The sequence below is a fragment of the Limanda limanda genome, chromosome 7 (assembly GCF_963576545.1).
Source record: "Limanda limanda chromosome 7, fLimLim1.1, whole genome shotgun sequence".
NCBI classification, from domain to species: Eukaryota; Metazoa; Chordata; class Actinopteri; order Pleuronectiformes; family Pleuronectidae; genus Limanda; species Limanda limanda.
This window is the reverse complement of record NC_083642.1, coordinates 13692338-13761870: the sequence shown is the minus strand read 5'-3', so window position 1 is coordinate 13761870 and position 69533 is coordinate 13692338. Positions and strand designations below refer to the sequence as shown.

At 43.0% G+C, this 69533-nt stretch overlaps 6 protein-coding genes across 12 annotated transcripts in view; 2 read left to right on the top strand and 4 right to left on the bottom strand.

Annotated features, from left to right (window-relative positions):
* Positions 1-23564: 23564 nt before the first annotated feature.
* Positions 23565-28303, bottom strand: cbx5 (chromobox homolog 5 (HP1 alpha homolog, Drosophila)). Its single transcript, XM_061074306.1, has 5 exons — positions 28157-28303; positions 27439-27625; positions 26681-26948; positions 25967-26067; positions 23565-25163 (listed from the first exon to the last, which is right to left on the bottom strand). Exons 2-5 carry the CDS (start codon positions 27567-27569, stop codon positions 25022-25024), a joined length of 642 nt encoding a protein of 213 aa, XP_060930289.1. The 5' UTR covers positions 27570-27625; positions 28157-28303; the 3' UTR covers positions 23565-25021.
* A 539-nt stretch (positions 28304-28842) lies between these two features.
* Positions 28843-32893, top strand: hnrnpa1b (heterogeneous nuclear ribonucleoprotein A1b). 3 transcript variants are annotated; one of them, XR_009678349.1, is made up of 11 exons: positions 28843-28956; positions 29483-29599; positions 30028-30174; positions 30265-30475; positions 30563-30646; positions 30749-30802; positions 30889-30948; positions 31031-31318; positions 31399-31460; positions 32638-32699; positions 32783-32893. XR_009678349.1 is itself a non-coding variant. In XM_061074499.1 (10 exons), the coding sequence occupies exons 1-9, from the start codon at positions 28942-28944 to the stop codon at positions 31449-31451; spliced, it is 1023 nt and encodes a 340-aa protein (XP_060930482.1). In that variant the 5' UTR covers positions 28843-28941; the 3' UTR covers positions 31452-31460; positions 31628-31934. The 3 variants fall into 3 exon arrangements, 2 of the variants coding, with proteins under 2 accessions (XP_060930482.1, XP_060930481.1); XM_061074499.1 differs by lacking the exons at positions 32638-32699; positions 32783-32893 and adding an exon at positions 31628-31934 and having other exon boundaries at positions 30563-30640; XM_061074498.1 differs by lacking the exons at positions 32638-32699; positions 32783-32893 and adding an exon at positions 31628-31934.
* Positions 32828-35599, bottom strand: nfe2 (nuclear factor, erythroid 2). Its single transcript, XM_061074497.1, has 3 exons — positions 35552-35599; positions 35317-35448; positions 32828-34331 (listed from the first exon to the last, which is right to left on the bottom strand). Exons 1-3 carry the CDS (start codon positions 35597-35599, stop codon positions 33066-33068), a joined length of 1446 nt encoding a protein of 481 aa, XP_060930480.1. The 3' UTR covers positions 32828-33065.
* Positions 35600-43783: 8184 nt separating this feature from the next.
* Positions 43784-47966, top strand: copz1 (COPI coat complex subunit zeta 1). Its single transcript, XM_061074485.1, has 9 exons — positions 43784-43866; positions 44280-44348; positions 45038-45119; positions 45201-45292; positions 46060-46115; positions 46228-46305; positions 46442-46493; positions 46578-46616; positions 47367-47966. Exons 1-9 carry the CDS (start codon positions 43849-43851, stop codon positions 47412-47414), a joined length of 534 nt encoding a protein of 177 aa, XP_060930468.1. The 5' UTR covers positions 43784-43848; the 3' UTR covers positions 47415-47966.
* A 10824-nt stretch (positions 47967-58790) lies between these two features.
* On the bottom strand, positions 58791-65513 carry znf740b (zinc finger protein 740b). 2 transcript variants are annotated; one of them, XM_061074460.1, is made up of 7 exons: positions 65451-65513; positions 63283-63434; positions 62885-63106; positions 62375-62500; positions 62149-62278; positions 61812-61930; positions 58791-61434 (listed from the first exon to the last, which is right to left on the bottom strand). In XM_061074460.1, the coding sequence occupies exons 2-7, from the start codon at positions 63322-63324 to the stop codon at positions 61285-61287; spliced, it is 789 nt and encodes a 262-aa protein (XP_060930443.1). In that variant the 5' UTR covers positions 63325-63434; positions 65451-65513; the 3' UTR covers positions 58791-61284. The 2 variants fall into 2 exon arrangements, with proteins under 2 accessions (XP_060930443.1, XP_060930444.1); XM_061074461.1 differs by lacking the exon at positions 63283-63434 and having other exon boundaries at positions 65451-65507.
* A 1854-nt stretch (positions 65514-67367) lies between these two features.
* The window catches only part of csad (cysteine sulfinic acid decarboxylase), a 4396-nt gene continuing 2230 nt past the window's right edge, over positions 67368-69533 (bottom strand). For all 4 annotated transcript variants that reach the window (XM_061075189.1, XM_061075188.1, XM_061075190.1 and 1 more), the window contains exons 7-14: positions 69204-69258; positions 68965-69081; positions 68773-68837; positions 68562-68643; positions 68274-68473; positions 68109-68160; positions 67920-68009; positions 67368-67798 (exon numbers count right to left, since the gene is read on the bottom strand). In XM_061075189.1, the coding sequence (XP_060931172.1) occupies positions 67625-67798; positions 67920-68009; positions 68109-68160; positions 68274-68473; positions 68562-68643; positions 68773-68837; positions 68965-69081; positions 69204-69258 (835 nt within the window). In that variant the 3' untranslated portion in view covers positions 67368-67624. The remainder of the gene's footprint in view (positions 67799-67919; positions 68010-68108; positions 68161-68273; positions 68474-68561; positions 68644-68772; positions 68838-68964; positions 69082-69203; positions 69259-69533) is intronic.

Sequence of the window (69533 nt, the reverse complement as noted above, 5' to 3'; positions counted from 1 at the left end):
ATTCAAGAATGATCTGCTCATTGGGTTTTATTCCACTCCCCTCGTCCAAAACCATCCTCGCCTCTTATCAGCCCCACCGGAGTGTGTCATGACCATGGACCAGACTCACACACGTCAGCAGACAGCCCTGCATTCATCACATCCTCGCGGCCATGTCGATAGTCACCAGGCTGAGCAGGCTCATAATGAGTTTGAGGAGTTGCACACCTATAGCAAAGTCATTTACTTTATCAGGCCGATAAAAGGAAGTGATAAGATAGTGGCCCTGCACTGTAAGAGTATCAGCCTCTCGCCTCTATTCATCTCACACCGAGATCTACAAATGGCAAAGCTCATCCCTCAAGGCAAGCCGCACTGGGACTTTATCTGTGGAATTGGAAAAAGGGCTAATATCTCATAAGAATCTGTGCTTATGAAAACCGTCATTTCCATATCATTATCAACAGGAATATCAGCCCTCCATACTAAAAGGCTCCCGTGGCCTCTCTGTGTCTGTTTCAGGGACTGCTGGGAGAATACAGGTGCAAATAGGATTTGGGCCTATTCCTCTTATGAAGTTGACCCCCTGTAATTGACACAGACACACTGGCAATTTGATTAGCTCTTCCTGCTGCTTGAGGGCACTTGACCATAGCAGCCTCGTCGCCTGTTTCATGTACATAGCTCCACCTATTGGTGAAATTGGGGAACAGCAGGGCGAGCAGAGGAAACGAGCTCCCTGACTCACAGTGTGTGTGGAATTCAACCACTGGGCCAAATCCAAGAATATATAACAAGCAAGGAACAACACAGCGAAACCAATTAATTCTGTGGGATCTGCAGGAGCAAACACGTTTTTAATTATGTATTATCTTTGTTAACTTATTAAACGATGTACACATTTCTGATCCTCATGTTCAAATAAATATGGGTAAATATGAGGGATATAGAGAAGATGCAAGTATGCACAATGATTTGCACACAGATATGAGTGTGTGTGAATGTGTGTGAATGTGTGTGCGTGTGTGTGCGTGTGTGTGTGACTTAAAGTAGTTCATAGTTACTACAAAGAGAACTGATGAGAAGAGCCTCTTGAAACACTTGAGATAAGATCGCTGGCTCAAGTGCATTGACATTGTCACCAAACACGAAAGGAGCAGGAATGCAAGTCAAGAGAAATGGAAAAAAAACACGCACAACAAATGCACACTCACACACACACACACGCACACACATGCTCTACAACAGCAGTTTCATTCACAGCCCTGAACAAGAATGTGCTCAATAGCAAAACAGTGTGTCACATGAAGTGAAAATCACTGTACATCGATTCATCAAGATACATGATTAGAGCTGTCAAACTTCAAAAGCCCTGTGATCACAGCTCATTCTTGAGAGAGACACCAATAGCCCCATTCATCATATTTGTTTGAGCAATGAAAGGCGGAGTGAGGCAAGACAAGAAAGAGGAAGGAAGAGACCAAAGAAAGTGCTCAAAGTAAAACTCGGGCCAAGTAAAGAAAATTCAAGAGTATAGGCAGGAAAAAAGAAAAAAAAAAAAGAAATGAAGTGGAATATGTGATACAACCGGAAAAGGCAGCAAAAGCAGACGAGGGACTTTAGGGGTGGTTGAGAATAAATACAGGTATGGTGCCAAATGAGAGATAATTAATAGCAAGTGACAACAGAGTTTTTTAACACCCCCTGTTTGTAGTGGGACGCCACCTGGACTGAGTCCTAACCCCCGAGGCGCTGTGAGCTGAGCATGCTGGTTCACAGCTTCCCACACCTGCACGCGGCAAGAATGTGCACCGAGCGCCATCGCTCCCTCCATCCCGCCGCTGCTTTTTTATTATCTGCGTCGCTCGCCCTCACCTTTGTTTGACCCTTACGAGACTTCCAGCACATCACTCACTTCAGTCCATATTTATTATCATTCATCATTTTATTAACATGGGAAACATTCTGGGGGAGGGGAAGGGGGGTGGGGGGGTGGGGGGGGCTGTGTTGCTAATTTCTACGATGCTTGTAAGAGGACATCTTTAAAGTTTACGCGGCTCATGATCAAATGGTTTTTATATATCCCCCGGCTCTTGTATTCTCCAAATTGCTTCAATAAATAACTTGTAAGTCTAATTATGCAGCAATTAATTGCAGCCAACATGGAATGCCCATCAATCTTGTAACTTGAAAAAGTCTTTTCCAGCACAGGCTGGCGGTGCAAATAAGAAATTTGATTAGATTTTGCAAGCACGTATGGCATTGTGTGTGTGTGTGTTTGTCATTATGTGTGCATATGAGTGTGACTGTTTGTGTGTGTGTGTGTGTGTGTGTGTGTGTTTGTGTGTGTGCCCATGGAGGTTACAGCCAGATCACAGAAGAGAGAGCTCCATCCCAGCAGCTCTCTCGGTCGCCCGCTCGCTCTCTCTCTGCAGTCTGCTCTCTGCCGTCTCGTCCAGTTGCTATGGCAGCAGTGGTGAAGGCTGTATCCATGGCCAAAGGAGGAAGCTGGCATCCCCCAATAACAGACCTCCCGTCCCCCCTCCTCCCTCCCCGTCTCCCCCCGCCAGGCTCCTGACCCGCTGGTGAACCTGCCTGGGGGTTGGAGGTCAATGGCTCAGAGCTGCCGAGTGACAGTGAGGGATGATGAGGGAGAGATTGAGAAAGAGAGGAGTTACACCACACAGATGGGGAGGAGAGATGAGAAAATGAAAAGATGAGACTAAATTTGATTACTATCAAGAGGTGGGGGGGTGCGGGTGGCAGCACCGCATTTTTAGAAAATGGCTGCTGTTTTGCCGGGAGACTTTAAAATGGAGGTGGAATGCAGATCGGGTTGACTTTCGTGTTCTTGTTTTTGAAGTGTTTGTTTACTGTTGCCGAGCTGAGGTCTGAGGAACAAGCCAAATAGACAAGGGGGGGGGGGGGGGGGGCTGAGACGGGGATGGAACCCTTGTCAATAACTTCCACTCCTTTGTTTATTGATTCTGTGCGTGTCTGCGTTGCACGAGGGCAAAAGGGAAAGTGTCTCTCTCCTTGGTCGTGTACAGGGGAGAGTGGAGGCATGTGTGACGGGAGCTGTGTGTTTAATATATATAGTCAAAGAGGTTGATATGGTCAAAGGTGTGTGTTCGAGGGGGGGTGACCTTTGACCTCTCTGCCTCCGAGAGGTCAGACGGTGTTGGGTTAGCTTCGAAACACAACTTCTTCACCTTGAAGACCTGCTGTGTGCGCTCTCACCTCGGGGGCCTGTAAAAAAATTACAAATTCATCAGCGTGTGTGTGTGTCAGTGACAATTTCCCAAAGTAAAGATTTGCTGACGTCCAAGCTTGAAATGTAGCTTTAATTTGAAATTGAGTTCAACTGAACGTAAAAAGGAGGAAGAATCGTTTTCTAATATCATCCCGTACACTCATCACACGCATATAGTTTGGTAAAATACAACAAGAGTTTATGGGGAAATAATAAGGATCCACTGGGGAGTGTTGACCCAGGAAGGAGCCCCTCTACCCCCCCGCCCCTCTACCCCTCCTACAGACACACACCAACAACACTTGCACTGTTACAACCTTTAATATCTGCAACACATTGATATCAACCCTGTCCCTGCTGCCAGTGTGAACCAGGAAATTACAAAGCCCAGTGGCTCCTTTAAAGACTGTGAGGATAACAGTACCCCCTAGTGGTCAATGTCTACAACTGCAGGCCGATGCTCATGTAGCCCATGAGTGAATGTCAACAGCCAACCATACAATCAATCTCCATCCATAACACTCTGTGGTCTGTACAGTAGCTATGGTGGAGGGGTTCTAACACTCTGCCTCTTCCATCTGATCCATGCAATCTTACAGCTCTGTCACATGTAGATACCATTTAAATTATTAATATTAAACCATTATTTATGGCCGGTGTGCATTGCAGGAGCTCATAAGTTAGGAGAGTCTGTAGCAGGAAGCCACATAGTAGAGCAGAGGGGTCAGGGCAGAGGGTGTGTGTTTGGTTTCCTCACACACACGAACACACACACACACACACACAAACACACACACACACACACACACACACACACACACACACACACAAGGGGTGCTATGCAGACACTGTACGCAGTCGCACTCTCTGCTGCATTCTTCTTCCTCCTCGTGTTCTCCAGATGTCATGTCCTCTTCGTCACCCCTTTCCTTCGCCCCGCTCGGCTCGGTCCCCCCCCCCCCTCTCCACCCGCCCGGAGACTTGTCACAGCCCCTAACCGCATCAGGAGCACTGCTAGATTGGATATACATGATCTGTCCATCCATCAGTGGGGCGAGGGAGGGCGAGAGACAGAGAGAGAAATGGCAGTCTATCTGTAAGGAGTGAGATAGAGACCAGAGAAAAATTGGGATGGAGTGTAGTTTTGCGAGCATAAACCTTGCGCGCCCAAGAAAAATTATCAAAAGGCAGACGTAAACATATTAGAAAGGATTTTTCTCACAACCTGTGTTTGTGAACGGCCAGAGCTGATGATCAAGTTCATTCAGGAATAAAACAGCTCTGTGTGCAGTGCTAATGATGTTTGGATGCATGTTCCTCATCACTGTCATTGGTCAATAATGTGATTGGTGATAATGGACTCAGATGGAGATGTGGACTGGCTGGCGGACCTGGCAGATCTGCACAGACACCGTCTCCCCTGCAAAGTGAGAGACAGTTTTCCGGCTTCATCCTCGCGTCTCTGCCTCTCATCATTTGTCTGCTCTGTGAAGCTGCTGATGCTGAATCACCTCACCACTTTCCCCTCGTTCCATTCTGGGGACTGAATGAGCTGGAACACGTGTGTTATGGCCCCTGTGAAAATATGTTACAACGTGGGCACACACTGTCAAAACCTCCGGGAGCTGAGCTAACACTCGGCTCTATATGCACTTTATCTGCAGGTGTAGCCTGGTCAGATTAGCATCCTGTTGCAGACCAGGCTAGTCCAGCAGAGTCAGATTCCTTCACAGAGATCATTCAATCATCAGTCAAAATGTATAAAGTACCTTTCAAACAAATCAAATGAAATTCAGAGTGCTTCACAGGTGACTAACAAAACATTGGACGTTAGAAATGAGTAAAGAAATGCTTGAAATCATACAGCTTTACAGACTAATGCAGACCGGAGCAATCAATAATAGAACAATAAAGGACAGCTAAGATTATAAAAGATGTATAATAACATTTTAGAAAACAAAATAGAATGATTTAAATAATAATCAGGAATATACATAAATTATAAAACCATAAAATTATAAAACACTACATAAAAGCCAGCCTTAATAGATGGATTTTTAATTTACGTTTGAAAATATTCACATTTTCACCGCCTCTTTGTCTAAGTGTTTGTTTATTGTTGGAACTGTCAAGTTTCTCCATGATATTGTAAAGTATTAACCTTATTATGCAAAGTACCCCTGAAATAATATATGTTGTGATTTGGTGCCATACGAATAGAATATAATACTGAATTTAATTGAAGTGAATGAGAATCTTAGAATTTGCCTTGAGGTTCCAACTGCGTTTTGCACGTCTGCTTTTCACGACGTTGGTGTTGAATTAAAAGTTAATAACTATTATACATGAGTATTTACAGTTAAGGTGATAGGCATCATGAGCACAATTATTCTGTAAAGCCCCTGTGTCATCTTTCGAAATGCTTCTCTTCAGCTGTGAATGCAAAGCACATTCAACCGCAATAAAACTGCAGAACTGCTCCATTTCTACTTGTGCTGTTGTTTCTCGGAGCCACAGACACTGAGCTGTCATACGTGAGTTTGATGTTCACTCTGCAGTGTAAGCAGGGTTCAATCCGAGGTTGCCCCGACACTCCATCGCTCTATCATGTGATATTCATCTATGTCGGTGCCATTATCTTTCCCACACATTTCCAGGTGATGCGCTATCACCAGCACATCTGCACATCTCCCCCTTCTCCCCTCTGTCTCCATCTTGTTCTCCCTACTCTCTCCCTCTCTGTCTTATTCTCTCCTCTCCCACTGTTTTTCCTCCCACCTTTACCTCTGCCTTCTCCTATCTTTCCTTCCATTTTCACACTGACGCCCCCCCACACGCCTCTTCCTCCATCTCTCTCTCCCTTTCTCTCTGTCCCCTCTCCACTCTCTCTCTCTCCCTCTCTCTCTCTCTCTCTCCGCTGTGCTCTGATGAATTGCCTTCCCCTCCCGGTGAACTCGACCGATAATCCTGGGGAAGCAGTAAAAGACCATCGATCAGCCTTGCAGACAGGCCCACAAGCCACAGCACAGGAACAACACGCTAACAACAAGCCTCTGCATTTGGCTTTCACTGCATATATGTATGTGTATGTATGCATGAGCATGCATGTATGTAAGCATATATGTAAAGCTGTTCATACTGTATGTATATAAACCTAATACATGCATAGAGAGAGGAGATGGGATGCATGACTGTCCCAGTATAATGGTCTTGTATTAGTATGTTTCTTAGTATGTTCCTTCACCCGTTAGCCACATACAATAATGACTTTTAGAGTCCTCTTATACAATCTATCACTGCTACACTCATGTTTATGCGTCACCATGATGCAAGTACACACTGAAGAGTTCCCCCTGTGCTCATCCTGCTCGCTCACGTGATGCGTCCCCTGCTGTGTGTCATCCGTATGGAATGTGCTAACATGCGTGTCCATGTACATATACAGTAAGTGTGTGTGTGCATGCGTGTGTGCGTGTGTGTGTGTGTGTGTGTGTGTGTGTGTGGCTCTGTGAGTGTTTGTGCCTATTAAGTGCAGATGCTTGTCAGCATGTGTGCATAGTATTTGTATATGTATGCAGCACACACACAGGCCATAAATCATCCGGCTTTCTCCAAGCCCATCCTGAAGGAGAAGGATAGAGAACGCACATGATCTTGTGCATAGCTTGATGGCTATGAAATTGACCAATTGATTGATTGAAACAATTAATTTGGCGCCAAGCTTTTATGGCAAAGAAGCCGAGCCATCATTAGATTGCAACAAGCAAGAGGAGACGGCAGGATTATTTTATAATTCCCTCTGATAGGACTACCTACTGCTCCAGGTTTAGGATAATGATATGCTACCAACTATTGGTTGAAGTTGCATGACGTGATTTGAAAGCTCGGACTGTGCAAAGTCATGTATGAAGTCCATTCGTCTTCATTCTCCATTCTGCCCACAAAAATAAGCCAACTTGAGCGATTCCAGCACAAGACATCCAATAGTCATTATTCTATCCCCTTAAATATGACAAATGGACGACCACTTCTATTGAATCTCATTCTTTACATGCCATATTACAAAGCACTGCTGTTCGCCAGTATGAAGGAGCTTGACCATAAAAAGCCAGTTGCTTGGAAAATAAATCTCCACTATGACAAGCGTTGAACTGCTTTTCATTGAGGAGGCTCACATTCAGACTATATATCTCCCTATTTTTTGGTTTTGGATCTGTTTGTGAGTTGTCCTTCACTGCCTTTCTCTTTGCTGCCTTTGTTCCTAATGTACTGGCAAGGCTGACTTCATTAGGCCTGTATGCAGCAAACACATTCATGCCCTATTTTCATTTTTCCTATTTCATTTTGCCGTGATACACCACAGCACTGCCACCAAAGCGGAAAATAAAGCCCCCATCAGGCTTGAAGCCATGTGCTCTCTGAGAGATAGGTGACACCTTGTGGTGGAAGCAGAGAACCGCAGCACAGGCTGAAATCCCACATGCACAAAAGCAGGACCAGCTGACACCTAGAATTGTACAATGCAGAGAACCAGTCTGTAAATATTTGCAATTAAGAGAATAATCCGAATGCAGAACAAGTGTGAGGCACGCACACAACCCAGCAAACCTCAAAAGACGCCGGCAACAGGTATTTGAGTTATTTCTCAAGTGTGAGAAGGCGTAGCAGGCCCTGATTCTTCTAATACCTGCAGAATGACTTAACGTGAGGGCGTCTGTGAAGGTGCGTGTGTCCCTGTTTGTTTTCCTAAGAGTGAAACGCCACCACCGACGTTGACAGATCACAGGGGAATGTTCAATTGCAGGTTGTTGCGTCCTGCTGTCATTGGGATCATCTGTCACAGGGCCAGGCTAGCTGGGAGGCAGGAGCAGGCAGGAGTGAGGGGCGTCACTCCTTCCAGAGATGATGAGCACACCGGGGCTCCTGCCAAGCCGGCTGCTGGCCCTGTCTTGCTCCTGTGGTCCCTTGGAATTCCTCTCCTTCACAGTCTGTTCCAGAGCAATAATATTACAGCTTTGATAAAATGCGCTGTAGACAGAAGCGTGAAGCAGAGAGGGATTTTCCCACTTGGATACACAGCAGCTCTGTGTCTCTATCGCTCCATCTTTTGGCCGTGGTACTTTGTTGACTGGCCCAAATCTCTGTTGAGATTAATTTGGCAGCTCCGGGGATTATTTCTGGTTGGATAATGAGACGTTTCTTGCTACAAATGCCACACACAGATGTTCTGTCTCGGAGATGAGTCAATACAGAGCCCTGCAGAAACATAACTGATCTGACCTGCTTTCTCTCCCTCCCTCTCTCTCTTCCTCTCTCCCTCTCTCTGCTTGTTTGCCTTACCCACCATGCCCTCCAGTAACCTTTCCTATGTCTTTCCCACCTAATCATTTACTTCCTCATCCTGCCTTTCCCCCTTTGTTTCTTCTTCCTGCAGAGAATCTGCTGTTGTCCTAACCGCACAAGGCTGCACTTTCGCGTGTGCACCCTCTACAGTCAAGGCCGGGGAAGTGCCTTTGTTGTTACATGAGAGAGGATACAAACAGGAAGGCCAATTACAGCCCAGCAGTCATCTATCTGTCAACCATTTGACAGGAACATAGCACAGCCAAATATATGACTCCGCCATAAATCACAGCATCTCACTCTAACTAGCCTGTCTTGTGTGAGTAATTAGTAGAATCATGCAGAGGCATTTCGGCATCCCCAAATACCATTAGATCATTTCGCTTTTGATTTTCAGTCACTTTTCTCCAAAACCCACACCCTCAAATAGCCAAATGTTCCTGAAAATTAGATGCATAAAACTGATTTAGGAGACACTCAGGAAATCGATCATGCAACAGAATCATTTAATGTTTAAGGAAGGGCCCGGTGATTTGTGGGATGTTGAAACAGGGTTCATGTTCCACATTGGAAGATTTAAAAAGAGGACCTTGTTTTTTCATAGTGAGCCTTAACCGACTTGTATCCCTTGCAGCCGTCCCACCCCGAGAGCTCCATTGCTATTGCAGATGCTTTATGACGGGCAATTTAGCTTCAGCTGCTATCTGAGCCATCTCAGGAATGGACGCGCTTAGAATCAAGTGCAATAAAGCAGAGAAGGAAGTGGAGAGAGCAGAAGGGGGGAAGAGAGAAAATAAAGAGAGACAACAAGCTCGTCTGGACAGCCCCCTTTAGACAAAAGGTTTGGGGGTAGGGTCTCCCTGTGGACACACTCACACACAAACACAAACATTGGTTTCCCAGGCACTCGGCTAGACAAGGAAGGGGCAAACCTGTTTGTTTTCATAGAAGCTTCCAAACAAGGCCAAGCGTGTGCGAGTTAATGTATGAGCACATGTTGGCTTTTTCCCTAGGTGTAATGTGCAGTATAAGTTTTTCTGAGTCTATACATTTATCTCACTCTGTGTGTGTGTGTATGTGTGTGTGTCTGTGTGTGTGAAGCATTTGGTCCTCCACGCCAGCTAGGCTTTGTTGAGTCTGCTGAGCTCCAGGAAATCTCCTGAGACAGGGGGACAGATTTACACCCTTCCCCCTGAGAGGGCTTTACAGCCCGGGACCCAGCAGAGCAATGGAGGGGCCAAGAGCGCCAAGTGAAGAGCCGGGTGATGAGACAGAGAGGGGAAGACGAGAGGAAAGAAGGGAAGGATAAGGGGGAGAGAGGAAGCATGAAATATGGCAGCGATTGGGAGGTCGAGGTGGTGGTGGTGAGGGGGGGTTGTGATATCAGTGGAATGTAACATGGCTGCTATTTGCTCGCCGCCCTTTGCCTCTGCACACAAACACTCATCCTCCTGTACCTTGTGTCTCTCTCAATTTATCCCTCCTTCTCCTACACACACATGCACAAAGAATGGCCATAAATCTGCCAGTGAGTGCTGCTGGGATAGAGACACCTAAGACAGGCCGATGCTGTGTTTGGAGAGAATGCAGATGTACCTGCCTCCAGCATATCATCCTCTGTCCCTCTTCCTCTACCCCTCATTCTCCTCCTCTCCGCCCCCTGCATTTTATCCTCTTGATCTCTCTCCAGAGTTTTCTGTCTCATGTTCTTAACCCCTTTCAACCTTAACTCAGCTCATCTCCCCTCCACTCCACACTCCCTTTCTCCCCTCTGGTCTCACTTTAAGGACTGATGCTCGCTCCCACTTAGGGGCGGGAGACAGAATGCGCCAGTTGAGTCCCACGCCATTGTTGTGCCGGGATGCGGACAAGCCACAGGCCGGACAATGGTGCAAACAGAAGGGGAGACACGGCTCACGCTACAGGCGGCACCTTGTGGGGAAATAATGGTAACAAATACTGGGTCTATGGAACCTGTTTGCTGCAGTTCCTATAGTCTGAGAGTCAGTATCCATCATCCGGTGTCAGGTCTAACTACGTGCTGAGTGATACCTGATGTCCTCAGATGGACTACATTCACAGCCAGTCACATCTACATGATATGTCTGGGATAAAGAAAGACAGGGGGGCCATCACAATAGAAAACAGGAAAAGTCTTGAGTAGGTTTCATGTTTGCTCATAATGGAGCATGGCGACGGCAGGTGTAGGTTTTGAGGGGATCTATAAAAAAACCTCTTTGTTAGTCAGACGGCACAATAACTGTAACTAGCGTTTCAACCCATCTGCACCAGTCGTGATGGCCTCCAGACAAAACAGACCTACACACAGACACACACCCTCACATTCTCAGCTACACGCATCAACACCCGGGCCTTGACATTATCACAAACCAGCCCCACACCGTCTCCCAGCAAAAACAAGGCCTGAAACACAGGCGCACACACGTAAACACACAATGTCCAAACAGACGTGGCCTGCATGACCTGATTTACAGTGAAGTAAACGGTTTAAGCCGCACATCTCACTCCAACACCTTAACACCTGACAGGCCTCTCATAAATAAGACTGGCCAGAGACTCCCACATAATTTACACCTTGGCTATCTCCTAAGCTAACATGTAACAGGTATCCAATCCATATTTCAACAAGCAGGGCTCAACGGGCACTGGCAGAGATAGGCATGTCCGAAGTAAGTCCAGAAGATGGGGGCCAGGGCGGGGGGGGACTTCAAAAGATCCCGAAAGAAGCTTTGGACTTTGAGATGTGGTGTTGGCTCTCTCAGCCTGGAGTAATGTATGTGCATGTGTGCGTGTGGGAGAGTGCATGTGAATGACCCTGGCCTGGGGCGTAGCCTAGCCTAGCCACAGCCCGGCTCAGATCAAGGCCCACAGCCAGGAGTTCCACTTCTACGTCTGCCATAAATCGTCCCGCCTTTGTCTGTTCTCTCTTTCACTGGCTGAAACTTATCCTCTTCCATTAAGAGTGATGGATCAGCAGCTCTCAGGGCGGACGAGACTCTGGGGTTACAGGTCCTCGCAAAAGATTGTACTTTACACTGTGAATGTTGAAGACATAACATGCACCCACAAACGCCCCCATCACCAAACAGACATAACAAGACGTAAAATACATCTCCGGAGCGCGTTTGATGTTTGAACCATTTCATTACAGCTGATGTGTGTCTGAAGGTGTGTTGTGTATTTTTTTGAAAATCTGTACAGTTGCAGCCTAATGCTTTCTTATTGTCAGGTACTGTCCTTGGTTTGACAGCATCTGTGCTCCCTCTGGTGGCTGCTCTCTGCCATGATCGCTTTTACTCCCAGAGGTCTACCTATTATTTTTATATGTGTGTTTATTGGGTCCTAAACAATAATAATTCAAACTTTACCAGTTTGTGGCAGGCAAACATGTAATATCAAATAAACAATTAAAGCAACCAAAGGCTGCAATGATTTGTGTTTGCCATAATTGACATGGATTTTAAATGATAGGCTACTCCTAAAAAAGCAGGTATTATATCATTGTAAAGAGAATGACAGGTAAGAATGAAGACGAACTGATTGTTCTGCCAAAGCAGTTGGCGGTCGGGCTGATTTCCCACAGCGAGAGAAAGATAATTATTCGGCAGGAGATGTTACAAAACTTCTCTGCATGTTGCAACAACGACCTGAGACCTGCAGCTGTGTGTGGCATGTGTGTGTGTGGCTGGGTGTGTGTGGTTGGGTGTGTTGACTGTAAAGCTGTGTAACAGTAACACGTTGATATGCTTGGAAGTGTTCAAATTAGGGCCGTAGAGAAGACAAACAGCTTTAATATCAAAGCATGGTGTTTAACATGTCAACAATCCTTTAAATTTGAAGTATTCTGTCAAGAAAACAAAGTGGACCTTGACCACAACTGAGGCCTCTGCAAAAACGCCTCACATAAGATTTAGGGCAAAGTACAGGAAAATGCTTTAAACCCTCATATAGGCCGTGTGAATACAAATGCAAGGAGAACACACTCTTTCTAGTTTAATTCTCGAGCACAGGACGCATTAAGATGGTGGAGGCATATAAATATTCCTGATATAAATTGTATTTGAAGAAGTGCTGCTGCTGCTGCATCAGGCTGCAGCCGCAGGCCGGGCAGAGTGATGTTGCCCTCAGGTGGTGAGAGTGTAAAACAGCAGCGGTGGATGTGGAGTCCATCAACCGGCTGAAGGATTCACTAGTGATGCTTTCATCTGCTCTCTTGTATAGTGGCCCATTTGTGTTTGAATGAATTGTGTTTTTGATTTAGACCGTGTGTGTGTGCGTGTGTGTGTGCGTGTGTGTGTGCGTGTGTGTGTGCGTGTGTGTGTGCGTGTGTGTGTGTGTGTGTGTGCGTGTGTGTGTGTGCGTGTGCGTGTGTGGCTGCACATGCGCACTGGTCGGGTGAGCGGTGGCCTTTGTCTCGGAATGTTTGGCCTCGTGCGCCTGCGCATTTCTCCGCCGGACAGCAGAGGCACATAAAGCCTGGTAAATTGCACCAGGGCAATAAAATGGCAATAAAATGACAACAACAGTGCATTAATCCATCACCAGGGAGCGCTGGAGGTACTGTAAAGAGCTCTGACTGGAGCCGGGAATGATTTCTTGGGTTTATCTGCTCAGCGGCTGCAGAGCACATTCAGCATGGCAGGGGGCAGTGAGGAGCCGAGAGGAGCTGAGACTCCCCCTGCCAGTGGACTACAGGCCCATATTAATATCATGCAGGTATGACACAGTAATAAAAAGATGCAGCAGGTTAATATTGAATGTCCTGGCTTCTTTTAATTAGAAGAGAGCAAATAATAAAGTGAAGGAATATAGCTTTGAAGTAGCAGGGGGGTGGTTGATGGAAATCCCCATCTATCTGCCTGTTTTACCTCCGCTTTATTCTCAGCAGCAATTTCCAAGACATGTTCTCACAAGGAGGCAGAGCTCCTCTGCTGCAGCGGTGCGGCCCCTCTGGCGTGCAGCCCACCCCCCACTCCTGACGTCCCGTGGCTTCTGGAGAAAGAGGGCTTTATTCAGGAGCACCTGGATTTATGTGGGGGAACCAGAAGCAGCAGGTGATGGAAACTGCCGGCCCAGTAGGCTGGCTGTGGCCAGGGGGTTCTGGCAAAGTAGTAAGTGGGCCCAGTGGGTCACACTGTCATTTCCTGTTTCTCTAGCCTTTTACTCTCGTTTTACTGTTCTCCGATCCCGGCCTGCCTTCCTGCCAGAATCACTTCCTCCAATAGGAAACAGATGAGTAGCCCAGAGTCTGAGGTGGCCGGGCTTTGCCCTTCCCATCATCAAGGCAAGACATCTGACATACATTTTCACATAGTTTGGACTCAAACGTGCCTTTTAAAGAAGCAGTAATGCAGCCGCGCAAACAAAAACAATCAAAGATTGTATTCTGGGCCTGTTAACGTCTACACAAGACTTTCCTTTCCGATGCTGCCTCAAGGGGAAGGCATTCTCTTCAGGTTTCAACTTGGATTCTTAAGCACTGGTTACCTGGCTCACTGTACTGACAACGAGTCTTTGATATTTTTCGCCAGCGACTCAGTGTTTTCCTCTGCTGACATGACAGTAAATTTAAGAACACACACAGAATAACCTTTGAGCATGAGGCTGTGGTGTAAACACGTCGACCTCTCCCCAGATGAAAACCACTAGCCGGTTTGCCGTCAGCTATTCCACAGAAACGGCATTCTAAACTGAACCAGGTGTGTACATGCCACAGAGAAGAGGTCAAAAGTGGAAACACATGATCCACTCTTTCTTCTTCTTCATCTTCCACTCTTGTTCCTCTAATAACCACCGCCTGGTGTAAAAAGAAAGAAAAAGAAAGAAAGCTTAAAGTGGCCCATTAAACCATCTAGTAACGCTTATGTAATGTAATGTAGCTCAGGACATGGTGAACCCATTTAAAACCAGGTCAACCGGGGAGAAAGTTAGTTAGTTAGTTCACACACACACAACGATTTGCACCGTTATCCTTCTTTGGATTAAATGTAACTGAATAACTTGTCGACTCCAATTCCACACACATTTGTGTTGCATTGTTTAGTTAGTTACAAATGCAGTGTATTGGAGTTGAATAGTTAGATATTTAGATAGATAGATAGGTGGTTAGTTAGTGCAGCTATCTAACTATCTCCGATTTCTCTGCACTTATGATGCCTTGGTTTGAAACTGTTTAGTGGGTTAGGGTTGGTTAGTTAGTTAGTTATTAGTACAAATTCATACCTAACCCTGGCCTTAACCTAACCACATTTCACATCTTACTAACCAAAACCAGAAGCCTAGCAAGTAAGTTTTGCATCATTATGGCCAGGCTTTGGTCCCCATTAGGCATAGTAGTCCTGACAAGGTGTTTTTGCAGGAGAATGTCCTAAAGAGGCAATGAAAACGAGTACACACACACACAGACACACACTCATGGCTCATACATGATCACATATATTATCAGAAATATAAGCTGGGGACGCTTTAAAGTCTCTGAGAGGAATGTGTGTCTCTAACTTCCAGCTGTGTGGTGGATGGAAGCGGAAACCAGTCTTCAAACCAGTTCAGAGCTGGTATGTGTCCTGTGTGACCCTGTGTCAGGATTATTTGCTCTGAAGCCAACTAAGTATGTTAAATATGTTTGCAGCTTGGATAGTGTGGCTGTTTAAACGACAACACAGGTAAGCTGAGAGGATCAGGAGACAAATGGACAGTGAGGTACAGTGTTGGACAGACAGCGGACAGCAGGGGGACGGGCAGGGGGGGGTAGGAGGCCAGTAGGACGTGTCTATATGTGGTGGAAAGAAAAGTTTTTTTGGACTGCTCCACTTCCCAGATTCTCTCACGTTCACTGGACCCCCGCCACGCTGCTCAGCCCGGGTTTATTTCTGGCCCACAGTTGAGATGAGGGCCCTCGGTGTTTCGACGGTGAGCTGTTTGGATGAATTGGCTCGTGTGTGTTACAGATCCCTTAAGCAGAGCTGTGTATCACGTCTCCTCCACCCCTCAGAAGTATGACGCCCGGGACACGTTAAAGTCCAACAGGAGATTCAGCCGTGAATCAGTGCGAAGACCGTCCTCGTCCATTTCACCAAGTTTTATTACAAATGTGTTTACTGCTAATCAGCGTAATGGACTGGACTGTGAGCACTTGGATGTGTTTAACGTATATATCCTGTCGGGCTCAGCAGATGAAGCGGCCCTCACAAGGACGGTGGTTGTTATATTGAATTATAAAGACTATTCAAGAACCTGTCAAGCTCCCCTTTATCCTGCATGGAGCCCATCTATTGCTTCTTTTATGTGTTGGATTTGTTACGCAACACAGCTTTATAAAGTATTTATCAAGTCTTTATAAGCCATTAAAATCATAATCAGTCCAGGAGCCACCTCCGGCAGCAGACCGGCCCATGTTGTTGGAAGCTTTCTGCTCTGAGGCCTGGCCCGAGCTCTGCAGCATTTGAGCCAGACTTATTCCTTGTGGATCAGTTAATATGAACTTCAACATCTCCCACTGAAATAAATACCGCGACAGAAAATCCCTGGGATTTTACGGCCTCCTCTGAACTCTAATCCTTGATGGAAATAGAAGCGTACGATTGAATTGTAAGATCTGTGGAGTTCTACGGTGGACAGATGTGATTTTTTTCCCCCCCCTTCTTCTCAGCCAAAAGGAGTCTGTCACAGCTGGACTTTTCTCATTGGGTCATAAGCCTTGTGTGTTGGACCTCAAGCGTATAAAACTTCACCATTCATATACAGTGTAACATTAGCTAGTTTATGGCGCTGCATTATGTCCAGGCTGGCTGAGGCTGGGAGCAGAGGCAGGGGAATGCTGTGTTCAGCGCTGGGTCAGAGACTGTCAGGGCTCAGGGCAGGCAGAGAGCCAGGCTCGCTACGTGTCTGCCTTGAATGTTAGTGGATTAGCGCTCGCTACACATACGGCCAGACTGGGAAACTCAAGATGACTTTTAACGTGAAAGGCCGCCGATAAGTCGCCATCATAAATTCAGGGACACATGCTGCCTGTGCAGCAGCGTAGCAGCAAGGCGCGTTTCCTCCGGGAGGCCGGGGGGCTGAGGGGCCGTGTGATGGAGAATGGGGGAGCAGGTGGGCCCGGCGATGGCCGACCTTGCCTCCCGAGCCCACACAAGATATGATCAGAGTATACTAGCAGCTGCGGCCTTGCTCAACAGCACCCAAGGTATCACGTAGAGCAGGTCCATGGATGCAGTTCCCGCCTACAGACAACGGTGCTAGCCTCACTGTCACCCCACCCTCATTCACTGCAGAGCGTTCAATGCACACACGGTGTTTTAAACCCAAACCCTGCTGATTTTGCGTTTTTCCACCCCGAGAACAGCCAATTCGGTCACACAGTTTTTCTCCTAATTGCTCTGAGCGGGTAACTTGGGCTTGTCTAATGTGAATTTCCACATGGCAACGAGAGCTGCAGTTGTTGTGCTTAGACTCCGCAGCGACAGCCCTAATCACTATGTGTAATTTAGCAGCGGGGGACAGTGAGCTAATCTCGCAGGAGAGCATATACTCCCAATTTAAAATCAATCAAGATGCATTTGGATTTTTAGTACCTCCACTTGAGCTGTGCTGTAAATAAGAGCCGGGTTCGGAGCACATGATTGTTGTCTGCCTGCGTGGGGGGTCGTTTGAAACCCACTGATGGATTCACAGCACATTTCGCTTCAAAGTTTCACACACATTCTGACACTAATACGCCCCATTTTTCCTAATATTTTTTCCCGCTGCACTGCAAGTAATTAAATATAATTATGTCAGTGGGTGATTTCTAGCCATTTACTGAAGAGCTGACTGGAGAGCAATCATTAGCAGCAGCAAGGATTTAAACACTTGCAAGAAAAACAAGTGACACATGCTGGAACAGAAAAGTTATGGTGTTGGAATTTGTAATCCAATTATCTTATTTGAGTGAATAAAACCCTGTGCTGTGGTTTCCTATGATTTTCTGTCTCTAACCACCGAGGACTTACTTAATGCCTTCAGTCTTTTCTTTTTTTGCTTTCTCTCCGCAAATTAATTTATGGTCTAATTACAGGACAAGCCTCCAGATATGAAGGAACACAAATCACGAGTCCTTAGCAGATGGCAGCAAAACGGCACAGGATAATTGAAAATCTAGAAGTGGATCAATATTTAGAAGCCCAAGGTTACACGAAGTATGACACTACTATTAACATGGGAAAATGATGCATTGCATCCGCAGGCAAATTGGCCTCTGTTATTTGATGGTGAACGAGTGCAACAATTCCATGTAGTGCTGGATTCTCAATCACCAAGATAGCACACTAGCTCTAAACTACCACGGGTTAACTACACATGCATCCAGCGCGGGCTCGTCAAAAAGGCACAGTTGCAGTCATACTAACTAACGGCCATGTGCACACACTTGTGTAGCTTTGGCCCATGGTGTGTGGATCATTTCTGGAGGTCTCCTTTTCCGACAGAATGAACCATAAAGGCTCAGAGTCCCACTGTGCCACAGACTAGCCCCTGGCCCACCCCACCCTTCTCCTGCATTTACCTCTGGCCTGTTAAAAATGATATCAGCTCATGGAGGGCAAGCATTAGCATTTGCATTTTATTGGAAGCACAGAGATTTAGAGCAGAGGATATATCAGCTCTGAGCAGACAGAATTAGTTAACAATGCATTACCTGCCTTTTATGGCGGCTATAACTCTTTCCCCTGGTGGGGAGAGGAGATGGAGGGAGGAGTGGTGGTGGTGGAGGGGTGAAGAGGAAACACAGCCAGCAGAGTGTTGGCGGTGAGAGCCATGGTGCAGTAGAGAGAGAGCGAGAGAGAGAGAGAGAGAGAGAGAGAGAGAGAGAGAGAGAGAGAGAGAGAGAGAGAGAGAGAGAGAGAGAGAGAGAGAGAGAGAGAGAGAGAGAGAGAGAGAGGGAGAGAGAGAGAGGGAGAGAGGGGGGGCATTTAGCAAGAAGAAGCTTTGTCTATGGCGCTTTACTGCACATTAAGTGTGATAGCCACCCAAATTAGAGCATCACATCGCAATCACCTTCACACAGATCAGTGCCCTGCGCGGAGAGATGATGCACCAGTCATCACTGCAGACCTTTTCATCTGGTCCCAGCAAGGAGATGGAGACACAGCTGTTTGGCAGCTGTGTCTCCATGATCACAGCACGAGAAAGGCCACATCAAATTACACCGGCCCCTGTGATACTTGTGATTTACAGCAGTCCAGGAGATTTTTCACAGTTTTTCTGAAACCAAAGACGACGAACCTTTCCACCCCCCCACCCCCCACCCCCCCCCCCCTCACATATGAGGTAGTAGCGTGTACTGCACTCTGCTGTGTTGGTGTTATTTGTATGAGTGCACACTCTTAGTTGTTTGTTGTTTTTAGAGGTTTCCTTGAACAAGCTGTGTTACACTGATGAGGCCCGTTGTGGCAGCGCCTTCCCTGAGCACAGCTGCACAGTAGCTCCCCTGACACTCGTTCGCTGTAATGTGCTGCAAGAGACGACCCACCTCTGCTGTGGGCAATACCCACTGGAGCTCATTTGCTAGAGAAGTTGCTGGTATAGGATGAGTGTGTTTTGAAGTACGGGGAAGGCTGCTTTGAATAAATAAATAAATAACAGCACACTAAAACTAGTGAACAGACTGACCAAGGTAGAAAAAGAAAATGCAGCAGTGTTTGTTCCTCTGTTTGAAATCCTGCAAATGAAATAACAATATTTCAATGTTTGATTCAAAATGTCAAACAATGTCAAAAAAAGTATGAAAGCATCCAGAAAAGCTGAGACAACCCAACCAGGCACATATTGTTCCCTGTTGACCCTGGCTGACTCCACTCCAGTCCTTTTTAGCAAAAGTGGCTCCAATCTGATTGTCCTGATTTTTGTAGTTTGGCATGGATGAAGATTCACTCGACGCGTCTGTTGACCAGGCAGCAGACCTGCCTCTACATCTGTATTTGCCACACACACATCCCAGCCAGCGCTCCCATGAGCACCACTGTGGCTTTCCCAACCAAACCTTCTGGCCCGAGTTTGTCAGCAGACAGCTCCAGGCTCCATAAAACAGCCTGCTGCTCGCTCCCTTTGCCCAGCTTAATGGTCCCAGGGGCTGGAAATTTACTAGTGACCTTTGCATTCCATTTGGAGTGTAAAAGCCTTTTTGCTAGGAAAATTCCATCGCTTTAGACGTAGCCGAGCAGCACTTTGTGTGTGTGTGTGTGTGTGTGTGTGTGTGTGTGTGTGTCTGCGTTGGTCAGAGCGAGGGAGTCACTATAAAAGGCAACACGAAAGAAAAAGAGGGTGGTGAGAGAAGAGCAAGGATTAGAGTCAAGCTTCACTGGTAGTTTATTACGGATGTTGCAGTTGTCCCCCCCCCCCCCCCCAGTTGAGACACTACTCTTAGTCCACAGACATTTACTTTATTATAGCAAACACCTCAAATCTTTCATTAATAACAAATTTCCCATATTTATCGTGTGGTGGACAAATTGTGACAAAATGGACACTGCTCCTCACACATCAAAGTCCAGCTTTGATGGATATTACTTGATGGTGTACTTATACGCTCCTTGTTCATTATTCTTGGGTCAGTTTAAAATATTGGAAAATTGCTTTTCCTCACATATTGCAGTATTAAATAGTCTGTGTGTATTCTATTTGTCATCAAAGCTTTGTGATGCTTACACTGACCTTTTTAAATGACTGAATAATTAGTAGTGCAGTGCCTTAGTTAACCATACTGTGTGTGGTACCTCTATAAACTGCTTTAGAATACAAAATAAATCTATGTGAGTTTAAAAACTGCATCACATGAGTTTCCAGACCTAGAGGTGGCTTCAGCAGATGTGATCATTCAGTGGACATTACAAAAAAACACGCACTTCTGAAAAGAGTAACAATAGATGGATCAAACATTTTTTATTCTTGAGATCTAGTTATAATGAGCAACTTTAGGTGTTTGAACTGTGAATGACTTGCATAAAAACAGTTGACTTTTACACCGGTGTTATTTAACAGTGCCATCTGCTGGGGGACAGCAGCTGGTGCTCCTCTTCAACATGGAAAACAATTTAACGAGAAGTGCATTCAGGCAGGGCCGGCCCTGGCAATGTTGGCACCCAAGGCGAGATTTCAAATTGGCGCCCCCCAACATACATACGCAAACTGTCATGCATCCACAATAACGTTTGGACTGTATACAGATGCACACACAGGCAGACACAATTGTAAGCTATAAAAAACAATAAATTAAAAATAACAAAAAATAGAAAGAGTCTGAAATCAGCTGTACTGATAGCATATCATGTCATGTCGACAAAAATAAACATTAATGATGTCCACAATTGGGGTGATTCTTACCTCTATATTGTTCTTTCTTCTCCTCCTCTACTTTGAAGTGACAATGACATGTAAAAGTGCTTTCTGAATTGTGCACCTGATAATTTAATCTTTTTTTGATTCATCTTTGACTCTAACCGCAGTCTGTCACCGCAGCGTGTCTGTTCACACAGGGAGCCCATCCAGGAGGATGTTTTAGATGCTGGCTTGCCTGTCCACAGGGCCACGGATGGTGACATCAGCAAATGTCCCTACTATGCTGCCAAAATGAGTAGGTTTTTATACTTCTCTTTGTATGCATTATGCTGCTATGAGGAACTGTTGTGAGGTTGTTGTTGTCAAGGTTTGTTTTTCTCTTTTTGTGCATCCAGCAGCGTCGAGTGGAACGGCATATGCCAGTCAACTCGCCATGGCCGACCTCCGGCACCCAACAGGACAGGTTCTGTTTGTGACTTGGATTGCTGCTCTGGCTGGATTCGCTGCATGGTATCTGATGTGATCCCGCCTCCAGCCTGTCATTTTGCTGCTGAGAGAGGGAGAGAGGGAGAGGGAGGAGAAACATTGAAGGAAGGCGAATAAGGAGATTGAGACCATTTCATAGTTTAATACAAACATTCTTTAGGGGTCCAAGCTAATTCAATATTGCACTTAAAAACTGTGACTGGCTATACAGCTGACAATGATGCACCTATATACAATACACTGTTACACAAGTACAGTTCTTTTTTATAAATCCATTCTCACATTTCGTAATTCATACGTGGCCTCCAGAAAGTTGGTACATGTGCACAAGTGATAGGAATCCGAAGCTGTTTTTCAAGACATAGCACACCAACACTTTGACAAGTGCATGTTTTATTAAAACTATTTCAGATAATTGAATGTCTACTGATGCATGTTGAAATGATTTAATTCTTTGCTTTGGGTTTTTAAGCTATATTATGATGAAGGTGTAAACAGAGAAGTTTGAGAAGGAAATTTTCTTCTTCTAATATTAATGGTTTATCTAAATTCTTCTAATAGACCTGTAGTTTATCTACTTGACGGTTACTTACTGTATGTTCGAGGTAGTTCTTTTAACATCTCATTTGTTTTGAATACACAAGTATCCACCATCGCTACAACTGGGTACCCATCATCCATATGACTTTGACATAAGTTTTCTCCTGTTAGTACTTAATTATAATAACACGTTGGGCTGGCTCATCCCTGCGGCCCAGGTAGCGCATTTCTCCGCGCTGGTTCAGGGGTAAATGATGCTGGTCTTCACAGGTGACTGACTTACGCAAGCCTGTAGCCGCTCCCCACCCCCCACCTCAATTTAAATTAATTAAATATAAAAAAAGAAAAATTAAATTAAATTAAATGAATAAAAAAATGAAAAAAAAAAACCTGCGCGCACAATTCCTGCGCAATGGGCTTCTGCGCAGGATGTGCACCCGCAATTTTTAAATTTTTATTTTAATTATTTTATTTTTTATATTTAATTTGAAATAGTTTTAGTTCATTTTTGTTTTTAAATTTACATATTATTAGATATTGTGCAATGAATAGGTGGTTGAAGTCCTGCCAACATGACAGCCTGCCAAACTTACCCATGAGTTCGGACCCAGCTCCTGGTTCAGGGGTAAATGATGCTGGTCTTCACAGGTGACTGACCTACGCAAGCCTGTAGCCGCCCCCCACCCCCCACAGGAGATATGTGCTTGTGTGTGTGTGTGGCCACGGCGCTTCCCGGTTATTCCCGGCATTACGCTGCCGGTGCGAACATGAGCGAGGTAATGAGGCGGACCGCTTTTCGCAGCGCTTCTACCTCCGGTGCGGTGAGGATGATGGTTTGACGTTAATATATTGTTTTACATTGCATGTGTCACGTCATGATAATTCAGTCTCTTGTGCCGCCCTCTCGGCATTTTTCACCCTAGGCAACCGCCTATGTCGACTGTACCAGGAGCCGCCCCTGCATTCAGGAGAGTGAATACCTCCACCAAGGCCCAACACAACCACATTTAAATTCAATAAATCAGTATTTTTATTAGGGTTTGCACCAACTTTCACACACACATACATATCAGTCCCCTAAAGAAAGAGTAGAGAAATAAGAGGGACATTTTGAAAATGCTTTATCTTAATATTACAAAAAGTAAAAGTAAAATTTAAGATCCCCAACCAAATGTATTGGATTCTCGCCTGACCCATACTGCATCCTTCCACTAGATACCATGGTAATCAGTCAAGTAGTTTTTGTTTAATGTGGCTTACAAACAAGCAAACAGAAACTCCTTGGCAGAGCTCAAACACCTTAATTTGACAGGAACCATTTCAAACAGCTTCAGTCATATTTGCAACCTGAGGGTTTTTTTATTTTCCCCACCTGTTATTATGAAACATCAAATCGTTAAGCTAAGGTTTAGTGTGATTTATTTATTACTCGTTTCATGCAAAACAATATATTTCATCTCTGTGGTCTAGGTCTCAAGTTCCAGGCGCATCATAAAATAAAAGCCAACTGCCATTAACTTTAACACTGACATTTTTTATTAAAGAATACTACTGAACACATACTTTTAACATTTAATTCACATAAGAAATAGTCTACTTTAAAAAAAAAGAAGTGAGAGAAGTGAGGGTGTAAAAGGACAGTCATTTTTAATAAAGGAAAATATCAATAGAAATATTAGCTCAAGTGATTTAAGTTCTGTATGTCATCGGGAGAAGGTCACAACCTCCAGTCACAATGTCTAATATAGTTTCTTTTTTTAAATAAAAGGGGAAGAGGGGAAAAAAACAGCAATTGTCCCCTGTAGAAACTAAAACTTGGTCCTCAGAGTACATGTTTGAAAACATATCTACCTTTAAAAATTAAAATATATCAATATCCAGATGTGTATAAGAATTCAGCTCAATTTGCCAACGTCCCAGAAAAATATGAATACTTATAGCCAAACAAAACCAAGTTACTTGTCACAGATGAATCCATATTAAAGTACCCGATCAGAGACTGGTTTTAATGCTTCCAATCATGACAAAAATATTCAATGTAACTGTTTTACACAGTTACAAATAATAATCCATCAATGCGTGACTAACTATAGGGTTTTCAGTCAAAAACATCTTCATCTTTTAGCCACAAGGTGGCAGAGCTCAATGGCTGGTGTTAACGCTGGTTTAGTTCAATTGAGAGAAAGTGAAGATTGTCTAAAAATAGGTCTGGTTCAAATATAACACTTCTGTTAAAAGCAGGGGTTAAAAAAAATAAAAACAAAAATCAAATTACAAAACTCAGTAAAATCGTTTTATTGTCCTTTTCTTTGAATGGTGGTGGCATAAAGAAATTGAAAAAACAACACAACATTCATGTTAGAACTTGGATATCACAAGAGATAAAAACAATCAAATTACATTAAAAAAAAAGGTTTAACGAGGGTATCATCACTATATTATAAAGATATGAATTGGCCGGCGTCCTCAGTAAGTTTACAAACCGAATTGCTTATTTCCCAGCAGACAGAACAAACTGAGAAATCTACACGACATAAAAAGTTCTAAAAAAGGAAGTGATTATGCAGTGAAGAAAATGCTGCTGCGGTTGCTTCCTCAATATCAAATTCTAGGTTCTCATTAGCATTGGGTTGTTCAAAAGAAAACCGGCACACTGCTTACATTAGGGTGGGGTTTGTGTACCCACCTCAGGACAAGCTCAGTTTATGCAGCTTGTCCCAACCCTGGCTTCAAGACGATATTCTGAGTTTTAAAAGATGACCACCTGCACAAGTGGATGCAAAATATCTTTCCGACTTAAATCGTATCCTGTAAGCACTAAACGTGATAACACATGTAAAAAAAAAAAGAGGGTTAAAAATACAAAGACAGAACAGCGAAAACCCTCCCCAGTAGCATATGATCCATCCATCCATCCATGCCAGCTTCTCTTCCTGTCTGATGGACTCTTCTCAGCAGTCTGGGCCCATTGTGCTCTGTTGTTGGACATGGTAAAGAGGAAGGGTGGGAGGTTTGGTTGTGAAAAATGTCTGAATCAAGCTTGTCCCTGCAGTGGAGGAGGTCCCATTTCCTCCTGAGGTGATGCCCTCACGCAGTGACCGCGTCCTTCTCCTTCTTGTCACTGTCTTCATGCCAGGTGAGACGCTCCTCATAGAAGGCTATGACGATCTGTGGGCACTTGTGATTGGCCTCCTTGGCGAGCACAAGATCAGCCTCATCAGAGTCTTTCCTGCAAGAGATGAAGAGCAGCAAAATTGGATTAGAACCGGTATTAGCTGGCGCAGGGAGAAATAGTTTAACATACATTAAGAGCAACATTTCCAATAACAGCATATGTTAAACAGTGTGTATCACAAAAATACGTTAAGCAGCCCTGCATTAAGTCTGTTACATCGTCAAGTTCAGTGTTTTTGGTAGTTTAGTTTAGATTGTGAATACACCGACCTAAATCCGCATCGACCCTTTTGGCCCTGTTTGAATTACATTTTTGGAAAGATTTAGGTTAGGGTTGGCCTTGGTCTACTTCATACTGCACGCGTCTGTAATCGAGGAAAATACCTGGCTCGGATCAGGTTCCAACAGAAAAAACTGAATTATAATCAAGTTCAGGTTGGGCTGTTAGTTTTGTATTGGGCTTGGCCGGGTTCGGACAGAGAATTGCATCCTTAAACAGCACATTTTAATTAGCAGAGTTAAAAAAAAAAAATTTCATTTCCATTGAACAATTAGCTAATGTGTAATTAAAGAGCTTTGATGTGATGCTTACTGTTTGTAAATTAATGGGCAAGTAGGCCATTTGTGTTGCTAATGAGCAATTTGCCAGTCTCAATGTGGCACATTGAGATCTGCAGTTTCCAACAATGGTTTAATTACAGGTACCAGAGGTGTACACCCAGAAACCAAAGAGTTTTCAAACCAGTTTCACTGAACCTCAAAATGCTGTTTTAGTTTTCGCATAAGCATAAAGCCGGTTCAACATATTGTTTTTGGTATCTGACACATTTATTTACATTAGAAATAATAAACACCTACCACTTCATAAGGAACATTAGGTCCCCACAGGAGTCAGTTGCTCCAATGATCTTCTCAGGCTCAAGTCCTCTTTCAAAGCCACGAGCAACTAAAATGTCTTCCTATAAAAGACAAGAAAACCAGTTATGTAGTTCACACACACACACACACACACACACACACACTAAAAACACCCTATTCTTAACCCTGTAGACTCATTAGGTTTGCATGTAGTAGCAAATAAATGCAGTCATAATTCTTACAGAAAATGTCAACTTGTTGAAAATTAAGTAAATAATTATCTTTCAAAAAAGGAACAAAAACTGTAAATCTCTTATTTCAGAATTTTTTTTGTTAGATGTCATAATAACAGAGAAAACAAATATCTTAGAAAATGAATGAAAGCAGTTGAAATCGTTAAGTCAAACCCTTTCTCTTTTCAAAGATGAGACTACCCATCAACTGTTAATTAACATTCACACAATAACCTTTTAAATCAAGGGCTAAACTATAGTTTCTCTCAATAGTGGAAACTGCTCCGGAGTCCCCACTGTGCAGCACAAAGCTTGACCTCCTGTTAATCTCACACATGCAAATAACGATGTCCTGTAAACTGTAAATTTAGTTGGAATCAGAAAATATTTTCCAATATATTCCTCTCAAGTGGTCAGTTATTTACCACATCTATATTCATTTTAGATTCAAAACACAACACAGATCGAGGGTATCCCTTACCTCCTTTTTCTTTTTGGCTTTACTTCCACCTTCTTCGTCATCATCTGAGCTCCTCTTCTTCGATTCTTTGGTCCTTCCCAAGGGGCCCGCTGTGGATTTGCTGGACCCGCTGCTTGGTGTGGAGCTTCCACCACCAGCAGCAGCAGCAGCAGCAGCACCACCGCTGCTGCTACTGCTGCTGCTGCTGCTTTTCTTGTAGGTCTTCATGAATTCTGAAATAAGTTCTGGGCAATCCAGATTCTTCTCCGGCTCCCAGGTGTTGTGCTTCCTGAGGAAAATCCCAGTGCAGCAAGTCAATGCCTGTACAGTGAGACTTCTTAATCAACGGCACTGAGCAGAGATCGATAACCCATCATTATCAGAATTATTATCAAACTTCATCAATTGCGATATTCATTCAACATTGAAATGTATCTTGTAGCTTCTGTATCCTGTTTTTATTCTGGCTTATACAGCAGCATTGCAGTATTTTCTCAGCTTATGCTACAATTAATAATAAGTTATATATAATGTTGGCTAATCTCCTGATTACTATCATATTAAAGGATAAAATGGCAGAAGATTGTGTTACAATTCCTCACAGCTAAGGGTGATAAGTCAATATATTTTTGTTCTCTGTGTGTATCTCTATATAGAGATATAGATATGTTTTATTAAACCATGTGGTCCTAAATATCACATTTCCTCTGCAGTCCATCACAGTGTTGATGATGTTGCTTGTGAGCTGGCTGTTAGCATGGTGTTAACACAACACTTACTCTGAGTATCCTTTCCACTTCAAGAAGAACTCGACTCGGCCCTTCACCACCCTCCTGTCCAGCACCTTCTCCACAACATACTCTTCCTCATCGGAGGACGAGTCGTCGTCTTCGCGAGTCTTTTTGCCCATTGCGAGGTTTGTTGTTGTTGGCTGCACTAGGCTGCTGCAGGCCGAAGGTATTTACCCTGTGAGAGGAGAGATGAGAGAAAAGCTCACGATACAACGCATGTAGGCGGATACCCGGCGGATTTATTCCGGATAAACAACGCAAATTATGTTCGATAAAAAGTAGACACTTGTAGTTACAGCTCGGTGCGGTTTAACGTCAGCCATGTTTTGCTAAGCTACATCCTATTTCAACCACAGGCACCGTTTCATTGTCGTTTATCCAGCCTGATACATGCACGATGAAATGGAAACATGCTTCTGTAGCTAGGCCGATAAACCATTTCCTGTGACGATCATCTGACTTAAACCACTTACAGGTTACACAAACTTACCAGAAAACTAAGCATCAACTACACGCATCCACAAAAGATACGGTGTGTTGTTAGCTACGCGGCTAGCTAACCAGCTATCTTTGAAAGGCAACCTTGCTAGCGCTAGCCTGCAAGCTAACGCTACCATCGAGCTAACTGCGCTATCAAACACAAAACGTGCACGAAAATCCCCTCGCAGTGTCTCGGAGCTGCTCCGGTGCGTGAAGGACCTCTCACCCTGGGGATGTGTGGACCACCGGGTTCGGCAAGTTCTCCGAGAGCGATGTCGTGTGTCTGTTCGCGGGGACGTGTAGTCTGCGAGGCTAAAGCTGCGGCTAGCTTAGCATGTACCCTGCTGCTTCACGTAGGAGGAGGTGTAGTGCGCCTGTGTGTACGCAAAAAGCGCGGGTTTAAGGGGCACAATGAACGTACCCGCCCCTCGGTCAGCTGATCACACACACACATATACACACGGACACACACACACACACTGACACACACTTTACGCTTTAAACGCGACGATTACTCAATTATTTCAGTCTGGTTTCAAACATCATAATAATATATTTGCATTATGTACACGAAGCACAGATGTTTATTGTGAGGGAGTTTATGTTCTGCAGGTGAAATCCTCCCGGAAGTCAGACTCATCCACGATCGGTGATTTGTGTTTTTACATCTTGTTTTCAAACAGCGTCGTGCATCTTGTTAACACCGTTGAGTGTTTATCAACCTGGCTTTCACCTGCGAGACGATCTTTCACACACAGCATCCATCCGTCGCGAAATGTCCGCTTACCGCCCTGTGATTGGCTGCTGCCGGTGATTGACGGATCTCGGTCCAATCAGACCACGACGGCGGATAGCGACAGACGACAGCGGGAACTGCGGACCAATCAGAGCGCGGCAGGGGGCGTAGCCACCGCTACTTATTGCACACTGCTGAGTGGCCGCTGATCCAGCCTGACGCAGATCTCCTCCACCGGGTCGTTCGCAGGGAGCCTCGCAGCAGCAAACAGCAACATGTCGATGAAAGATGTGAGTACTCTCATCCTGTGTGGGTTCTGTTGTGTAGCTCGCGTCTTTGCCGAGTGCTCGATCAGCAGCACACACGTTACAAACACGCCTTGCAGACTGCGTGTCCATCAGAGAGGCTGCGGTTTCCCAGCGCCGCCATTTTATAGCAGCTGCGCCTCGTGGCCTTTTGTTCGTTCAGCTTCTCTTGTGCAGATGTTTTGATGTTCCCTAAACGCTAAGACCCTCAGTTTGTAAACAAGGGGACCCGCCGCCTCACTGTTTGTTATGCTGAAGCGGTCGCTTGCAGAGGACATGAGAGGGGCTCAGACACCCGATCCGACTGCTAACGTTAATGGCGGCGGTGTCTCCCTCCTCCACCCTGTGCTGATGTTTGATCGTGACGCAGGGTTGGATTAATTAAAGTGTTATAACGCTGTTAAACCCCACATTCCGCCATGTGAACCCGGTGATTACAGAGGATGCACAGTGCTTGCTGTTTGTATTGTTGAATGCAGCCTGACGATGATGTCCTTTGTCCATTGGCCAGGTCCCACGTGAGCCGGAGCAGCTCCGCAAGCTGTTCATCGGAGGTTTGAGCTTCGAGACAACAGACGAGAGCCTGCGAGCCCACTTCGAGAAATGGGGGAGCCTCACAGACTGTGTGGTAAGTGGGGGTTCATTCAGAGCTGCATCCTGTGTGATCAAGGTTTAGAAATCCAGTCGGTGTTATATACAGGCAGGAAGCACCTACTCTCTATGCCATTGAAGAAATTATCCTGGAAAATGTGCTATTTGGTTGTATATAATCGTTGCCTTCTATATGATAACATGTAATTTCCTTTCCATGTCAAGTAAGACACCAACAGGGTTTAAGATGTATTTAGTGTAGTTGAGCTGATCTTAATGCTTGAAAGATGTGAGTAAACATTGGATGAAAGCGTGGGTGCTGTGTGGACTAAGTAACAGTTTCAGTTCCACAAATGATTAATGAATGAGGTAGTCATCATTTGAAGCTCATTACCTAATTAACATTCATCATGTGGCTGCTGTATATGTGTGTAAGACTATACTCATGTTTAACTTCTTCATCAGGTCATGAGGGACCCCAACACCAAGCGATCCAGGGGCTTTGGATTTGTCACATACTCGCAGGTGCAAGAAGTTGATGACGCCATGAACGATCGCCCCCATAAGGTTGATGGGCGTGTGGTGGAGCCTAAACGAGCCGTATCCAGAGAGGTATGATCCCTGCACAATGAACAAGTGAATATGTCTTGCATGTAAAGGTAGAAGGTAACAATTAAGCACCAAATGTTTTCTTTATCGCAGGATTCAAACCGACCAGGTGCTCACGTAACGGTAAAGAAAATCTTTGTTGGAGGCATCAAGGAAGATACGGAGGAGTGTCACCTGCGTGATTACTTCCAGCAGTTTGGCAAGATCGAGGTCATTGACATCATGACTGACCGTGCCACAGGAAAAAAGAGGGGCTTTGCCTTTGTCACGTTCGATGACCACGATTCAGTCGACAGGATTGTCAGTGAGTACAAATGTTTGCTGTCTCTAGTTGTGTCAAATTTAAGTAATTGTTTGTATTGGGTATTAAATGAATTCTCTTGTCCCACAGTCCAGAAGTATCACACGGTGAACAGCCACAACTGTGAAGTCAGGAAGGCCCTTACGAAGCAAGAGATGCAGACAGCAGGCATGGGTATGAGGGGTATGAAGGCCTTTCTTCAACATACCCTGATTTTGATAAACAATTTGTCACAGTGAATGCTGCCGAGTAATGGGGTCTTTTTTCTTTGTCAAGGTCGCAGCAGTGGTGGTGGAAGGCCTTACGAGTATGACAGGGGCTTCAACCAGGGTAAGCTTTCATTGACAGTGAAATATCCCTGTAATTTGAACTGTTCCGACTGGTCTGAAACTTAACTTTAAATGGTTTGATTTTAGGTGGTAGGGGCGGTGGTAGATACGGAGATGCTCCTTACAATTGCAATGGAGGCGACGGTGGTAAGCAGACTATTTTCCCCCTCAGTTATCTATATTTGCAACTGAAGATTTACAGTGTACTCAAAGGTTATTTATGATGCAGGCTATGGAGGTGGCCCCAGCGGTCCTGGTGGATATAACAATGGTGGCAACCGTGGATACAATCAAGGCTACAACCAGGGCGGAGGTGGTGGCGGCGGAGGCTACGGAGGAGGAAACGGATATGACAGCAATGGCTATGGAAACTGTGGAGGAGGAGGAGGAGGAGGAGGCGGCGGTGGTGGCGGCGGCAACTACAACAACATGGGCCATTACGACCCCCAGGCGTCCAACTTCGGCCCAATGAAGAACAACTTTGGTGGCGGTGGCGGCAGCAGTGGTAGGAACTTCGGTAAGATTAGAGATGGGATCTGTGTTCACTGATGCTGTAACGCATTTGCGCATTTAACCCATATGTTGTCTTGCCTCCAGGTGGCTACGGCGGTGGCTCCAACAGTGGATACGGCCGCCCAGGACGATTTTAAAGTGAACCGGTAAGAACTTGAAAGGCATTCCTGCACAGTATATTTGTATGATAAAACCAGAGTTTGTAGTCGCAGGGAATGGTTAAGTGCAGATAACTATTAAAAAAATCACTCTGGATCTCAGGTCATACAAAGTCAGTACACGGTTAACAATGTTGTTCCATATTGTTCAACAGGACTGAGTACTTAGGAGAGGAGAGCAAGGAGAGGAGAGCAAGCGAAGTGACAGGGCAGCTGCAGGTTTACATCCTAAATCTGCTCAGCCAAACATTTGTGGCAGGTTACAGCTGCTGCAAGAGATGTACAGTAGATGTATCATGGAGGGTCTTCATTTAAAGATTTGTTTTTTCTGTTCATCAAGATGTGTCTGGAAAGAAAGCATTCCAATGAGGTTTTATGTAGATTTTTCTTTGCGTCTGGTTTTATTTGTAACTGCATCAAGTCAAGCTGAAATAAACCAACTTTCAGTTGTTTTTTACAAAACAGTCTTGTTAGCCTCTTCAGTGCATTGGGAAAGGGAGGGTTCACTTCAGTGTGGAGTGGTGGGACGAGGGGGGGGTCACATATCCATACTGAGTCATTTCTGTGATATCTTCAAAAGCTGCACAATTCACCACGAATCAATAGTCAATACATATCTACAAATGTGTCACTGGTTGAGGAATGAGAAGCTAAATCTTCATAAAGAGTTCATCACATGGTACACACTGAGTTCTGCAAAGATCACATGATACACACAGAGTTCTGCAAATATCACATGGTACACACTGAGTTCTGCAAAGATCACCTGGAGGCTGCTAGCTTACATGCAAAGTCTTTGAGGCTAGCCATGGAAGCCAGCTGAGGGAGAGAAGTAGCAAAGCCATCGCCAGGATCATTGAAGCAGGGGAGAGTGAGAACAGCTAGCAGGCAGCAGCTACCAAAAGGCTTAAATGCTGTCTGTAGGTAAGACCAGACTTCTCAACTACTGATAGTAATATGTTTTTGTCATGTAGCTGGTAGTAAGCTGTGTAGCCCAGTAACTACGTAACATTTGTGCAAACTTTTATTATGACATACACCCCTGAATGGTAACATTGGCCTCTTTAATTTTGCACTGAGGTCCTACAACAAATTGCATGCTAATAATATAATAAACATTTTTTGAAAGAATGCATTTTACTTATTTGGTGTTTCTGCTTTCTAGGTTAACCCCCACACATGGTCCCCAAGTCCTGATTTCTTTTTCAATGACTTTGGCTCAATAAGGTACAAAAACAAACTGCACAACACTTTCAGTTTCTCCTTTTTGCTACAATAAAACCTGATCTGTTTATTTGTTTTTTCCTCAGGTTTTCTTGAACAATCCTGCTGGTGCTGAAGATTTTTTCAAGAGTATTTTTAACTGCTGAGCAGTGTCTTTTTTAAAACATTTTTTTTAAATAAATTATTTTTAAAGAAAAGGTGTTTGGTTTCAGTCCTTTTTTAATATGAAGAGTCCTGTGATGCATCTGGCATTTAATACATTTAAGGGTTTAGACAACATTTGCATGAATTAAAATCGACTTCCAGTTGGATGAAGTGGTTTCAGTTGGCACATTCAGGCACAAGTAATGAAACTCTAGATCCAGTTCCTCAGCGCTGCCCTCTCTTTGGCACAGTTGTGTGAGGTACCAGGTAAATTTTACCATCAGGTGTCTGTTGCAGGGAGTAATCATCTATTGAGTATGGTTGTCCGTCTTCGTCTCGCAAGTGAGTGAATACCTCTGCATAGAGGTCTGTGAGGCGGCATTTAATGAAGGTCAGGCTGTGCTGGAACTCCAGTCTCTCCTGGGCCAGGTGCTCCTTCTGGTCCTGCAGCTCATTCAGCTCTTGTTCAAGGTGAATTATGCTCTCAAGCTTCCTCTTCCTGCAGTTCTGTGCCGCCACCTTGTTCTTCCCCCGCCTCCTGATGTCCCTGACCAGTGCCATTTGGTTATCTGTCAAAGTGAACTGTGTCAGGAGCTCATTGAAGTCGTCTACAGGGAGATTGATGATCTTTTCCATGGGGAAGGGAATCTTCAGAGACACTGCCCGCCGCTCATCTCTGCTCAGTGGTGCAGGAGTGGAGCTGCTTCCTTGTGGTTTTGTGTACATGTGAAATTGTGAGCTCCCTCTGCTGGATGATCCGGACTCAGTGTACATGTCATTCAGAGCAGCAGCCTGGCTCTGATGCTTTAACGGTCGCAGAGTGGTTGTCTCAGGTTGAGTGTGAGATAAAGTGTTCTGGGCTGAGAAATTTGAATGATGTGCACTTGAGTGTAAATATGACTGTCCCTGGTAGTCGACTGAGTAATGGAGTTGTGCTCTTCTGGCATGCTCAGGTTCACCATCTCTGTACGTAATGCCTGTTTCTCTACTCTGGTGACCTAGGACAGCACTGACAGGATTATCAGGGGAGGCCAGAGGTGGACTGGAACCCAGAGACAGACCTGAGTCTGACTCCAGATCATCAGTTAGAATAACGTGTGAACTTTGTCCGTGTATAGTCCACTGCATGTGCCGACTCGGACCCTGAGAGAAACAAGTGTTGACTCTCCTGTGTCCTTGGCCATCACCTGACACATTCATCTGACCCCTAAAGGCCATGAGCGAGGGCAGTGGTTGAGAGGAGATGGGGTGCATTCTTTGATTGAGCTGATAATCAGATGGTCCGTACACTGCCCCTGTGCTGCTTCCTTGATGATGGCACGCGGGCACGTCTTCAGAGTAACATCTATTGTAAGTGTCAGCAGAGCTGAGCTCATAGGTGGGGGGAAGCCCAGAGTGACATGGGGCCATCCCGTACACTCCCATCGGGACCATGGGCTCCATGGACTGGTACTGTGTTTCATACGGGCCTTCAGCAGGGACTTCGAACTCCTGCAACAGACACACAAGGACCCCAGCTAACTATGATTGATGGGCAAACATAAATGTCACTTCAACAGAAAAACAGCAAATGATTGAAGATACTTATTATTTATTAGTGAAACAAAGAATTTAACGCAATCTAATTTGCTATAGAGTACAGTTTGCCCCCACTTCAGCATGCCACCCCAGGCCTATGAGGGGCTTTCATAGATGTGATCAAGTTTCACCTGGAAACAGATGGCTATTGTGCGGTGCAGGGGGCCGCCAGCATCATGCAGCACTTGCTCCCCCTCACAATCTCTCCATCCTGCCATTACTCAAATAGGCCATTGTTGCCCGTATCCACAGAGTGTGTAATAGTTTCTCAACACAAAGCATCACATGAGAATTGATAGATATGTATGTATTCAGTGTTTTTATTTATGAACCAAGGCTGTTGTAGTTTATTCAACATGACACTTAAATTTACTGATCAAATGTTATCTTCATATTGACTCAATCGTAAATACCCAGAATGCACACAATTACATTGTATTAATAATTTGCATAGAAGTCCTTCATGTACACAGTTGCAGTGACATTCATTTCCATGATAAGTGAGTGTAAACTTTTAATCACAATAGTGAGTAATATGCACGAAGGTGCACATGCAATTGCAAGGTTTTTATATATTTTCTGGATTTTGTTTTTTACATTGTCTTAGCTTTCTGTAATTTAACAGGGACCCATTAAGACTATCCTTTCTACAGTATATTTTAATATATTGCATATATTTCTTACCAACTTTCTATGTTATAGTCTTACACATATTTTGTGTTTGTATTTTTTTTGTTCATATTTCTATCCTGGGCTGGAGCGATTGTATCGAAATCCAATTTCCACCCGCTCATCAATAAAGTGTTATTTACTCTGACATCTTACTCATCATTCTACAATTAAATATTTATTTTGTTCACAGTGTTACTTTCCCACTGTGTCAGTTCTACCCAGTTACCTGCAGCTCTGAGATGGCCATCAGTTCCTGCCAAGCTGCATCCATCTCTGCGTCCTGAGGTCCATGAGCCCCATGAGGCCTGGCTCCATGAGGCGTGGGCGCTCCACACGCCCTCCCTGGAGCAGCTTGGGTCTTAATATAGACAAGAAAATAATTTCTATTAAAACTCTCACTCCGAAGTCTTGAGTGAGGCGCGACTGTGTGTTGCGGTTTCCCACTTCTTGCAAAGACCTACCTCACAGGTCCTCCTCAGTGGGAGAACATAGTTGGCTGTCGAACACATTCAGGACAGGCTCTTGCTGCAAATACAGAACCTGGTGGAGACACCACACAGCCGGTTATTAGGGCCTACCCATCCTCTACACTGACAAGAAAGAAGAAGTATAAATGAAAAAAAAAAAACATTAAATCAAGTGTGAACTGTAAGGTCCCAGCCTTCCCCCTTGCACACATTTCTAATACATACAGTACATTACATGTCTTTAGAGCTGCCGGTGCGATGTAAACGACTGTTTGGGTGTTGTGTGAGTTCTTTTGGAACACATGGAGGGTTCAGTTTAGTTGAGTTGACTCCTCCCCTCAGCTGTCCCGGGGTGCAGCTATGCCAACCCCTGATAAGACAATCTGCGGGAAAACAGCGTGCTGTACAAGACAGACTGGGGCCCGATGGCCACTATGGAAAATATGGTGTACAGCTAACATGTCTTCACAGATCAGCATTTTTTTTTGCTAAACTATACAGTCTTCTACTTTTAGCATCTCCAGTTAGTGTGTGAGACGTTTTAGCCTTATGAGGATAATCATGAGTTCATTATAATAAGTGAACCGTGACTTAAAAACAGAGATGTGAACACTTAATAACTTTTTAATTTTACTTGTCCCAGACAAGTACGTGTACATACTGTACATTATCACTATATAACGTATATGTCAGTGCATTTACAAACATGTATATAGACACGAGCATATTCACATTTAGATAATCTCTTTTTTTTCAAAGTTGTTGTTATATAGTTACTTTTCCAATAATTTGAGCCTGAATTTGACAGTTTAACAAATAATACAAAGGCAAATGATCTATATATAAGTATACTGGTATACCCAGATATCTGTTGCATTGCCTGCCATAGTGTAACAATGATTATCTGCATTCAATAAAGTAATAAATAAATAAATATGAGGAATCCATGTACACTTTGCTGTTGTTCACTCAAAAGTCATGTTATCGGGGCCATAATGACATATTTATTCTCAGGCATTACAATGTACAGGTCACTTCAATAATCGGCATATATTCCTCATTATGTGTTGATACAATTAATACTTTTTAAACAAATGTCCTGACACAGCCTTCAGTGTCTGTTTCTTCCGATTTACAATTATTTCAATTTAAGTCAAAACATTATCAAAGCGAAGTACCAAGAACAGGCTGTGTCACGCTGAGGTGTTGTAGATTACAGTTTAGCCCCTGAAGAGTCTTTAATGTTCAGCACCTCAATTCAACTTCAATTCAACTGTCAAATGTAGAAAACAAAGATCTAAACATCCATCTGATACATTTTGCCATAATTTTCAAATGCCATCCATTGCCAGATATTTCTCCGTCTCTTTCTTTAGACTCACTTCTCTTACTACAACTTTCCCCTCATGGCTAATTTAATTTACCATAATCCTGGTGATTGCTCACAGTGGAAGGTTTTCTGCTATCACCTACCACATGTGAATTGTTTTGCACTATTTAAAGGCTCGGAAACATTCAGTTATAACTAATACATCCTGCTGTAGCTGGTGTCGTGTTGGTGGTAAGTTACTTTTTTAAGATTGTTTCTTTTACTGTAAGGAATCATTATTCACTGTAACTCTAAGATCTCACTGGCATCACTTGGTTGAATAAAGAGGTTGTAAAAACAGTCAGTAAAACTATGTCAGCATTAAAAAAAAGTTATGTAATTGAAATAATAATTTGTGAAAATGTATCTGCTGTAAAATAAATTTGATCTCAAACTAATGGAAGTTTGAGCAACATTATAATACAAATATATGCTTTTCAATAGGGTCTCTTTATTGTGAAATGTCAGTGTCTGAGAAGTAACTTTTAGATGAACATTATGGAGTAAAGATTTGATTTAGGTGGTAAAGCTATAAAGACTCAGCGCACTGTAGTCGTGCAACAGAAAGAAAAGAAGATCTAACCAATGAGTAGAGGTAACCGATGTGAGTGAACATACCTGAGCGGCATTCTCTGCGTCTTCAACAGGTGATGAATACAGAAAAAAACATCACGGCATAAAGCAGAATCCTGGTGGAGTGAGAGCAAAAGGAGATAAGTTGTTTTTAACACGTGTTGTGTTGCTGATTACTTTTAAAGGATCCGAAGAACTGAAAACACACAAAGGTCTCCGGCTCTATCTCTCATTCAACTGTCCGCCTCTGTCTGCTCTGCCACTCTTACAGTCACCGGCATAAATGGGATGGCTCTGTGCAGACACACACAGTCTTCCTGTAAAGCACCCACACTGCGTTTTTTTTGCACTCATGTATCCTTAATAGCACACTTGCACCCCAACCTCCAAATTTCCCTTTTCCCCACATGACAAACCACAAACCAACAGTTTGGCAAACACCATGGCAGTCACTCTGTCAGTCCACAGTGAAGTTGGTAGATGTTTGCAAATTACAGAAAAGACAAAAGACTGCAAGCAATTTTGATCCTAATTATGAAACGACAACACACAACAGTTTAAAGTTGTAAACGTGAGTGTGCTGGAGGTTTGCTTCTGTCCGGGCCAAACCGTACCAGAACGGTGTCCTTTTCAAATTCTCCCAAAAAACAAAAAGGTATATGTGGAGTGTGATGTGGAGCACCTGGAGTCAGAGCCCTGTTCAAGCAGGGGCGGGTTGGAGGCTGGATTGAGACTTGGTTTAGTCGGGATGGAATGTACACCCTCCGACAGGTAAGAAAGACCACATTGTTCCTCTATCTGGCAGAGCAACCACCAAGGGAGAGAGAGGAGCAGGGGGAGAATGGAGGGGAGCGTGTCTTACATAGCAAGTGACCATTAAAATCCCTCACAAAAAAAAAATCCCCTCATTGCCCTGATGTGAAACACTGTGCACAGTCAACTCACAAAAGCCCATGTGTTTTGTAGGCCCGTCTTATTGTGCAACAGCCTTCACACAGTTAGTGTTTGTATTGTGGAGATGTTGCATAGTTATTGTTTCATTGAGCAACGTGTGAGAGATAACACTGACAGTCTGTCCCACAGAGTCAATGATGATTTTGGAACTTTTCTGCATTACATGAAATAGTCGAGACTCTTTCCCTCTGTAAAACCCTCATGTACAACATAGTGGTTTTTATTTGTAAAAGCTTTTGTTGATGAGAACAGAATTCCCTGAGTGGATGCTAAAACATATGTGTGTTTTTTCAGCTGCTGTGGAACAAACCATGTTGCAACTGAATTCCTGCAAAGGCTTTGTTTGGTATATTTTTGGAAGAGTGAAAATTTGCGTATAAAATGTTTGCTAATGCATGAGGCAGATTCAAATTGCATAGAACATGTTTTTCTTGAAAGTGCCAAACTTGTAACAGATGTCACAATCACTTTCCTTGAATTACAGAAGGCAAATAAACTTTGCAGACTTGTTTAGGCCTGCATTCATTCTTTGTTTGAATTGCAAATCAATTGAAATGCATTGAGCAAATCCACGTTGTCAACAACATTTTGAGAAATTGAAACAAATTGCCAGCACATTGCATGTGAGTTTACGCAACACATTATTTTAAATAGATAAATGCAAATATATATATCCCCACATTGAAATGTATTTATATTTTAAGACAGTGTGCAAAACAATTCTCAAAGATAATGCTAATTCTGACACTAACAGTTGTGATAAAGTAAAGAGTTTTTCTATATGCTAAAAAAAGGAATGTGAGTAGGCCTAAAGTAAGTTTGCTGTATTTAATCTACAGTAAATGTTAGCTTTGAATGCTGACTTTTTTTTCTTTGGGGAAATAAATACATGTATATAAATCCAGGAAAAACCAGAAAGTCAGTAAAACACTGCGTTCAAAAGCCATGAGAACATGGAAGGCTTTGTCGGACCCAATCCAATATCACATCCCACTGAGACTTAAAGCAAAATGTTTTCTCTGCCATTGTTCTAAGTTGGAAAAGTAGGTGGCTGACAGAGTCAAGAAAGGTGAACGTCTACCAGGAATCAAAGAAGGGACTTCCCAACCCAAGTTCCTAGCACCCAGCCCCTGACTCAACCACCGCCACAGCGTGCCAAAGAGCACCCTGTTATTACCGTGACCACAGCGGTTTCCAATCTGGACACAGTTCCCAGGTCAACGCCCACGTTCCCTGTTTGTGTTTGTTTGCCTCAATTAGTCTTTGACATGTCTTCTCTGCAGCTTGCCTGGACCTCTCCGAGCTGTCAGTCTTTCCTCGTCATGCACCTCAGCACCACGAACAACTCCTCTTCAAAAATAGACCGGACTTTCTGGCAGGGCACTGCCCCTGTTGACTCACATAGGTTTAAATGTTCCTAATGACCATTACATTTGAATCTCATCTGAAATTAATTGTGAAACATGTTTTTTTTTGTTTCCCAGCTCATTTATGCATCCTGCTGTTTTTCATGATATATCATTTGTTCATTAAAGATGGAGGAATGTGGCATCTTCGTTTTTTTGTCTTAACATCCCGAAAGCTATATCAGACTTGAGCGGAAAAACCACCTCACTACTAAACAAAATGAGTGTGTGTCTTGGGTTGTGGTCTCAAAAGAGGGGATATTTTGGAGTTGGTTTCTGGGAAAGGAAAAAAAAAATATGTTGCAGTTGGAGTATTATTTTTTATTCTCATATTAATGATTATATACTTGTAAACTTGAATGTTAAAATGTTTTTATTCAATAAAATCAACATATCAAATAACACGAATATAAAAATGATTATATGCATAAACACAGTGGAACGAGTTCAGGAATACTCATTTCTAGTATCACATATTTGTAGATGCAAATTCAAACGTGTACATTCATGTTTGTTTCACATGAGCTGTAGATAGAATTAACTTGAATCACCTCGCCGTGTGATTCAGAAACGTTTCCATCGCTGTTCCTTCTCAAAAAAATATGGTCACATGTTATCGCCACCTGAAACAGAGCAAATGAGGAACCTGAATGTGGCGCATCATTCTTCTAAGTGTCTCAATAACGCTTATCTCAAGATGTTAAGATAAAGATATTTTGCAACAGCAGTGTGATTATTTTCTTTAAATAACATTTGTATTTGTCCCTTAATTTCCATATTCTCACATTCACATGACAAGTGGTGTTGGAACAAATGAGAACATTAAGCAGATTCTTATTTTCTTATTATTAACATTGAGTGGTTGTGTGTACATGCATGGTGATTATTTACATGCAATTATGACAGTGTGTTCTTAACAATGAAGATCCCGGCTGGTTAGTGGTACAGACAGAGAAGGAAGGAGGATGTTGGCTGACGGAAGTTCTGCTTAACGCTGATAAAAGCACCACTTGGTTCTGAGGAAGGGAACTGCTAACTGCTGTGGTTGCTGCTTTAGCTGCGGAGAGAGGGGAGCAGCCCCTGCTCTCGCACGACACCTCTTTCTGTCTGTCTCTCACTATCACAGATTAAAAAGTTGAAATTAATAACATATTTAATATCTATTGCTTTGTTATTTATTATATGTATTTATTACTTTCAACCTTTTAATCTTTGAGAGTAACGGACACCAATAGAAGATATTGCTGAGCTTTAACAGAGGATCAATACGAGGAATTATTACACAGTTTCATCAGGACAGAAGTCGGTTTAAGCTTCATACTTCATGTATTTGTAAGGGTTTATGAAGGTGTGCATGAAGTTTGCAAGCATGTGCACATTCAGCTAAGTTGAACTTTGACTTTTTTATGTTCAATCATCATCTACGTTCATTCATCATCATTCAACTTTTATTCATCACCATCTCTGCTAGTCATCCCCATCATCATGGCTGTGATTTGTCATAAAAGACACAAAAGGGTATCGACATGTCTGGCCTCTAGCATGAGGTGGCATGAACACAGTTACATCTGAGACACTGATGACCTGAAGTACTGGTCGTCCAGCGTAGTTACACTGTTTCCTCTCCAGTCTGGGTAATTTTGAAATCATCGTGGCTGAATTGTGCAAACATAGTGTAGTATTGCAACATTTCACAGTCGCCTACAGTCCTGTTTTGAATGCATGTCAAAACAGTTTGTGTCTCTTGGCCATGAATTAATAGCTGCACACCCTTTCTTTTCAAAACTGTACATATTCCGGTATCATCTGAAATTCGAGCTCAAAAAATATCTTACAGTAAGGTCAGACCGTGATGTCACTGTATGGAGGGAGATAGAGGGAAATCCCCATCAGCCCGGCTTTCCAAATGCTTCCCAGAACAGGGAAGAAATATAATTGGAGTTGGTTAAATGTGGGAGGCTCCTGAAAAAAGATGTTGATGAGTAAAAGAAAGCTGGGATGGCTCGTAAATGACAGATCCTCTGTTACCAAGCAGTCCCCACGCAAGAAACTGCAGCCACCTTACAGTAATCACCAAATGTAGGATTATTCATCACAATGGCTGAACTGCACGTCCCGTAGCAGACTCTCAACTCTAAACTGAACCTCAGTTATTGGCCTTAAGTTTGTGATTGTAGGCTAATATCACAAATCGCAAAGGATCTTTAATTTCTGTACAGCACTTAAACATTCTTTCTATTTAGACCCTGGTTTTATATAAGGAAACACTCCCCTAAAAAAAGCTTTCACAGAGGGAACAAATAGAGGAGAGAGACCCTGTGGCCATCATAAATAATGAATGTGAAAAAAGAAGAATCGTTTTACTTTGTGATAAATCAACATTGTTGGATAGTCGCAGTGGGGGATAGTAGCAAAGTGCATCAAATCAAGTACTGTATGTTAATTTTTTTACTTTTATTTTACTTCAGTATCTTCATTTTTATATTGATTTATACTTCAACTAAACTACATATCGGTGCATTTATGGGTGATGGTTGTAGGCCCTCTTCACCATTCCACAGTTCGGGCCCAGGACCAAAGGTGCCGGGTTATTTTCTGTCAGGGCTTGGAACAATCTCCCTGATGACATCCATCTGGCAAACTCCTCTTCTAGAGCCTCTCTCCTAAATACACATGTTTATAGGTGTGCTTTCTCCTAGATCTGATCTTAATGACTATTTAAATAGTTTTATAATGCTTTGTTTCATCTTGTTTTTACTCTTTTCTCATCTGTGACATTTTTTATTTCTTTATCTGTGCTCTATTGCTGTGTGATTTTACAATTGCTTTGTAAATTGTATCTTGTTGTTTGCTTTTTAACAGTTTCCTTTTGTTTGCCTTCAATTTCTCATGTTTAACTTGTAAAGCACCTTGTAACTGTGTTTTTAAATGTACTATATGAATAAAGTTGATTAGTTGTTAATGCGGAATCTAAGCAACAAATAGATTATGATGTGTTATTGAAGAATCAACTACCCAGACGTAGAGATATATATGGTAATGCATCAAAACTTTCCTGAAATGGATTCTACGCTGCAATGTGTACTTTTACTTTAAATTATTTTATTAAATTCAGATGTCCTGAAGTGGTCGCTTTAATCAAATATCACTCCAAGAAATCTGTGATGCTTTTACGATAAAGTTTGTTTGGAATATTACAGAACATTTCATATAAAGTCGTAACTATGCCCTAGTATAAAACAAGAGGCCTTATTACTATTATAACTATTATTACTATTAAATTGTTCAATGATAAACAACAACTGATGAAGACATCACTGTGGTCAGGTTTGACTGTGGTCACTAGTCGTGATGCCTGATGTAAATCGTTCAGTGTTAACTGATGCAAACTCCTGGTTACAATACGATGGATAGTTCACTGAAAATGTTTAATTCACTCACACTTCTGGACTTTCAATTTCAAATTCATTTACATCATGTTTTTAGCCTAAAAATATGGTTTAAATTCTGCTGTTTCGACTCAAATTTGAATTTGGCATATGAACACACTGTTAAAATAATCTGTCCTCAATTATTTAAATTGAATTGGTTTTGGCATCAACGCTGTTAACTCCTTAAACGTTTTATTGGCTGAAACACTTCACTCACTCTCCCATTGTTACAGTGCTGAGTAGATAATGAGTGAATTTAAATTTTTCCCTCTAATGTGCAGCTTTCTCACATCATCAGTAACGTGAGAAGATGGAGGGAGGGAAAACTATTACATAGATAGAGTTCATAACTATTATCACAGATGATAATAATAATCACCATGATAATCATAATGATACTTTATTTTTGACCTCCCCCGGAAGTGATATTTTTTGCTCTTTGCCCTGAACGCACCACGTAAACGACTGTGTCAGCCAATCAGAAACAGCCTGACTGACTGTACGTATGACGTAGGCCGCTGGTAGCTCGCTATCTGGACTGCTAACCAAGCTATCAAGATGGATTCTCCCATACTGGTAATGCTAACGCCTGTACCCATTAAACCCAGTGTGCGTTTCACCCAGGTGTTGTGTTTAAAACCGCTTTACTAGATCGGTTCCTTAAGAATTGTTCCTCAGCTGAAATGTGCTAGTTTAGCTCCCGAGCTAACTGTTGTTGGCTGTGTTGGCTAACGTGTTAGCCTCGGGAAAGCTAGCTCCGTGTACGTGCGTTTATTGATGATGTGGAAGTGTCACGTCTGCTTTTCCAATGCATAATACTCCCGAGTGTGTCACTAAATAGAGACTGAATCGTGTTTGTTGTATTAATGTCCCCGCTGCCTGTTCATTCCCAGCTTGTGACACCATATGTTTGACTGGAGGCACCGATCAGTGAACTTAGTGTCACTAACATGAGATTGTGGATTGTGTTTGTCTGTCACCTTCAACAGGAACCATCCTTATACACCGTGAAAGCAGTTCTGATCCTGGACAACGACGGAGACAGGCTGTATGCCAAGGTACGAGTTAGACAGATGTGCAATAACATCATCTTACACTCAACATTGTTTAATTAGTCTGGGGCTGTGTTAGAGGGCAGATATGTCCCAGAAGTTTGTTATGTATATGTTAACAGTAACAAAGACAAACAACAGTTATAGTTGAAAAGTTTATCAGTTAATAGTTTGGTAGAATATTGTATTTACTGAGATTTTACACATATTTACAGTTACTGCAATTCGAAAACTGGTGCAAAAGTTTTGCTTCCATTAAGGCTTACAATATTCTGTATGTTTGGTGATGTCAAATCTCACAAAAAGGCCCAGATCCGCCATTGACCTGTCCTCCCTCATCCTTATAAAAGCATAAAGTTATATATTTTATTTAAATTCAGTCCCACACAACAGAATCGGCTGCTCAATAGACAAACAGCTGAATCAAGTTTCCAACAAAAGCAGAGTGTGTACCTAGTTGGTTGAGTATATTATGAAGTAAACAAAAAATAGAGTACTTGAGATCAGCCGGGGAAGTCAGAAAGTACTGAGACACAGAGTAATGTGCTCGTATTTGATTTGTTGAGTGTATGAAAAAATACAGAATCTCACCAGCCTCATATTTTGATCTTAGTTCAAACTAGCTAAAGGGTTGATGTGAGTTCGGATTCACGTGTTTGAATGTCATAACGGTTTCATTTTAAATTTTCCTGCAGTATTATGATGACACGTACCCAACAGTGAAGGAGCAGAAGGCGTTTGAGAAGAACATATTCAACAAAACACACAGGACAGACAGTAAGATGTGTTCATATCAAACATCATTACGCTTTGCTTTCCTCACTACGTGTCCAACATGTATTTTTTTTGTGCCCTCAGGTGAGATAGCTTTACTCGAGGGTCTTACTGTTGTTTACAAGAGCAACATAGACCTCTTCTTTTATGTGATTGGAAGCTCACATGAAAATGAGGTAAATAAAATGTATATGACTTTCATTAGTTACATTTTGAGCCCTGATTACAGAAATGGACAAGATATTTTGTTTCTTCATGATCAGCTTTATTTTACACTGTTGTGTACATTTACTAGTAATTAGTGTGTTTCTTTTTACTTTTCACCAACTGAAGCTTGGTCTGAAGATAACAAATTCATTTTGTTGCCTGCTGTGCATTTAACTTTGAATTTGAATGCCTTTTTAATTTGTACTTCCTCATTTCCTCAGTGGTGTTATTTATGTAGCCAAATAATATAAGCGATGTGGCTCCAGAGGAAACTTGACTCTTTATATTATTTCCTTACAAATACCCACAGAATACAGCAGTTAAACTGAAGGTGTTGGCAATGATTTATCCAGCTAATATTTTATCTGTTGAGCTCTGCAGCAGTTTTAGCTCTCGGCTCAGATTATTCATGTGAAGTGTCTTCAGCTTTGAGACACAATGTGCAATTTTTCTATCTCTGGAAAAAGACACTATTTATCTAAAATAGTACAAGTACATAGATATACTTTTTAAAAATAAACTTTATAAACTGAGGTGTTGTTTTTGCACTATATTTATCTTATTTATCTCTGAGTCTCCACATAAAAATACAAAGTTTGTTGTACTTTTAAATGGTTTGGCAAGAATGTTGAGCACCATTAAAAAGTAATTTTTCATATTTTCAAGTTGATACTGACACTCGATTTGGATCCATTAGTCACAAACAGATTCTCATCAATTGTTTTATTCTCCGCAGCTCATGCTCATGGCTGTTCTAAATTGCCTCTTTGATTCGCTCAGTCAGATGTTGAGGTACGTTCTGGCAGCTGTTATTAATGTCAAAAAGCTTTTGTTCTACAAATCTCTCTTATCGTTTCGAAAGTTCAGCTTGACGTTTACAGTATGTTTTTGTCTTTCTCTGTAGGAAAAATGTTGAGAGGAGGGCGTTGTTGGAGAATATGGAGGGACTCTTCCTGGCTGTGGACGAGATTGTGGACGGAGGGTAAGTAAGAAATAAGCAGCTGGGAAACTTTTAATGCAAAGTCATCTCATGCTAAACGGACTGCGGTATTAATGCAGCGTCTTCTATTTCTCTGTGTTCATTATCTGTTGGTCTGACTCTTTGCTGCCTCCTGCAGGGTGATCCTGGAGAGTGACCCGCAACAAGTTGTGCACCGTGTGGCTCTCAGAGTAAGATCAGCTCCTCTGAAATATTTCGCAATGTTTAAATTTAGTTGTGTCTGTTGTAACATAACAAAACAAATGTTCCTACAGGGGGATGATGTGCCTTTGACGGAGCAGACGGTCACACAGGTAAGAAAACGTGATCTTCTCTCTTCTACAACATGTAGAAGCTCTATTGGTTTATTGACTATTAAAAGGCATTACTTCAGAGCCTATCCCATCACTCTTGTCCACCCCTACTCTGTCACTGGCCTATCGGTTCTCAAACATTGCCTTCTCTTACATACATGACAGTGGACATGATAGCTAATTATTTACTGGTAAAGAAGTAGGAAGCTAACGGGGACTCCTGAGCTTAACTCCTCACAGGCGTCTGCGTTTGTGTGTGAGCTGCTCATGATTAATGTTGTCATTTAAGAGGCCTGAGACTGGCTACCGCCATCCCTCCTCTGGCTCTGATTAATAGCCGTCCCCAATCCCCGTGCTTTATGGTTATGATTCAGCTTTCATTCGATGAATTAAGATGATTAATTAGGCACTTCATATTTCTCTTCATTTTCCATCACCAGTTCATCCGTCTTTGTTCGTTTTTTTTAATAAGTATATGAAACTTTTTTTCCGCCCAATTCTTTTCTTTTACCTCAACAAGATGCAACGTGTTTTTCATTTTATCGACACTAATAACTCATAGGATTAATAACTGAATTAAAGGAAAAATAAATAAATCGGACATATTTAGGAAACTTATATCTGAGTGTGTGAGAATTGGTGCAGCTTGCCCACCCTGGCGGGGATGTGTACTCTCCTGACTGCCATTCTCGTCTTATACTTAATTGTTTTGAGTGATCTGCTTGGTCTGACTTGAGTTTTTCTCCACAGGTTCTTCAGTCTGCCAAAGAACAGATCAAGTGGTCGCTTCTACGATAGAGTGACCAGTCTACCAGTGAGCTGCTGTCCAGACCAGTCTTCATGGCACTGATCTTTTTCCTCTGTTCCACTTCTTCATTCAAAGCTGTGAGGAGTACCACTGGCAGATCCAGTCACACTCCCCGAACTAAGGGTTTATAAACTTAAATGTTCCAATTCCTTTATTTTCTTTGTGCATTCTATGACATAATCTACTTGATGATAAAATATGGTGTACATTCCAGTTTCAGGGCTGGCCTGTTTTGTTATATTTGTTTTTTAATTACAGAACCTGGGAGCTTCTTAATCCAGTGTTTTATGCTGTAAAACTCTGCCGCAACATTCCTTGTATCCCTCAGAACAAGAACTGTCTCCGATTTGATATCCGTCTGTCACCTCCTGCAGATCACTGCAGGCGGTATCCAGTCTTTATCTCCGTATCTCAATGTACATGAATACTGTTCTTAAAAAAGTGTACAAGTTGTCAAACCACTGATCACAGGTTGTTCTGCATTGACTTTCTCCGGAGATCTTCCATCATCAGATATTATTAATAAATGTTTGTTGACACTGGCACGCGATCATCTGTGATATGTTGAACGGTTTCTCCATCATTCTCACACAGCGCATGTGATGCTTTTATACCTAATCAAGTTTAGCGGGTTTTGATGCGCTAGTGTTTCCTAATTTCAGAGCTGACAAGCTGTTTACTCTTTGTTCTTCAAAACCTCAGGAGAGCCAGCAGGAGGTAGAGCAAGGGCGCCATCTCCTGGTGTTTTCAGCAAAGTGCCAAGCCTGAGATGCACAAATACATTCAGACAATGAGGTACAGAGAGGGGGGGGGGGGGCATTCGTGCAGCTATGATCAGGAGCCCACACAATAATTTGTGCTGTCACATGCAGATACGTTTTATGGAGTCACACTTAATTCATTTCTTCTCGCCACTGTGGGCGTCGTGAATTGTGCGCTCCCACGTTGGCACCCCCCCCACCTTCACACACAAATGTCATGCACTCATTTTAATGCAAATGAAGGATACACTCCAGAGAGAAATGGATGTGAGAATAGGCACTACATCATGTCAGTACCTGATGCATATTACAGGAGAGGTGATATATTTGCATTGTTCAAGTTAGGTTTCCCTGTATTGTGTTGGTTGGGCTACAGACAGATCCAGCCATAGCTAATTTGAACCATATTAGGTAGCAGGTTGTGTTACAGCTCATTTCTCTTAGGTTCCCTGTCCTTACAATCCAGACTCTTCATCCCAATCAACATGCTGTGCTGTGACATGTCTGTTGGCCAGAGTTAAAAGTCATTAAGCGGCTGTTTGTTGCATTTTTCACCAATCTGTATATTTAATTAGTTTGCCCTATTTTTTTTTTTAAATGTCTTTCACTCAACTGTACCTGACTACGTCCTTTGGCTCACACATCAAAGTGAAAGAGAAGAACTGAGCGCTCTTGATGTAGAGATGGCGATGGCCTGGAGCTGTTTGTGGAAAAAGATCGCACACATTAGCGGTTATGTCGGAATGCTGGCCATTTATTTTCCCTGTGGGAAATTTCATACCTTCCACTGGCAAACAATCGGTTAAATCTTGTGGGAAAATGGCTGTCGTAGTGTGATATGCAGCCACGGTGGTTTTTAGACACTTAGGAATAAAAACAACAAAAATACAGATATTTAATCAGTCTTGTGTTCACACTATACGCTGTGTGCAGAGAATTTCTGTTAAAGGAAAATACATTACAGGTATTGTGGGTTCGAGGAATGTATTGATTTCAGTTACTCGTAATGATTAAATCTAAATAGTTCCAGGCCAAACTATAAATTACAAATGCATAAATGCAGTGGCATTTTTAGAATATGCATTTATGTATCAATCATAGCTAAGTGCTGGGAGTTCAATTTGATACAAGACAAGGAAACAATATGCACCTGGATACATGTGTTTTGTTACATATATAGTGAGCAGTTTAGTCTATGAAAGTGTTACTGGCTCTGCCCTGTGGACCTATTGTCTTGGCTTCTCTCCAGTTTGATTCAGCCCTGGGATCTGTGTCTTTATGGCTGCAGAGATAGCATGAATGGAGGCTGTGTCGATGCTCCTTGCTCTGTGGTTTACTGGAGAAAGAGCAGTAAGGAAGGCAAAGGTAATCACTGTAAATGGACTCAGTTTACTGCTATAATGAGGACGGCTCCGCTCTCAGTGTGTGGTTTCAGCGATGGGGGTGGGGGGCTGGGAGAAACATGAAGGTCAAAGAGGACAAGGTTTTCACATGTAGACCGCAGAAAATGTGATTAGATCCCAGCAAGGGCACGGTGGGGAAGAGAGAGGGTTAAAAAAGATTCCACCCAAGGTGCCTGTCCAGACCCTCACTCCTCATCTAGATAGCCCCGCAGCGCCATCGGCAGCCCAGTGACTTTCTTTCATCCGCTAATTACAGTTGCACCATCATAAAAACCAGCAAGGTAATTTATATTAATTATACAGGAATGAGTATAACAGTTTGAAACGCCATGGCTTGATAGGCTGTACATAACACGCAGTAAAATTGTCAGAGACGTGTGGGCCAGAGCCTTGTAATTGATCGATGCATATAGTGAGAGAGTCGCTCGTGTGTGTGTGTGTGAGAATTAGAGTCAATAAATTATCATCATCTGTAAGCTTGCAGAGTCTTTATGTCATAGTCAATGGGCCTGAGTACCCATCCGATGCCTTGCCCCTCTGAAGAGAAACAACGCTGGGGAAAACAATGACAGTATGTTGGATCCAATACAGTAAACATATTAGAGAAAGTGCCATTACTTTGTCGGAGCAGGACAAAGGGCAAGACCCGCATGATGTTTAATGACCCAGTGTATTAAAATTAACAAGGGCCATTTTTATCTCCAGTGCTCTCTCATTTCCACCCAGTACTGCGATCTATCTAAGATTATCGTAATTTGTGGGAAACTAGGCTAATATCAAAGGAAATCAAAGGACATTAACACTTAGCACAATTAGCTCTTGAAGCAGTAAAAATGAAGGAAACAGCCATATCTTCAGAATCATTGTAAACACAGCCTTTAAAAATACGTCGTTAAAGTCGGCTGGAGGTGCATGTGGGTTGTGTGTGTGCATGCTGAGAGAGGATGGTATGGGTCCGGGCCTGCCTCCCTTTGCCTCAGCAGCATCTCAGCAGCATGATGTGGTTTATGGCCCCAGTTGCCCTCTCTGGGTCTGTTTATGGATTCCCATAGAATGGAGAATCATGGCCACTCCAGGGAAAGCCAGCCAAAAACAACACCTCCACCACCGCACTCTCGCCTGCCTTTGCCATAATTCAGCCCACTGTTTATGTTTCTGAAGAGAGAGAGAGGGGAGGGGGGAGGGGGGTTGAGTATTCATAGTAATCACATAAGATGACTGTAAATTCTGATGCTAATGTTTAATTTTTTTGTTGATGTAAGATAAAAACGTCACCACAAATGTGGCTGGTTTATTGGATGTCGTTACAGGTTGGTGAGAAAATTGTGGGCTTTGTTAAGGGAAAGCTTTTTTCTTGCGGTTGGAATAGCATTGCCTTTGCAGGACCAGTTATTTTATGATACCTGTAAGATTTATCACATGAAAATGTTCAACTTTGATAGGATAATGAAAGTGCACCACCAAGGGCGTTGTTAATCGAGGAAATATTCTACCTGATGTGTTTTCCCTCTGCTGTTTTCCCCACAGTTCTCCTGTACCAGTGCAGTGCATTACTCTTTACTGAAAGCATACTTTGGAAGAGTGATCGTGGAGGAACTCTGGATGTGAAAATACTCCCTGCTCAAAGCTGGTGCTGGTTACGCGCAGCAGGGCCATATTGTGTTTCTTTACGGTGAGGTGGCAAAACAAAATCCTGGGACCGAGTTGCTCGGGGTTTGCTGTGCCGCAGGGGGAACTCCATCATCCTCTGAGGCTGCACAACTGGGTCACATCTGGTTAGTGAATGGTCTCAACTGGACCCTGGCCGACCCCCCCCCCCCTCCTCAAAACCCCCTCACAGACTGGCTGCAGTCCTGAGGGCAGCGTCTGGCCGGGCCGCCTGTCGCTGCTGCGGACGCTTGCAGTGTCATGACAGTCAAGAGGTTACTCGGTTACTGCTGTCAACACTAAAGTTCTGGCTTTGCAGTGATGCAAAAGAGCACTAAAGTAGGGCCCTGAGTCATTTTCACTGCAGAGTCGAGATCAGACACAGCCCTGGCTGCTGTAAAGCTTTTATGAGGGTTGCTGTTGGTGTTGTTCCACTCCCACTGCACCACTACCTCTATTCCTCCTCTTTCTTCAGGCCATGTTTAGTCTTGCTTTGCACGGCAAAAATTCCTCGGCATGCCTTGCAGCTTTTTTACTACAGTTTGTGTTTATGCTTTTTTTTCCGTCACAGCAGCTAAAGAATGTATAGAAAAGCATTTTCTGTGGCATACCTCTGAACCCTCGGTTTTGTTCCCTCCTCCCTGTGTCATCTATTCTTTCTCACTTTCTCCCCTCCCTCCCAGTGGATTCCCCCAACCACACCACAACACCGGTTAACAGACGCTGGCCTGACAGATTTACTGCCATCGTCTTTCCATTGGCCGCCAGCGTGACAGCAGAGATTTAATGCCGCCTCCCCATTGGCCGGCGCTTGACAGGTGAATTTATGGCTGCACTGTGATTTGATGCCTCCTGCCTTTGAAGTGAGTTACAGCTCTGTCGCTTATAGGACACAGAAACGGTGTCAGGTTGCAATCGTAAAATCTTATCCCTGAAGGGAGGTGGCACAGGAGTATAATAGTCCTGACGTCATGAGAGGAGAAAAGACCTTCTTGTGAGCACAGGGGGAAAATGGAGAAATGTGTGATAGGATAAAATGCTAGGTATCTATCCAAAAAAATGCTTTGAATACTTCGCAAAATACTCTGTCAACACCAAAGGGAAGATTTGAGTTGTGTTGCCGAGCGAGAGACATGGTAGTCTTGTGAACATCTGCACGCATCCGCCCTGATCTGATTGGGTTGTTCTGCCTCAATGTGCATGTGCATTATTCCAAGCTGTCTCAAACGTCCTCCTGATTTAAATTCCAAAAAGATAAATGAAAGCGGATCCCCAGCAGCAATCTTCCAAAGTCACTTTGGGGTCTGACTTGTGTATCTGCTCGCTGCAGCACCCGTGTTCGTGCAACAGCATCATCTATCTGCGGCCTATCTCTTCATCAGCCTGACAGTCTATCGTGACAGGATCAAGAGGAGCGAGAGCGCGGCCCTGTAACAGCCTTGACCCATGGAAATCTCTCATGGGTAAATAGCACGGCTGCCCCTGCCCTGTCTATCAACCTCCGGTGAATCCATGCACCGTTTCCCCGGGAGATCAAATCCCTCTCTTTACTCTTTCACTTCACACCTGAGGTCGTCTGCTCAAGTGGAAAATTGTCTGAAAATGAAGAGGCAGAGGAAAGCCCTGGACTTGCCTTGTCAAGCGAGATTGCATAATTTGACGAGAGACCTTCTGGTGAACTTGATAACTCGGGGTTACGCAGCGTGCCCTCTGACAATGTGCCATGTAAGAGAAAGAAAACAGGTATTACCTCTGAAAGAGAGACGATCCCCCTGAACTCGGAGGGGATGATCGATGGTTTTGCGGCGTGTTAGAAGATGATGAGACAAAGATCCACGCAAAGAGTTAACTGATTACATGAGGTCTTTTCTGTACATGTGATTCTGACTTCTTTTGAACTGGCCAAACATTATTTCGTCCTATTTTACCAACTCAGCAGTTTTTAAGGTCACTGAAAGTTGATATTCTCTCATACTAGAGATGAAATTATTTTTATTTTCATCTCTCCCTCAGTGTGTTTCTTCTCTGCGGAACTAAAGGTTGTGGCTTCCCTCATAAATAAGTCTTCAGTGCAGTATCAAGCAAATCTGAAATTTCAACTGTGAGACTGTGATGATCTAAAACTGAAATGAAAACATATTCGACTCCTGTTCTCTTTGTTATGTTTAAATGTTGATATGGCTTTCATAAGACTAAAATTATGCCACCATGCTTGTGGCTGTGTGACTCTCTGACGCTCACAATTACATGGGATTATAATAATTCATTCTAGGTGCAGAGGGAGGGGGGGGAATGAACATCTGTATAAAGTGTCATGGCAATCCATCCATTGGCTGTTGAGACATTTCATTTAAAAAAACAGAAATGTCACAACCCTAAATTGGCGTTGGAATACAAGTCAGAGGATCACCAGGGTCAGTGGGATCGAGTATCAACATGAATATCTGTGCCAAATTCTGTGCCGATCAATCCTGAGAAATTTCACAGGCTAAGTGAAAACCCTGACCTGCGGGTGGTGTTGAAGGAAAAGTCTGGGGATCGCCAAAGTCAGCGGGATTCAATCTTTGGGCTACTTGAATGTCTCTGCAAAGATTTTTTGGCAGTCTGTCAAATAGAGGTTGAGATATATCAGTCTGGATGGAAGTGGTGGACCAGCTGACTGACTGATATTAACGTCCCAGGCGCCATGTGACTAGTGTGGCTGAAAAATTGAGCCAACATCTTTCACCTCTGCACGTTCAATTTGTTTGTCAGGAGGATTACGCAAAGAAATTCGAATGGATTTCCACAAAAGTTGGTCGAACGATTGGAAGAAAGGACCTCTTCGATTTGGGGATCTGGACAAAGGGCTGGATCCAGGAGTCACTTTTTTTTTAACATTGTGAGGTTGTTTGTTCGGTTTTCCCAGGAAATAAGTCATCAAACTCAATCAAATAAATCTGGCATATATAGGAAACTGATATCTATGAGGGTGGAAAATTTGTGATGCTTTATTGAATTTACTGGGACTGTTGGGCCGTGGTATGCTCTCTACTGAGTGCAATTTTAGTTTCTTAAAATGTGGCTAAAATCAGCTTTGTTTCCCCAAAACACGTAAACTTTTCCAAACAAAGAGATTCAAGAGAGAATCTGTTGAACAGTTAAATATTGACATTCAACGTTTGTCGGTGCAAATTGTGAATAAAGCTTTGGTGTCAGAGCAGCTTATGATAAAGAATCCTCCTAAACTAAATAAAACCCTTTCCTTGCCTATCATACATGATTAGAGAGCAGTTTATGAAGTTAAAGAAAACCTTCCACTCTGCGTGTTGCCCCTTTTTAAAAGACTATCACAGATGTCGGATCGCCCCATGAGATGACATCTGTTAGAGGAAAGCCAATAAGCGAACAGGGGGAAGTCTGAGGTGGCACTTACACTCAGGGACCCACATCGCGGCTGGTTGGGTTGTTCCCCCGGAGAAGCAGCTCAGTCCACATGTGCCCCAACAAGCTGCAGATTAATAGGGTGGCATAAGGCCAACGCATGTTATGTATCTGTCGAGGCTAAATGCACCTCGGTTGGAAAGTGACTTTTACACAGTTGGCAGGGCGCCGCAGTGTCCGTCCTGTCAAGGGGAATGTGGACGACTCCCGGGCCAAATAAATCTTAGCAACAAGGTGCGGAACAACTGAACTTGATCTTTGTAAATGCCTGCATGCTGGAGACCCTTAGCCGAGGTGTAGATGGCAGATTAGGCAACTCTCCCTCCACACTCTGCAGCCTCTGGGCTTCCTCTGTCTGTCGGCCCTTTGTTAGCGCTGACATTTTTCAAGTGGCGGCAGAACATTTCTGGGAATTAAAAAGAATTATTGTCACTGGAGTGAGATAAGATCATAAGCTACAGACGCCCTTGACTGCACAAAGTTGCTAATTTCCCGTCGACACTCACATTTGTCTTCCAGTCCGTGCGCCCTGGTTGTCCTGTGTGCTGCTGCTGCACAAGTTTGTGTAACAGCAGACAGTCGGACTTGTCATAGGAGGAAATGCACAGGTGTCACAAAGACAGGCCGCTCCTGTAGTGTCCTAGTGAAGCACGACAACGTGACTTAGTGAGCTTATGTGCACAACACCCGGGGGACCATGAAACTGATGCAGCCACATAATTCAACCATTGGTTCTAATGTTGTTTATTCCTCCAGTAACGAGGCAGCACTGGTCACATGTTCAAAAAGTTTGGACCACGTTAGTCATTTTTACCTCTGGAGGTAAAGAGGTGTTTTGTTGGTTTACCGGCAGGATTTCGAAAAAACGACAGAAAGGATTTCCACAAGACTTGGTTAACAGATGGGACAGTGGTCGTTAAACAACACAATTTTGGCTTGGGACAAAGAGGAGGATCCAGGAATTTTATGTCACCTACTTTTCAACCAAAAGGTGACAATTTGTGGATTTTAATGGACAACTGACATTTAAGGAACTGATATCCAGACTGTGTTAAATTTGGTGCAGCTTGACTGAACTTAAGGGGACCTTGGCGGAGGTATGCGTCTACTGAGTGTCATTGTGGTATTCACTGTTCCTTTCTCTCTCAGACTTCACTTCATGAAGCCAAATTACATTTCAGAAAAGGCAGTTTTGAAAATTCAGGTTGTAAACGTCACTGGGGGTTCATTTTAATATATGAATATTCATGATTTGTAACATATCAAAACATGTAAGTAGGCCAAACTTTTCTTTTCCCTTGTTTCCAGTCAGTGGATGACGGCTCTTCTCCTCAGCGTTACAGTTTGAGTTCTGGGAACGATGCGCACGGGCTAATTAATCTGGTTGAGTTACACTAATTAGAAAGTATGTGGCAGACGTGCGAGTGTGGGACAGGTTGAAGCACGACGTGACAGAGCAGTTCCCATCAGAGACGTGTTGTGAGGCAGGCAGACGACTCCTCTGGAACCTCCACGTGTTTTCTACATTTTGTCAACACCAGCATCGTATGAACACAAATTTCTTGTGTACACTCTGGAGGCCATTTTGTCCATCCCCTGTAAAATGGCTGTCCCTTCGCTACATACGCAGCCCTCCTGTAACTCTGCACCACTGAAGTTCTCATATTAACACATGACACCTTTTGGTTATAACGTAGAGCTGGATTCTTCTCATGTGCATAATTTATTTCTGAATAATAGCCCCCAGTATTAGAGAATATTATAATATTTGGTAATCATTAATAACTAATGCATTCACACTGTCTCTGTTTGACAGGACACTGAAATTTATGGCAAATTCTTTCACCTAATATCAAATAATTATTGAGCAAGTGTGATAAGTCAAATTGAAGTTTTTACAATCATGCAGACACAGTTGGGTTTACATTAAAATGCATGTAAGTGAGTAGTGAGCGCACCAGCAGGGTTTGCGTTCAGAGTTTAGTCATTTCTTGTCAGATTTGCTCTGGAGCTGATTTTTTACGTTTCGGTTTCAATTCAAAGAAAAAGCATCAGTTGTGGGCTCATATCCTGATGTCCACTCTCAGGGAACATGTTCTTTAAGTGAACGTTTGAGAACATGGGCGAATCACAGGAACCCGGACAGATGAATTGAAATTATAATGATGAGCAGCAGCAGCAGCAGCAGCAGCACGCTGACGGCCATGGAACACCTCAGACAGCTTAAATATCACTGCTAATTAACACAGAGAGGTGGGCTGTCATGGTGCATGATGGATGTTCGGGGGGGGGGGGGGGGGGCAGATCGCTGCTTCCAACCAACCAGTGATTCCTGTATTAATCAAACCCTGAGATGAAAAGGCTCTCCCACACCTCGGGGAGAGGGAGATAGCAGGAGCCATTGTTGGGAGGGTTTCAATCACTCGCCGTGAGCCTGTGATGTATTTGATCAGGGGCCATCCAAACATTTGTAGGAGACAGAATGTTTCTGCTGCCGAGCACTTGTTTTTGTAAACCTCTGAACCACCCAGATGTTGACAGAGCCACAGTGTGCACAGTCAGCGGAGATTTACTGGTTGTTTGGGGGGAGATTTCTGTTTGGAGGACCTATTTTTTTCCTCCCTCTGACAGGAGAGGTGTGCATGTAGAGAATTGGCTATCAGTCTTAGAGCGCGCTCGCCTCCCTGATGGAGTGAGCCATCCTCAGTACAAGGCAGCACTCCTACACTTTACCTCTGGACTGACTCCATGATCAGTCTGTCTCGCAGAGATGATTTCGAACCCAGATTTTCAGCACTTTGTGTATGAAGATGGAGTGTTATCTTCCCCTCTCTGATCTCCTCCCCATCTACCTCACTTAAGGAGGTCCATTGTTAAGTGCCAGGGGCCTGTGGGTGCTTTAAATCAGGCTGCGGAGGGAGAGGATGTCTCCCATGGGGGAAAACGCACACTCCCAGCAGCCTTCAGGCTGATCTCATCCTACCTATCCTAATGCTTTAATTAAAGAACTGGTCAATAGCAAAGAGGAAGGTGCTAAAGGGTATGATCTGCACCTCCTAACATACGACTGATGTGGCAATACCCTCACAGGCAGAAAGACGGGGAAGCAGACTTGAAGAAATTCTTTCCTCCTGGCTGAAGAATGTGGTGATCACACAGATGGTTATGTCTGTTTGATTGCCCACTTTGACAATATCACTTCTTAACAGCAACATTTGAACAGATCATCTTTATACAGGACTGACTGTGTATTATACCATCTCCTCTCCACTATTACAGATAATAACATGTGTTTTGAGTGAGACTACTTTTACCTGAATGTTTGCATCTCTTTGCGAGTCCCAAGACATTCATCTTGTCGGGATGATCTGATTTCAAAGTGCAAAGTATGATATCAGTGATAGCTTTTTGCGTTAAGTGTTTTGATCATCTGTCAGAGCTTTAACATTTACTAAACTATGGTAACTCCAGAACACAGTGCAACTTCACTCTACTCTTACTACTTCAAGAATACACACACAGTACCCTGGCACACACCTCCCTCTTGTGGTGGATGAGTCTCTCTGTAATCCTGCTAAAAGTGACAAAACTATAGTGGTAATTAAAGGTGAGACAATTCTCAATAGCATGTAATTGTGTATTGACGTTTCTGTGTAGTGTCAGTTTTTTTAAGATTATAGTCATAATCTTGATTTAACACCAATCTTAGAGAAATATACAGAGAATATCATAATTTTCATTTCTATTCTACAGAAAAACTTGACCCTCATATGGTCATGGTTGCCACCTGCTGACATGATTGGTGCATTACACACTTCTGAAACACTCAGCAGTTTCATAAGTATAAACTATTCTGTAAGTAACATGCTGACTGAAGACAGGCACCATAACAAATAATACTATTTTATGATATATGGAAATATTCAGCGATTCCATTGAACTTCTTACTTTGTAGAGAACAAGTGATAGCTGGAAATCCAGCGTAAAATACGTGAGCAACTTGCATTTGTTGAAAAAAAAAATGTAACAGCTTTATTAAGACTTGGGGCCTAAAACTCCATTCACTACAGTTTTGATTGACTGAGTCTTTACTTCACACCCCTGAAATGACAAAAACAAACTGAGGCTGGCATTTAAAAAAAAAAACGTTTATCAGAACAAAATATATATGTACAAGTTCCTCCAACAACTACATGCAAAAGAAAAATGCAAAAAAAAATATGGTGACAGTCATGGCTGCTATTCTAAAATTGGTAAGAGTGTCGGCTCTTACTTTACTCCAGCTAACAAGATGAACAATAACTCGCTACTGCCTTTTCAGTTGCCACAAGAAATCATCAGACTAAGGTTTATAACTTTGTAAATACTTTTGATTTGTTTTTGGAGTGTAGGTCCCATACATACTATTTTCTACCCCTAATACAATTTAAATATATATTAACTTCATAAACAGTAGAAGAGTCAGTGTCCTTCCCCACGTTCTAAAAGTCTGAAAGCAACAGAACTACCAGTCTACTTTAAAACAGGCTTTAGTCTAAACAGAAAACAAATGTTACTCCTCTCTTCTTCACTACTGAGCTACTATCTTCAGTCCAGTGTTTACAAACTGATTTGATCCTACAGAGAGCCAGAACTTGCAGTAATACAATGTAGGTTATCATCATAGAAAACACCATGTAGACCTTGTAGTCCGCCGAGCCACAATTATCATCTTCACTGAAGATGCTCACGGTCAGAGTGGGGATGAAATGACATGGCACTGTATTCACATCACATTCACTCAGGTCAAGACGGAGATCAGCTCTGGAAATCTGCAGATGAGCCAAATTATACTTTTAGCTGCAGGAACTGGCAATTTCATGAGAGCTGAATTAAACTGCTGAGCTCCAGACAATATGAGTCTTTGGGGTCTAGGGATAGTTTTGATCCAGATGTGTGCAAACAGTAAAATAAAATTAATTTTTGATGAGATTTCATGGGCTCTCAGGTAAATCTCAGGGATTACCGACAATATGCTGACCCAGCCTCACTTATCAGAAACACCCTGAAAGGATGGAATCTTTCAGAGTCAGAGGAATCTGACGCAGACTGGGGGAAAATAAGACTGACAGTGGTTTCTAGGAAAAGAGACATATTGAATTTACAGTATATTGAGTGTGCCACAGACAGGTGGTTCCTACATCCAGCTAACAATATTTAAAAAAGTCCAATAAACTTGTTCAAGAGGATTAAAAAAACAAAACAATCAGGGCTATTCCTACAAAACCTGTCAATCTTCTACTGGGGTCCTGTTCAGACCCGGCGGTTAACATCCGTCCTGAGAAATCAGATCACAATTGGGCAGCATTAGGCAGAATGTTCTTGAAAGCTCCTGTGACCACTTGTGATCGGATCTCACTTCCACCTTTTGAATGCAAATAATCACAAGCAAATTTAAGTCACTATGTCTATGTGTCAGCACAAGCGGTCAAGAGAGAGGTTTATAGACAGAGGGTCGGGACAGACCGAACAGATCTCATTCAGTTGTTATGACAGATTTTACCCAGTGGGAAAAAAGTATCAATCGTTATGTGTCGATCATTGTTAATATTGTGACTTGGCCACAGACAAATCAACGCATTGAAACTGAAAAGCATAAAAATACATTTGATTCATTTTTGTGAAACTGAGCGGCGGGTGAGAGACGTCAGCTGAGCAGGCCGTCCTGAATATGTGGCCCAGGATGCATTTGGAGCCACGTGCGCCCTTGACCACCTCTGAATGGGGTTCAAGTGATCAGATCTCAGGACGCTTTGGACTCAACAGTGTGATCAGATCACTCCGGACGGATGTTTACACCAGGTCTGAACAGGCTCCGGGTTTCAATCGTGTCACCTGCCACAGCTCGGACATTACCTCTTTAAAACAAGGTACAGCAGTGAACACGTGCCAGAAGTCCCTACACAACTTAACTAACACCAAAATCCATTGAAAATGAACATTTCCGGAGCATCATAAATAACCTGTCTTTAGTGTTGTATAATGCCGGTGTTCAGACGCATGGGACAGGAGGAGAACTGTTTCCTCGACGCAGCAACGACATCAAGCCTTGTGATGTTCCTGCTTGTCAGCAGAGGCCGGTAGATGAGTCGTAACCTCATCAACACAAAATGGGCAGGACTTAAAAAGCAACATGGTTCTGTGTCCCTCAGTGAACGGTCCATGTGTAGTTACAGGCAGCTCTGGGGCTGATTGCAGGACAGCAGGACACATAGGAGGCGCTGTGTGATGCACTTACGGTCCATGCAGTCAAAAATATTCAGAATGTCTTGGCAGCAAAACCAAAAAACCTTTCAGATATAAGCAGATGTTTGCCTTTGTCATTAAGTTATTGCCAGAACACCATTAACTGTTGTCCAAGATTGTGAATTAATTGTCCTCCTTTTTATGTGTATTGTGACTGTAACAGTAGATTAAAAAAAGTACAAAAATCCACGATCAAACTCTATGCGTGAGCTGATAAAAGCAAACTAAAGATTCAAGCCGGGCTGTTTTCAGGTTACAGTACAGTCGGGCTCCAACATTCGACCTGACTGAGATTCAGGCGGCTGTTATGTACTGTCTCTGTGGGGGGGAGGGTCTGGGGGTCAGACAGTTAGGCGGTTGTTGGAAGGCTGTAGGGGGCTCCAGGAGGCCGGATGGTTAGATGAGTCCTGCGAGTACTGGCTCTCTTCTTTGCTCACTCCGACTGTGCAGAGCCGCCGGTGCCTCAGCAGCCTGTCTGTCCGGGAGAAGGTCTGAGGCCAGATGGAGAAACAAGTGTGTTTCAGTCAAAGCAGCAGATCATTACTGACACTATAAAAACTCATGTATTTGTTAGTTGCCGTCTAAAATGCAGAAACCTACAGCACGTTTAGAGTTAAGAAGTTGCAAATTGTGGCTATGGAGAAAGGCTGAAGGCAGTGTAAGTCAACACTTTAAAAAATATATATCTTTTGGCCATTTTGCCTTTATTGGTAGGACAGCGTAAGCATGAAATTGAGAGTGAGTGACGTGCAGCGGAGCCTCTGTATATGGGGCTCCCACCAGGGTCACCCGGCAGAGCGCGAGCTAACACTTACTTGTCTGCACAGCTTACGACCTACTGGCTATGATAAAAGAAGGAATGACTCACCTGATGACAGCGATCACACTGGTACGGCTTCTCTCCGCTGTGCACCCTCTTGTGTCTGTCAAGGTGGTAACGCTGAATGAACCGCATATCACATGCATCACAAGCATACGGCTTTTCGCCTGAGAAGAACCAAAGGTGGGACATCTGTCAGTATATTTCACAGGATATTTTCATCTCCAGCTTATTCAAATATGCGTTTAAATGCAGTTATTCAATTGATTTACTAGAGATTTTATAAATTTCTTTGTATTTATTATGTACCTCTGGTTATTTCACTATGTTTCCTTCATCTGCATACAAGAGAAAGGTCTCACTGAAGTGAGCTGTGAGATCTCACCTGTATGTGTGAGTATGTGTCGCTTGAGGTGGTAGCTGCTCCGGTACGCTCCATAGCAGTGGTCACAGATGAAGTTCTTCTGCACTCTCAAGGAACTGTCGTCATCCATACTCACTGCTGGAAGTAAATGCTACCAACAGAAACAAAAACAGTTAGATCTGCGCTAAACCTCACAAGTGGATCCCTGCGGTTATACTGAGATGTGTAGCTTTGAAACCATGCTTACCTCCACTTTCTCTTTAGCTTTGTGGGATTTTTTGTGCTTCTTCTTGGGTTGCATATTTTGGTTTGCCTGCATGTCCTTTGAGTCCATCAGCTTTGATGAGTGATAATCACCGTCCTTTCGGATTAACTTTAGGAGGAAACAGAACATAAATATTTACCAGTCAGTTGCACAGCATCAAACAGGTTACTGTTCAGTTACATTACAATTATTGGATATTTATTAACTTAAAATATCTTCATATATGCTTACAACTGCATTTGTATGTTATAAATCATTTATTTAAGTCTAAATAGCACTTGAAAATGTTAAATGGGGGGATTAAATAAGCACATATAGTCACATACAAGATACATGTATGTCTTTTTGAGTCCATCACAGAATTAGAACTACATCAAGTTTTAAGTTTTTCTAGGGATATTACCAACTGAAATTTGGTTATTATAAGAGCTTATTTTATCCCTGTACATTAAGAAGCTTCTGTGTTGAGCATAGATCTGGTCTCTCTCTCACCAGGGGAGGACAGCTCCCGCCTGAGGGATGGCCCATGTGGCTGTGGTGTGGTTGCCCGTGGTGAACCTGGTGTCCGTGGTGGTGTGAGTGGCTCTGCTGGCTCTCGTTGCTGGCCCTGTGTCCCTGGCCCAAGTTTGACATCATCTTCTTCTGGCCTGGCATGCTGTTGGCTTGCATCAGGGCCATGCTGGACAGCACCGCCTCACAACCCAGCAACCCGGCCTGGCAACACAAACAAACATCGAGTCAGGGCCGAATAGACGGGTCCATTGCACTCCTCTCAGAGACAAGGAGTAGAAGGAGGGTGCATTGAGAAATGGGACCAAAAGATAAATGAACTGCCGTCGGGACACACTAAAACCATGATGTTGATTCTGGAGATGAAGACTTCCACTGACCCATTTCATATGGTCTCGGACAGAGTTGGAATGGTGTGTCATCGCCTTGGTTTGAATGCGTGTGTGTTTGGGGGGGGGGACAGAGGGGGCTTCACTCAGGATGAGGGGTGACAGAAGAGACCACAGCCACCCAAATCATCAGGGGCCAAAGCCTGAAAGTAGAGGCATGACAACATAAGGCTAAAGTTTTTACATTCAGGAGCTGGACAACCAGACCAAGATATTTAGATTTAACAAAGGACCAAATCTGGAACAGACATTTAGGTCCTGCATTAATATCTATAGGCAGCCTCGGTGGTTTGGTGCACAGCACGCGTCACCATCATTCAGGTAGAAGAAGAAAATTCTGATGAACAAAATCAAGATAATTTTCAAAAAAACATCCAACACATGCTTCATATTTGAAGTGATAATGAAAAGTGCAAAAGAAAAGGGTCTAAGGTTTGCTTTTGTTTGATACCATGTTGTTTTAGGTATCTAAAAATCATATAAAGGCAATGCTGATATGTTAGAAAGTGATTTGAAGTTACAGTTGGTCTTGGGTTAGTTAAATATTATAATAAACCAAATTAACAGATGCTTCAAGGCTTTGTTCTGGCTTGACTGATTCAACATCTGGGTAAGTCAAGTTATTTTGTGACCACATTAACATCACAAAGCAACTGATGGATTATCGGGGTCTTTCAAATAGTGCACAAACACCTTCCCGGTTTAATAGGTACAGGAATAAGTAATAATATAAACATTAGTAGCAGATTTTGTTCTGTTGCCTGCCACATTTGAACTACTTTCATCAGAAAAGCTTAAGTGTAGTGAAAATTGGTGATTTTACAGAGAGTCAATAAGCCTGTATGATAATAATTTTAGGACGAAAGAACTTTTGAAAAATGTTTGACTTCCTGGGTTTTCAACTAGCTACTAAACCAGTTATTAGAACCTGGGATAAAAATGTCCTTTGTTTAATTACATGTCGTAGAAACACAAACTCGCAACTAATTATTTGAATTTTGTATTTACATCAAAAAAGGAATTTACTAATTAAATATAGTTAACTTCACAGAAAACTCAGTATATCAGCAATGTGTGCAAACCAATATGGTGAAGAATGTAATGAATGAAACACAAACCGACAACCAGAAACTGTCATGATCATGTAAACATATGATTTGATAAGGTGATAAACACTCGTTATCATATTTCCAGGAGCTTCAACTTTTTCTCATGCTCTGGGATTATAAACTTGAACAAGATTAAAGGGAGAATTAGGGGTTTTGTCTTGGAAGTTTAGGAGACTGGCCAAAATCTTAGCGGTGAATGGTTACATCCTTGGCTCTGTAAAGCAGTTGATTTCATAAAAACCCCAAACACCTAGCTAGAGTCATATATAGATAGCTCAATGTTCTAAAATGTAATAATCAGGGATTTTCAGAAAGACAGGAGACATTTTGAAAGCCTGAAGTCACAGAAGAGGAATTTCCTAATCGATGCTGCATCATCCTTCCATGTTGCTTTCAGAAACTGTGCAGAGAACCGGTGCTGTTTCCAGAACTGTGTGGGTCTATCTACACCGTTGATTACAGTAAAAAAAACACTGATTCATTGTGATAACTTTGCTTTCGATCAAACCAAGTATCTTAAAGATGCAGATGGTTTTGATTGTGAGTCTTGCTCACTGGGAAACAGGTAGTTTCTGATCGTGCAACGTTAACATATTTTAAACCGAGGAAACGTGTTCGATGAGTGATAACTTCAGCTCTCGTTAGCGAACGTGGTATAATATCGATCAAATACCCTCTTGGAAAGTGGCCCTTCGCGGCCAGGTGAGCTGCTGCCTCGGACGTGCACCCGGAGGAGCACGTACCCACACACGGGTCTGGGTTTAACAGTGTGCCGCGTGAGGAGAGGCTCTGCTGGGGCAAACAGAAAAGGCTAACTCGCTAGCTAGCTAGCTGGTGGGGTTTAGGGACAACTCTTGTGCGAGTGGACCCCCACCCCCACCCCCCGCCCGGGCAACACAACAACAGCCAGGCAGCCAGGGCGTGCGGGCTCCGCGCCGAGCACCGAACACCTCCTCTCCCCGGCCACACACGCTACAAACACCCGGCCACCGGATCACCAAACCCCGCCCGGAGCCGCCAGCCCGCCGTGTGAGAAGCTGCGTCACTCACCTCCCGGTTCTCACAGTTTCTCGGTGATTGTTTCTTGTCGCACTTCCAATTTTTTTTTCTCAGTTTACAAACACTGACAGGAAACGGCACCGGAAGTGCTCCACGGGGGACTGCGCTGAATGGTCCGACGGGTGGTCACATGACGCGAGCGCGCTGACCCACATTCGCGGCCATGATCGGGAGGAAGGGGGGGGAGGGTCTTCTTCTTCTTCTGTTGTCTGATAATGAGTTTATTGGCGGATTTCAAAGCAGTCGTACAGGTACGTAGCGCCACCTGCTGTGGAGGAGTGTGAAGCCTGATGGGTGACACTGATATTTTTTCTAGTTCTGCATGAAGTAATTCAACATTTTATTAAAGTAGAGGTACAAATAAATAGACAAAATACTGTGCTTGTGTAATTGTAAGAGTAGCACGTTATCTTTTCTACTTAAGTAAAAGTAAGTAATTGCTTTTAAAGATAGTTACAATAAAAGTAGTAGCAGAGTTTAATCTATTTCCTAATGCAACGGTCTACTTCATCAGTATGACTGAGTCTCGGCCGGGGCGTCCTCTTTCCTGTTTGGAAATGTGTTGGAGAAAATGTGAAAAGTACCTGAAAATATATTGACTTAATGCATACATGAAAAATTGTCTTAAGTACATCAAAGAAGTAAATGGACCTTGTCACGTCACACCACTGTTCCTAACCCGGCCTGCATTTTATAACATATCATTCATAGTGTCTAGATTTCATCAGCCCAGCATCAACATTAAAACCAGTTACTGCTTTTCAATGCAAGTAGCTATTTATAAACAGTCATTTCCTCAGTTCCAGCAGCAACTTTCTGAGGTTTGTTATCACAAGGTCTCATGATGTGCAGGCCTTGCTCCAAAGTTACATAACAAACTCTGATATGGTACTATTACGAAATAAACTTAAACTAATAATAATAGCTGATAAACTTATAACAAGACTAAAATAGGAGTGGGGAAAAATAGAATTGAAAGTGACAAATAAGAAGTATGTATTACACATGATAATTAATGTAATGTTGCAGTTGATATTAATCAAGGGGATATTGTACATTAAATAATAAAAAAGATAATGTTACATGTTTAGCACATGATAATAAAAGAGCCATATTTCACAAAATGCAGAAGAGCACATTGTGACTTTAAGAGAACTAAGGTTGGGTATAGTGTGTTTGCTGCCTGCTCATTTGACTGTTAAAGGTAATGAGTAATCGTCAAAGGCGGCAAATTACAATAAAGTAATAAAAGTAGCTTATGGTCGGAGAGCAGGTGATCATCACGTTGCAAGTTCTCAATCCATGTTACATAATAATGTGGAGAACTCAAAGAAAAGTGTGTCAGAGGAAAATGTAGAACACATTATCATGCATCAAAGTAATAATGAATGCACTGGTCAGCAATTAAGCTGCAGCTGGTATGTGCTTCAATAATTAAAATAAGTGGCAGAAGGAAAGTTGTACCTTGGTGAAAAGATAAGAGCAGCTCAAATGAGAGAATTGAAATAAAATGTTTTGGCTTATCAAAGACAGAGACACATGAGGCTAAGGAAGTTATTAAAAGACAACAAAGAAATATACATGGAGGTAATTCAGCTCAAGCACATGAGGGGAAATCCAATTAAAAGAGGTCTGGACAACGTTAAAGAATAATGGGAAAAGAACATCTGTACTAATTCTTGTTCAAGTTAATGGTGAACAATTAGCGATAGTTAATGAGGAACAGGATCATTTTCCTGCAGAGTAGAATTGATTGTGAGAATAGACGGAGGACAAAGAGAGACATCAAGAGAAAACTCTGAAGTGAACAATAGCAGATATGGAATGAATTATTATAATCGATCATTCTTGATTTGGTTAACACGCTGGTACTTTACTGCTCCCGTATAGAAGTCTCAAGAAAACTCATTTCAGAAAAGTTGTTTAATTCAATTAAAAAAACATTAAAATACAAGCCACAAACATTTGATAGGAAGTATGACTCTTATTTATCTATAATTAGATTCTTTCAATGTTAATATTTTGTTCTATGACTTTCAGAACTCATAGCTCATACTACAGCTGTTCCAAATGAGCAATGACTTTGCTTCTTATAATTTGTGGTAATACAATTGTCAGCTCAGATGGAAAGACGGGGTTCAAATCTGATAAATTGTGTTTTTCGGTCACAAATCGTTTCCCAGTCTTTCAATTTCATCGAGAAAGAAGTCCATGTCTCTCTGAGAAATCAGGGGCGAGAAGATGATGGCACGGAAAAAGTTGACTCTGTTCCCCAGAGGCTGGTAGCCGACCATCATTGTGCCGAGTTTCACCATGCGTTCCTTGACGACTGGAGCCACCTTTTATTTAAAAAACAAACAAACAAAGAGCACAGTTAAAAACCTTGAAGAAAAAAACACAAAAACACTGAGGCCACCATTTTGTGTTTTTCCCCAAAAATAATTAAGAAGATAAATTTACTTTTGCGAGCCTGTCCTGATAATCTGCATCTCCTTCCTTCCCTCTCAGACTGGGCGGTATGTACCAGAAGCACACGTTCACGAACTCAGGCTATTAATGGAGACAAATTCAGACAAGTCAAATCTTCTTTTTGCCACCCATTTTTTTTTTCTTCAGTTTCTTAATATACCTGCTGAGATAATTTCTTACCTCACCCAACAGATGGAACCCTTCTCTTTTCTTCATCTGCTCCACCAGGTAACTGCAGGAGAAAATGTTCACATACACACATACTTTAATACCCGTCTTTAAGATGAGACTTTGATACTTGACTCAAGGCCTGTGTGTTGAGGTACAACTGCACGGTTTATTTACATTACGTGGAAAAAAGCCTTGTCTACACGCTCTGCCAAACCATCGGAGCCAACAGCTTTCCACATCAACCACAGCTTCAGGCAGTCCACCTTGCGGCTGCACTGCAGAGACTTATCCCCGACGTCCAGATTGATATCGTAGAACTTGTCTTGCTGGAAGAGGTATGTGGCGCTGGCAGAGTGGCACTGCTTCAACAAATTCTGAGGAACAGGAGCAGATTAACAACGGTCAAATGAATAAAAACCATTGAAATATAATGATGTGGATCAGGGAGTTCTGCAGCCAAACCGTTGTGTCCTTAAGCAGCAGGGCGGAGCACTGCAGGCCAGCCACCAGCATCTTGTGTGGATTCCAGGCCACGGAATTTGCTCTTATCACACAAACACACACACAAGGTAACATATTATCTGTATCGTCTGTATGACCACATCTTTCCTAACTTAAAGAAAAACTGTTGCCTTCCTCAGAATGTAAAATGCATCTCCCTGCATATTAATACCTGTCGACACCTTTCATCAGACGTCTGTGCTGCTTGGAGAAGAGCACGCTCCCTCCCCAGGCAGCCTGAAACAAATGTCAAAACAAAATAACCTCTGCATGCTCTTAAATTTTAATGAATACAAGACACGCTTACAAAAAACCACAGCTTGTCAATAGACATGGATTTTATGGTCCACCGGGGGGGACTCACGTCTACGTGCAGCCAAAGCTTGTGTTTCTCACAGACATCAGCAATGTGGTCCAGTGGGTCAAAGGCTCCCTGAACTGTGGTGCCTGCAGTGCAGCTCACAAGGAATGGTACTGCACCCTGGTGGAAACAGATAGTTACCCTGTATCATGTGATTTCTGGTTTGTAGGATGAACAAAAAGCACCAACTTTATGGATGTTTAACGAACAACACGTCGTATTTGATATATGTGAGGACGTACTTGAGACTTTGCCAGTGTTATCTTTTCCTCCAGGTCCCTTGGAATCATTCGCCCTCTGCAGTGTATGAAAGAGAAGAGAAAAAAGACCAAAGGTATCGTTAAGGATCCACAGAGCCACCTTTAATATGGGTACCACCAACACTATCAAGTCATTTAGAAATTTTGTTATCATTGTTTTTCATTTTATTTGTTTATTTTGTTTTAACAATGTAGTCTACAAAGTGTGAGGAAAACAGTGGTATATTGTTTAACCCAAAGTTATGTCTTCAAATTGCTCATTTGATCCGACCAACAGGCACAAACCCAAAGAAATCCAATTGTACAATGCTA

What these genes read in the sequence shown, in the direction of transcription:
- cbx5 (XM_061074306.1), bottom strand. Translation starts at nt 27,569, where the DNA reads ATGGGCAAAAAGACTCGCGAAGACGACGACTCGTCCTCCGATGAGGAA. An exon ending in AAGCCAAAAAGAAAAAGGAG is followed by an intron (nt 26,068 to 26,680) that starts GTAAGGGATACC and finishes TGTCTTTTATAG; the next exon opens with GAAGACATTTTAGTTGCTCG. An exon ending in CTAATGTTCCTTATGAAGTG is followed by an intron (nt 25,164 to 25,966) that starts GTAGGTGTTTAT and finishes CATCTCTTGCAG; the next exon opens with GAAAGACTCTGATGAGGCTG.
- hnrnpa1b (XM_061074498.1), top strand. An exon ending in AACGAGCCGTATCCAGAGAG is followed by an intron (nt 30,175 to 30,264) that starts GTATGATCCCTG and finishes TCTTTATCGCAG; the next exon opens with GATTCAAACCGACCAGGTGC. An exon ending in CAGCAGTGGTAGGAACTTCG is followed by an intron (nt 31,319 to 31,398) that starts GTAAGATTAGAG and finishes TCTTGCCTCCAG; the next exon opens with GTGGCTACGGCGGTGGCTCC.
- nfe2 (XM_061074497.1), bottom strand. Translation starts at nt 35,599, where the DNA reads ATGTGTTCGACAGCCAACTATGTTCTCCCACTGAGGAGGACCTGTGAG. An exon ending in CACTGAGGAGGACCTGTGAG is followed by an intron (nt 35,449 to 35,551) that starts GTAGGTCTTTGC and finishes GTCTATATTAAG; the next exon opens with ACCCAAGCTGCTCCAGGGAG. An exon ending in TGGCCATCTCAGAGCTGCAG is followed by an intron (nt 34,332 to 35,316) that starts GTAACTGGGTAG and finishes TGTCTGTTGCAG; the next exon opens with GAGTTCGAAGTCCCTGCTGA.
- copz1 (XM_061074485.1), top strand. An exon ending in TCGCTCAGTCAGATGTTGAG is followed by an intron (nt 46,116 to 46,227) that starts GTACGTTCTGGC and finishes CTTTCTCTGTAG; the next exon opens with GAAAAATGTTGAGAGGAGGG. An exon ending in GACGAGATTGTGGACGGAGG is followed by an intron (nt 46,306 to 46,441) that starts GTAAGTAAGAAA and finishes TGCCTCCTGCAG; the next exon opens with GGTGATCCTGGAGAGTGACC.
- znf740b (XM_061074460.1), bottom strand. Translation starts at nt 63,324, where the DNA reads ATGACACACCATTCCAACTCTGTCCGAGACCATATGAAATGG. An exon ending in ACACATACTCACACATACAG is followed by an intron (nt 61,931 to 62,148) that starts GTGAGATCTCAC and finishes GGTTCTTCTCAG; the next exon opens with GCGAAAAGCCGTATGCTTGT. An exon ending in AGTGTGATCGCTGTCATCAG is followed by an intron (nt 61,435 to 61,811) that starts GTGAGTCATTCC and finishes ATCTGGCCTCAG; the next exon opens with ACCTTCTCCCGGACAGACAG.